General features: G+C 39.0%; 1 protein-coding gene across 2 annotated transcripts; it reads right to left on the minus strand.

Moving 5' to 3' along the window:
* Positions 1 to 1,706: 1,706 nt before the first annotated feature.
* On the minus strand, positions 1,707 to 54,374 carry Morc4 (MORC family CW-type zinc finger 4). 2 transcript variants are annotated; one of them, XM_013025905.1, is made up of 17 exons: positions 54,227 to 54,374; positions 54,016 to 54,088; positions 46,700 to 46,832; positions 40,675 to 40,892; positions 39,936 to 40,083; positions 37,004 to 37,136; positions 36,588 to 36,716; positions 33,468 to 33,587; positions 31,686 to 31,786; positions 23,737 to 23,835; positions 20,741 to 20,869; positions 18,658 to 18,726; positions 18,167 to 18,218; positions 16,629 to 16,804; positions 3,801 to 4,482; positions 2,938 to 3,221; positions 1,707 to 2,631 (listed from the first exon to the last, which is right to left on the minus strand). In XM_013025905.1, exons 1-17 carry the CDS (start codon positions 54,326 to 54,328, stop codon positions 2,478 to 2,480), a joined length of 2,802 nt encoding a protein of 933 aa, XP_012881359.1. In that variant the 5' UTR covers positions 54,329 to 54,374; the 3' UTR covers positions 1,707 to 2,477. The 2 variants fall into 2 exon arrangements, with proteins under 2 accessions (XP_012881359.1, XP_012881360.1); XM_013025906.1 differs by having other exon boundaries at positions 2,551 to 2,631; positions 2,976 to 3,221.
* Between the last annotated feature and the right edge of the window lie 17,715 nt (positions 54,375 to 72,089).

A 72,089-nucleotide genomic window follows, 5' to 3' on the forward strand; every position in this document is an offset into this window, starting at 1 on the left:
CCAACTACTTGTGAAGTAGAGATTGGCAGGACTATGATTAAGGCAACCCTAGGCCAAAACAGCAAGACCCCCCCAATCTAAATTAAATAAGTCAGGCATTGTAGGTTCATGCCTATAATCCCAGAAATGCAAGAAATATAGGTAGGAGGATTGTGGTCTGAGGCCATTCTGGGCAAAAAGTACAAAACTACCTAAAAATAACTAAAGCAAAAAGGATTTAGGGTCATGGCAAGTGATAGAACATTTGCCTAGCTAGCACATATCTTTGAGTTTAAGCCCTAGTACTGCAAAAATTAAAAAAAAATTAACGATAAGGCATGAGACAAAAAGATTTAAATGTTAATATTTATAAGAATTATATCATTAATTTAAATGGAAAATCTAGAGGAGATACCTAAGTTTTCTTCTATATGTCTTGCCTCCACACTAGGTTATCTGGTAAGGCTAGGAAACACTTTAAGTCTCTCCACAGTGGTATTTAACACTTGTTAAAAAGAACCTCATGGTAGAATGGTTTCATAGTAAATAGGTAACAAAGTGGCAGGTCTGGTATTGAGACTCACATAGATCAGAGTTGCTGGAAAAAGCAGTGTGGGGTCAAAATCATGGGCCATCAGGACAGCAAAACTAGTTAAGGTGAGATAAAATTTTCCATCCTTTTCCTTGTAAAGTCCAATTGCCTGACTTTTCATTCACTGAACACTCACTCACACAGGATGAAATTCAATGCTCTTAAGTTTTTCCTTCACCAGACTCCCATTCACAGAATTCAAACGTATGCAAAGTCCCCCTCCCTCCTAGCTTTCCTCTGGTGAACAAGCATCACCATAGTCCCCCTTCTTCAGTAACAGTTCCATGTAGACAACAGAATAGCCTGCTCTATATGGCCAACATGAGGCAATGATGCTTAGGCAGCTAGAGTAGGAAGGCTGCTGGTAGCATCTCATTCTCTGCAATCTCTCTGGAACACCCATGCTAGGCTTCCTTTGAAAGGAGGTAAAATCTGTTTGGAAAAAAGTCTTGTGAAGTAAATTGTCAGAGGAAACCAGAATGACTAGGCAAAGTGTTTTCTGCAGACTAGCACTGGTTGGCCCACCCTCCTTTCATTTATTTGGACACTGTCACTTCCATTGATAGGTGTGTGTGTGTGTGTGTGTGTGTGTGTGTGTACTATGCTTCCATTGATAGGGGTGTGTGTGTGTGTGTGTGTGTGTGTGTGTGTGTACTATGCAATATCCCTGGAGGAATGCCATAACTCTTTGGAGAACAGGTGCTATATAAACATAATAAAATCATGAGATGTTTAAGTTTTACTATTTTGGACCCTCAGGACAGCCTGAAAAGCAAGTATATTCCAAGGGTCAGCAGATAGATCACCCTACACTAAAATACTTCTACCACTATCTGAAATTCCACAATGTAGTTGCGTGTCTCTTAAATTTTTGAGTCTTAAATACTGGTTTTCAATACCTCCTCATTGAAATGCAGATCCTATAGTGGGTTGGTAAGTAGGTCATGAATTAACCTTAGTTCTGTTTACATTAACCCACTCTTCCTTTACAAAACACATTTATCAGATTCTGGATTAATCTGCACCTTTACTTATGTTATTCTTCCAGAGAAAATGCTAAGTTTCACATAAATTATAACATTACTTTATAATTTCACACAGTCTCTCAATTCAAAGCCAATCTTACTAGTTCTTTTAAAAACTCTTTTATTTTTGCCAACATAAGAAGAATAACAAGTGTGTTATAGAAAATTTGAAAAAGGCAAGAAGACAGGAACAAGAAAATTATCAACCATAGTCCTAGCACCTAAGAAACATCCATCATTAACAGCGTGGTATGCTTATTCTTTAAACTTTAGTTTCGGTCCCAAGTTTGGTGTGATGCTTTCCTTGAACTTCCACTTCCTCCTCCAGATCTTCTCTGCCATGTTTCTAAAACTCACTTGGACATCCCATGCAACTCTGCGGATAGTTAACTTGATGCGTCTTGTGTTTCCAACTAGACTTTCAGAACTTTGGCAGGCTGAAACCGTGAGTTATACTTCTTAGCTTATTCCAAAACACCAGGTACATTGAACGCCGTATTGGCTGACTGATTTCACCTAAATGAATATAAACCATTTTGGAAAGGACATGAAATAGGCCAAGTATCTAGGCCATGAAAATTAAAGTTTTCTGGTCACCTAACATGGTGGCTACTGACTTTCTATTCCTGGACTCCTGAGAAACTATTTAACTGTCCTCTTTCTCCACACAAAAATAAGACTGAAAAGCAGATGGATTAAGAGCCTAGATTTACTCAGACTCTCTATATAAGGCATAAAGGTAAGAGGGAGGACACCAGTGGAAAGAAGGGAGGGAGAGAGAAGGAGGGTGAAGAATGGGAGACAATGGAAGAGGAAGGGAGAACAGAGTATTATACAGGCTGAAAAGAGAAGGCTAGAGGAGAGTGTATATAGTGTGGTGCTCAGTCCAGTATGTGATTTGCCTCCAGCACCGTGTACAGGATCCCATCCACTTGCTCTGAGTCATACCCGATCTCACGAAGCTCCAAGTGAGGGAGAACAGAAGTAAGGAGACAGCTGACGTGGACACGCAGCCGCGTAAGCTTTGCCAAAGCCCTGTATAATGGAGTGAGGAGCAGAAGAGATGACATGAAGTCATTAGTCAACAGAATAAAATGAAGTCCCTTCAAAATGGGCCTAACATTTCTCAACAGTTAAATGTTTGCACTAGCTAGAAAGAAAGAAGAAAAGTACTTGCTGCCAAGCACAGGGAGAATGACTGGCAGCTTCCCGAGCAGTTATTCAATCCTTGGTGGCCTGTGAATTAGGACTTCTTCCTTTATCTATGACCAGTAACTGGGGGTCCAATGGGAAGTTACCCATGAGCACTTACGAACTTATAACTAAACCTTAGTAATTAACCTTTCTAGGTCATCTCCCTCTGGGGTCCGGTAGGAGACCTGAGCCTTCTGTAGTTCTTCCAAGTGTGTCTCTGTCTCCTTCAGTTTCTCTTTTAATTCTTGCTTTTCCTCTTTGGTTCTTTCCAGCTCAGCTTTCAGAATCTGGAGTTCTGCTTGGCGATAGCCCATGTGTTTCTTGCTCCAGTACAAGCCTTCTGTTTCCTGGGTATTATAGTTTACCAATTCGCTTTGAACTTTCTTGTATTCAGAATGCCAGTGATTCTTTTCCTGTTCCAGAGCCTCCACCTTTGGTCCAAGAAACAGAAATCTAATCAGGCTACATATTACTGCAAATTGTCTTTATCTACACTGTGGTTCTATTATTCACATTCCTCTAGCAATGTAAATCTCTAACAACCTGAAATTATGAGAAGGAAGCCCATTAAGGTTCACTCAAACTGAGACATACCACAGAATGGCTCAGTGGCATATTTTTTGATGACAGTCTTGGGGCTGGAACTCAAGGAACTGGCACTGTCCTTGAGCTTTTATGCTCAAGGATAGCACTCTACCACTTGAGCTACAGTCCCACTTCCAGCTTTTTGGTGGTTAATCAGAGAAAAACATTCTCCACAATTAAAAATGAGTATATGAAAAAAAAGAAAAAGATTCTCACAGACTTTCCTGCCCAGGCTGGCTTCAAATTGTGATACTCAAATCTCAGCCTTTTGAGTAGCTAGGATTATAGGCGTTAAGCCACCAGTGCCCACCTCAGTGGCATACTTTTGCTTTAAAATTTCAGAGCACTAAATTCTCAGACCACCAACATCCGAGCTTCTTGGTTACAATGATCTCTTATTCCTAGTACTAAAATGTTGACCATACCTTTTGCTGGAACAAATTCCTTTCAGCCAAAACACGTTCAAGTTCTTCGGTGGTTCTCTTCAATTCTTCAAGCTCTCTCTGGTTCTTCATCTTTGGCATATTGCGACCTCCACTCTCCTCATAGCTTCTTCCTTTCTCCCTGACAGCTGTGGCAGGGACAGCAGCAGAACAGGGTGCTACATTCCAGGATTCTGCTGCTTTTCTTTTCTCAGGCAACTCCCCTCTATTAAAAGGGACAAGCTGAATGGGAGCTCCTGAATCTTGAACTCCTTTTGCAACACCAACAACAGCTACAAAAGGTCCCTTCTTTACTTCTTCTTTGTTTATGTTCACGCTCCCTCTGTTGGATTCTTCTGCTACCAATCTTGGCATCTGAACTTCTAATTCTTCTGGGATCAGGGACCCCTGGTGTTGGTATTGGGATCCTGGATACCCAACTGAAGCTTCCCTGTTCTGCCCTGTATTCTTGCTTATTTCAGGGTATTCTGGGAAAAGGTATGGTGGTGTACTTCTTTCAGAACTAGATTTTTCATGGCTGTTTTCCCCTTCTGGGTAGCCAAGAGCTGCCTCTGCTCTCTTGTAAGAACCATGCAAAGAATAATCAAGAGGCCATAATGCCATCTCATTCTGGAACCTTCTTCGTTTCTCCAAAGGTTCTTCACCTGGGTTCCATTTGTACTTACTGTAAGAGAAGGAAATATAATTGTTAGTTATCATAATACAGGTTGAATATGTTCTTATGCTATGCAGCTTATTCACAAAATTTTCCACATTTTAGTACTGCCTCTAAATGGTACTCACAGATTAGTTTAGGTTAGGGATATAATAGCTATAGGTTAGTTTTGGTTTGTCCCCTAAGGGTTCATGTTTGGAAGCTTAACCCTAGTGTGGCAATGTTAAAAAATAGTGTGGAACTGCTAAAAGGGTTACCCTAGTGGGAAGTTTTAGGTCACTGATAGTGCTGTCCTCAAAAGGGATTAAAGCAGTTCTCATGGAACTCTGGGTTCTTGCAAGAAAAAGATGGCATAAAAGAGGGATACTGACTCTCAAGCTGCACTCCAGGCTTCTCACATGGCAATGTGACTTCTTCCCTTCAAACACATTCCTACTATTCACCATAAGACTTTCACTATAGCCAAACTAATAGTGGTGCTCTACCAGTGAACATCCAGAACTGAGTTAAATAAACCTCTTTATAAAATTACCTAGCCTCTTGTGTTTTGTTATAGTAACAAATAGACTAACACAACAATTCACCCACTAAGTCTCAGCCCTTTTATTCATACAACAATTAACACAGAGGTAAAGCTGGAAGTTCTTCACAGTCAGCAGCATCTGAATAAAACAGGACTAGGATGACTTTGGTAAAAATTCTAAAAATGAATGTGGAACCATCCTGACTTAAAAGTTTCCTAAGTGCAATAAAAGAAAACAAATAAAAAACAGATAATACAAAACCTGCAGTAAGGCCATAAAAAGCCTACTAGTGTGTGCAGAGAAGAAAGCCAGCTTGTTCATTTTAAAGTGTCACAAAACCATGTAGTATCAAAGACTTATGCACATTTTTATATTGCAGTAGAACACCATACAATTCATTTGCCAGCTAACTAGATTATGGCTATTGCCCATTATTCACTTGTAAAAGTTAATTAAAACACAAGGCGCTAGTCAGAAACAAAGTGAATAGGCCAATTCATTTCCCCATTGGGACAAAGATTCTCCTAGGTCAGGCACAAAGCTTCACTTCCTCTATTCTACAGAAGCTCAGGATGATGGCCTCAGATTACTTTCCATTTCTGACTGCTCTATGCACTAACAGCTTAAGGAATATAACAACAGATGCCAGTGAAATCCAAAGGCAATTTTATAGCATATAGTAAGATGGAAAAATCAACTGCTGTCCTTTTAACTATTCTGCCATCTCTGTGGATAAACCAACCCAAACATCTAAAGATCAATACTTCCACACTTTCAATGAGAAAGAATCAATCATGCTATTTATTAGCTTCAAGCTTGCCCATATCTCTTGGCAATTTCTGAAAACTCCAGTAAGACCACTCAAATCTAAGTTGTTCATGTTCTTCAGAAATAAAGCTTGCCTGCTACCTCAACGGATTTTGTTGTGTCAGCCTCAGAGGAAAAGCAAAAAGATTTAGGGACAATATAAGAACAAATGGCCTGATGCCAATGTTTCATGCCTGTAATCCTAGGTACTAAGGAGGCGGTGATCTGAGGATCATATTTTGAAGCCAGCCTAGGCAGGAAAAGTCTAAGGAGTCTTCTCTCCAATTAACCATCACAAAGCTGGAAGAGGAGCTATGGCTCCAAGTGGTAGAGTGCTAGCACTGAGCCAAAAAAAAGCTCAGGAATAGTGCCCAGGCCAATTCAAGCCCTAGGATGAGTGCATGCACATGCGTGCACACACACACACAAACCAAACGTATCAATATTCAAACATGTGCAAGGGCCTCTAGATGTATAAAGAAATTTTATGAGAGGCAATTAAAGTAATATGATTTGCCTTATCTTCATTTTCCCAACTCTCAAGGGTTCTATCCTTAACTGTCTGCTTTTCTGAACTACATTTCTTCTTTTCGGTAATCCCATACAATCTCTTAGCTATCATCTCTGAGCAAAACATTCTCACAAACTCTGATCTCAAGTACTAAATCTGCAAGTGCCTGTCACACATTTCTTCCTGGAGGTACCACTGTGACCAAAAGTGACTTTTTGTTTGTACTTTCAGCCTTGTTTCTTCTTTTGTGTTTCTTAGTTGTGTTAGCCTCACCAAACTGTAATTTTTATAGTTTTATACAGTGATTTATATACTATCAACACTCTAATACAAGCTATTATGACGGCTTCCCTCTGATCTCTGCTCTCTCTAGATCATCTACTGCAGAATTAATCTTCCTAAAGCACAACTGGAGACTGTACTACTCCTTATTCAAAGCTTTGTTGTTCACCACAATATAAAAGTTCAGATACATGATTAGTGTTTATCATGTACTATTTTATTACTTCTCCCAATAACCAGAGGTAATTTGGTATTATTATCTCAATTATTTTGAAAAGATTATCAGAAAGATGGCTAGTAGGCAGCAGAGCTGGGAGGTTAATCTGACCCTAACTTTACCTCCCATTACTCACATCAGAAACACCAGCCAAACTGAACACCCCATATCTTTTTGTGCTGTTCCTCTCGATTAGAATGTATTTCTCTTAACACACAGCATGAGCACAGCCAGAAAATGCTACTTTTGAACTCCTGTATCACTTGTTAGAACACGCATCCTTGTCAATCTGTTGTGTATATGTTGTTTTCTTCTTGTGGTGCTGGCAATAGAAATCCCCACATGCTAGGCATTTGCTCTACCACCAAGCCACGTTTCCACTCCTGTGTGTATGTGTGTTTATGTATGTAAATTCTAGGTTATCTTACTAAAATATAAAAGTATATGCTCCTTGAGGAGCTTAATTAACTGCTAGAAGCAGATAAGGAAACAAAACTGTCACTAGCGGCAATCAAAAAAAATTATAAACATGAGAGATTAAGTGGATTTTACCCACTGGATCTATGTATCTCTGGGAAGTCTAGTCCTTCCCCCTAGGAAAATATTCTCATACGTGTATTCACTGATTTAGTGAAGATTAATTACTTAGATTTTTTTGATGATTCTGCATATGCATGATAGTCCTGGGGTAGGTTTTTTTTTTGATGATTCTGCATATGCATAATAGTCCTGAGGCTTGAGCTCATGGTCTGGGTGCTGTCACTGAACTTTTGTATTCAAGGCTAACACTCTACCACTTGAGCTACGCTCCACTTTCTGCTTTTTTGGGAAAGTCAACTGGAGTCTCATGTACTTTCCTACCTTGGCTGGCTTTGAAGTACGACCCCCTAATTAAGGGTTTTGTGTCCTAGGAACTTGGCTCCAATTACAAAGTTTTTTTTTCTTTTTATTCTTTTTTCTTTTTTGGTCATATTACTTCTACTTCTCCATAGTAACTTTATAGGTATTTCTGACTTATTTTCTCTAGCTCTCTCTTTTTTTTTCTTTTTTACCAAAACAGACATGTACCATGTTTTTGCATCTTCAAAGTGGTCTCTGAGGGGTTTACATATTATCAAATGTATAATCAGTTTTGTATCTCACTAACCAGCACAGAGATTACTACATTCAAACTAAGTATAGACTGTTCCCGGATCCACCCTTGTTTCCTCCTATGCTTTAAGACACTATAACAGGCAAAAGTAAGGACCAAGGACTGGGATGTAGTTCAGTGGCAAAGGTCTTGCCTAGCAAGTGCAACGTCTTGGGTTCAATCCCCAGAACCAAAAAAGAAAAAACAAAAAAGTACAGTATAAAAAATGTTAAGGACCCATGGTTCTATGTTCTCTTTCCAGAAAACCTATTTCTAAATATCTTTTTTTTTTTTTTGGTCCGGTCGTGGGGCCTGAACTCTGGGCTTGGGCACTGTCCCTCAGCTCTTCAGCTCAAGGCTAGTGCTCTACCACCTGAGCCACAGCACCACTTCCAGCTTTTTTCTTTTTGCTTATGTGGTGCTGAGGAATCGAACTCAGGGCCTCATTCATGCAAGGCAAGCGCTCTACCACTGAGCCACCTTCCCAGCCCCTATTTCTAAATATCTTTATTGAGAAGTAAATGATTTGAATTATCCCAATATGCAACTCACCAGCTTTAATAAACACAGAGTTAAATAACCATTACCACAATCTAAGCTTAGAAAGTTTATATTATCCCAAGATAAACCCCTACTCAATTGGTAGTCACTCTCCACACCTCTAGGCAACTATTAAGACAGTTTTTCTGCCTAAAATATGGAAACCAACTGTAGGTATTTCATAAAACAAAATACGTAGACTTTTTAGAGTTTCTAATGTTTCTAAGATGGATGTCTCAAAATTAATATTGGCCAGGGTAGTCTTGAATTAATGGACCCAGGTGATCATCCCATCTTCTTTTGCAATAGCTGGGATTACACAAGCATGACATTTTTGCTTGTTCTTTTGGAACTGGTTTTCACTTAGCATAATTCTTTTCAATGTTTACCCATTTTGGAGCATGTATTAGTTATTTCTTGTTGCTATGGTGTTGGTATGGTTTGAGTATGTCCCCAAGGCTTCAGGTATTAACATTTAGTCCCCATTGTGACATATTAAGAGAGGAGAAACTATGATGTTTATTGGTGGTGGTCTTTGGGAAGTAATTAAAATTAGGTAAGATCATCAGGGCAGAGCCCTCATGGTTAAATATTGGCTATATATAAGGAAGGGATGTGGGGAAGGATGGAAGGAAAAGGAAAGGAGGGAAAGAAAGAAGACAAAGAGGGTAGAAGAAAGAAAAGGAGAGAGCAAAGGATATAAATGTAAATACATAACAGAAACAGAAACCTGAATGTGCTCACAACTGAAGTTTTAGCTCAATAACTAATCAGAATGTTTGTATTTTGTTTGTTTTAGTGCCAGCACTGGGGTTGAACTCAAGGCCTGGGTACTGTTCCTTAGCATTTTTGCTCAAGGCTGGCACTCTACCACTTGAGCCACAGATCTTTCAGCTTTTTGCTGGCTAATGGGATTTAAGAGCTCCTTGGATTTATTTGCCTGGGCTGGCTTTGAACTGTGATCTTCAGATCTCAGACTCTTAAACTGCTAGGATTTTAAGTGAGGCTATAATTACAGGTTTGCCTGGATGTTTTCTTCTTCTGTAATCTTAACTTGAAAAATATTAAGACATAATTTAATAGAAGTAGGTCAAATGAGACTTATATACTGAAAACTACAAAATATTGTGAATGAAATTAAAAACAAATGAATGGAAAGATATTTCTTGTTGGTGAATCAAAAGATTTAACATTGTTGAAAGTTTTTTTTGTTGAACAGTTCTTGAGGACTGAACTCAGGGCCACACACTTGATACCAGGCACTCTACCTCTTGAGCAATGCTACCAGCCCTAGAAGATTTAATAAATGTTAATATGGTAAAAATGTACACATTCAGTATTATCCCTTGTAAGAAAATATACCAGATGGCTCTTTTGCAGAAATCTAGCACCTCACCCTAAAATTCATGTGGAAATACTAGGAATATAAAATCATCAAAACAATCTTGTTACTGATTTGGGGTTTTTAGCAGTACTAGGGTTTGAATTCAGAGTGTCATGCTTATGAAGCAACTGCTCTACTGTTGAGCCACTGTTCCACCTATTCCAACAACATTGAAAGAGAAGAAAGTTGGGGGAGCCATACTCCTTTATGGTAATTTACCGTAAAGTGTTGGGCTAGTTACGCAAGTTTTTTAAGGTTTTTTTTCCCTTTTCTTTCTCACTCTCTTATTCCCCCATCCCTCATTACCCCCTGATCCCCATGTGATGGAATTCAAGAATGTTTTAACTGTTCCAGGCAAGGTCACCCCACTCCTCTCCTGACCTTGTTGACCACAGGAATGAAAGAACATTTGGACAGTAAGGAATAGAGCTCTGGAAGAATAATACCAGCACACCAAGGAATAAGTGGGATCAAGGCTACTGTTGCTGCTTGAAGTCATACACCAGCATACACATCCAGAAGCCTGTGCTCTTTGGGCCTTTTACCCCCTCTGGGGGTACTGGGGTTTTGAACTCAGGGCACTGTTCTCATTAGACAGGTGCTCTACTACTCTGAACCATGCCTATAGTTCTCTCTTGGGCTTTTCTATAAAAGCTACCCTCCCCTGTCCCCCAGGATTATACGTCTTTCTGAGACAACAGCTTACATAGTCTTCTAATAAGCTTTTATTTCTTTTTTGTTCAAGACCCTGATTTCATTTTTTATAACTTGGTATTGCGTCAGTGGGGAGGATAGACATGAAGGCTCCCTGTCTGTCATTTCCCAGGTACCACCTCAGGACTTTGCCAGCATGATGGTGCTATGATGTTAAGCCTTCTGTACTGAATTAAGTAAATATTTTCTTAATAAAGTTACCTGGTCTCAAGTATTTCACTATAGTGTCAAAAAGTGACTACCAAATTCCTTTGTATGGCTGAACAATATTCTATTGCATATCTATACAACATATATCCATAGAATATTCCATATTTTATATTTAATACTTTTATAACCAACAGACATTTAGATTGCTTCTACTTTTTTTGGGGGGGGGGTCCGGTCGTGGGACCTGAACTCTGGGCCTGGGCGCTGTCCCTCAGCTCTTCAGCTCAAGGCTAGCGCTCTACCACTTGAGCCACAGCGCCACTTCTGGCTTTTTTTCTTTTTGCTTATGTGGTGCTGAGGAATCGAACCCAGGGCCTCAGGCATGCAAGGCAAGCGCTCTACCACTGAGCCACCTTCCCAGCCCGCTTCTACTTTTTGGCTACTGTTACTAATGCTGTTATGAATATTTTATATAAGTTTTTGTATATATATATTTAGTTTTCTTGGGTATATACTTCAAAGTGGAATGACTGGGTCATATAGTAACTATTTTTAATTTTTTTTCTTTTTGCTTATGTGGTGCTGAGGAATCAAACCCAGGGCCTCATACATACAAGGCAAGTATTCTACCACTGAGCCACCTTCTCAGCCCTCTATTTTTAAAATTTTGTTCAATTTCCAGCCTCTTCTAAAGCAGTGACAACATTTTGCATTAATACCATTCAAATGTAAGAGGCTTCCAATTTTGCCACATCCTTGCCAATCCTTGTTATTACCCTTCTTTTCAATCATAGCCATCCTACAGGGTATGGAATACAAGGTAATTGTGGTTATGATTTCCATTGTCATGATGGCTAGCATGATGCTGATCATCTTTTCTCATGTTTTTCAGTCAACTGCCTATCTCTTTTGGTCATTTTTAATTAGCTGTTTGTCTTTTTAATCAGTGAATAGCTTTTTTTTTTGGTCAGTCATGGGGCTTGGACTCTGGGCCTAGGCACTGTCCTTTAGCTCTTCAGCTCAAGGATAGCACTCTACCACTTGAGCCACAGTGCCACTTCTGGTTTTTTGAGTGGTTTATTGGAGATAAGAGTCTTGCTGAGTTTCCTGCCCAGGCTGGATTTGAACTGTGATCCTCAGATCTCAGCTAGGATTATAGCTGGCACCTGGCCTGTAATAGCTTTATTGGGGGGGTTGGCGGTCAGTAGTGGGGCTTGAACTCTGGGCTTTCAGCTCTTCAGCTCAAGGTGAGCACCCTACTGCTTGAGTCACTGCACTACTTCCGGTTTTCTGAGTAGTTTATTGGAGATTTTCCTGCCCGGGCTGGCTTTGAACCTCGCTCCTCAGATATCAGCCTCCTGAGTAAGCTAAGATTACAGGTATGAGCCACAACGCTCAGCTATGTAATAGCTTTTTATATGTTCTAGATTACTCTCTCATCATGTATAATACTTCCACAATGGGTTTCACAGTCTGTGGGGTTCTTTTCTTTTTCTTTTCAATATAGAATCTTGCTACAATACAGGCTAGCCTTGCGCTCACTATGTAGTCCAGGCTGGCCTCAAATTTGCAATGTTACCACCTGACTTTCCTACCACTTTCCCCCCCCTTCAATTCTGGGATTTGAAGTCAGATTTCATGTTTGCTACCCAGGTTTTCTATTACTTGAGATATAAAGCCTCCAGCCACTTTACTGTTTATTTTTGCCCAGGCTGACATGGAGCATGTCTTCCTTATGCTTCCCTCTGTAGCTCACATGACAAGCTCACACTACCATGCCCAGATTTTTCTGCTAAAAGGAGGTCTCATGAACTTTTTTCCTAGGCTTACCTCAAACCATTCTTCTTCCACTCTCTACCTTGCAAATATCTAGGATTACAGGTGTGAGCCACTGTCACCCAAACTCCTGTCACTTTCTTGGCAGTATCCTTTGCAGTTCAAAGTTTTTTTTAAAAAAAATCTGTATGCAGGCAAGTTTAACTATTTTTCATTGTTCCTTGAGCTTTTCATGTCACATCTAAAAACTACAGTCTAATCTAAAGTCTTAAGTATTTACTGCCATGCTTTCTTCTAAGAGTTTTAGTTTTAGCTCCTACATTTAGATCTATGAGCCATTTAGAGTTAGCTTTATTTGTACAGTGTGAGATAGGAATCCAACTTCATTTGCTTGCATTCAGATACTAGCTGTCCCATCCCTGTCTTTCTCCCCTTGAACCTTCTTGGCACCCTTTCTAAAAATCTAGTGATCACAAATATAAGGGTATATTTCTTGGCTATTTCATTGAAGTAGGTAACTTTACACTGGTATCACTCTCTTGATTTCTAAATTTCTCTTCTCTTTCCTCCTTCCCTCCTTCTCTCCTTCTGTCCCTTTCTCTCTCCCTTTCTCTCATTTTTTCAGTACTGGAGGCTGCAAATGAAAATTTGCTGAAAACATTTATGAAAGGCCCAGTGTCTGATGGATCCCAAGGTGCTGTCAACTCTCCCAAGGAACGAAAATAAAAGGCACAAATTTGAGTGCCTATTGGAGCCACAGGGGGTAGAGGCTGCCCTCCCCAGGTCAAAGGGTCATCCCAGGAGAGCCCAGTAATTGCAGGGTCTGGAAACCAAAAGCAATTTCTCTATCAGTCCTGTTAGCTGAGGTACATGACAGATGCATGGAAGTTTCCAAACCTTATTCTCCTAAAACATGCTTCTTTATTTGTGCTTCTGTGGGAAGAAGGTCAAGAGCTTGTCTGATGTTCTTTTCATGAATGTCTGTCTCTCAGATTCTTCTTCCTCTCCCTCTCCCCCCTTCCCCCCCTCTTTCGGGACTGGGGATTGAACTCAAGGCCTCATGCTTTTGCTTGGTTTTGTCACCTCAAGGCTCACACTCTACTACTTGAGCCACAGGTGTACTTCTGTCTTTTTAGTGTTTAACTGGAGTTATGAGTCTCACAGACTTTCCTGCTCAGGCTGGCTTCAAACTTGGATCTTCAAAAAATCTCATCCTCCTGAGTAGCTAGGAATACAGGTAAGTTACCACCAGCTCCTGGCGTTTTCTCTCTTTTCTCTTTTTTTTTAATTAGTGAACATTAATCGTATAAAAGAGGTTTCATTGTGGTATTTCCATACATGTATAATCCATATAATTTACTCTTTGATCAAAGTTACCCCCTCTACAACTCTTTCTTTTCCCTTTTCTTCTGTAAAAATAATTTTTTTTTGTTGGTCATGGAACTTGAACTCTGGGCCTGAGCACTGTCCCTCAGCTCTTCAGCTCAAAGCTAGCGCTCTACCACTTGGGCTACAGTGCCACTTCCGGTTTTCTGGTGGTTTATAGGAAATAAGATTCTCATGGACTTTCCTGCCTGGGCTGGCTTTGAACCGTGATCCTCAGCTCTCAGCCTCCTGAGTAGCTAGGATTACAGGCGTGAACCACCAGTGCCCAGTCAAAGGAGCACTTTCTAGTTCATGACTAAACCTATTTATTCCATTCATATATATTGCCATTATAGAGGATTGAACTGAGGGCCATGAGCTTGCTCAGCTTGCTAACTTGGCTCACACTCTACCATTTGAGCCACCATTTTGCTGGTTATTTTGGAGTTGGGAGTCTACTGGACTTTTCTCCTCAGATTGGCTTTAAACTGTAATCCTCTAGATCAGTCTCCTAAGTAGCTAGGATTACAAGTATCAGCCACTGATACTTAAAATGACACAATTATTATCACTTACTGACTTTTCATAACACAGTATAAGCATCATCAGGTATCACATATCTTTTTCTCTTGAAAGAATTTTATTTTCAATAAATTAAAATTACAGCCTGGGGATGTAGCACAGTGGTTGTTTGCCTAGTGTGCACAAGTGTGCTCAATCCCCAACATCAAAAAAGGAGACAAGAAATTAAACTTACATAAAAATGGCCAAAGTACTTGACCTGTCCTCTACCTAGGCCTAAATCTCACTCTGGATATAATATTCCTAAAGACTCATACAAACACTCCAATAAAGACTGACGAAGTATGCCACCCAATGGATGTATTATAGTATTGCACTCAAAAAATACAATGTACAAATAACCATTTATAATCCTTCTGGGATTATCCCCGCCAAAAAAAAAAATCACTGTAGAATTGAAAAAGAAATACTGGGGGGGGAGAAGTATCCATAGTACAGTAAGGACTCAAAAGCAATTACTTGGTAAGTGTCCAGAAGACCAAGGTAAGAAGTAACACAAGGTACTTACTGTATACCCCTGAAGTATACAATGGGAATTTTAAAAGTATAGATGAGAAAGGGTAGAGCTAAGCCCAACATACTGAGACTATAATTTACACCCTTAATACAAATTTCAATCATAAATTTCTCCTTCAATATGACTCAACCATTAAAAATACCTACCATATTCCAAGACATGATTATAGATGCTTTCAATAATGTCATTTAACTCTTTAAAAGTTTAATTCATTTTGCCAGGCACCAGTAGCTCATGCCTGCAATCTTAGCAGGCATGAGATCTGGAGGAATACAGTTTAAGGTTAGCCTCCAGGCAGAATATTCTGGGAGAGGGGGCTTGGAAGTTGGCTCTGTGGTACAGCGCTTGCCTCGCATGCATGAGGCCCTGGATTTGATTCCTCAGCACCACATAAGCAGAAAAAAGCCAGAAGTGGGGCTGTGGCTCAAGTGGTAGAACTGAGGAACAGAGCCCAGGCCAAGAGTTGAACTCCCATGACTGACCAAAAAAAGAAAGAAAGAAAAGTTTGGAGATTCCATTTCCAAAATAACCAGCAAAAAGCTAAGCTGGAAGTGTGTAAGTAGGAGAGAGCCAGCCTAGCAGTCACAAGGCCCTGGGTTCAAACTCTAGCACTGTCAAAACAAAGCGCTTATTATCTTTACTCCTAAAAGCTTACTTCCTCTTGAGACTATGCACTCAAGTTCAGAGGGTCTTGAGATTCCTCCATTATTTACCTGGCTTATTTGTGGAAGACTCACTGAACAGAGGACTTATAACCTGTACAATTGTGTAGCTAGATAAGAAGCTACAAAGACATTAAGAAGAAACCAACATGTAAAGAACCAGTAACACTTTTACCTTATAATGTAGTCTAATATACATTTAAGAAGACAAACTAAAAAGGGGCACTTGCAAGTTCAGTATATAAAGGTCACACTATTGACAAGTATAGAAGTTTCTACTATTACAGAGCAACTGCCAGGGTGAGAAGCACAGCAGAGTAGAAAGCAAGGAGTCATGAAATGGAGTACTGAGTCCATTTTTGTGGCACTGTGAGTGTAGTCCTATCCTAAAATTTTAGATACTTCTGGTATTTAAAAAAAATGAATCCTTATGCTGTTTTCTCTTATAAGGATCCACAAAATAACACTGGTGAGGTGCTAGAAGATGAAGAAGTATAAAGCCCAAGACTAAAGTCTTTCCTAATATACTCAAAGAGAAAGAACAATGTGGTAACACTTACGTAATAGCACAAATTTCTACTAGCTATTTTTGTACACAACCAGCGTGTGCTAGGTCTTACAAATCCTCTAAAGACTCAAGGATGGAACAGTGCTTGTCTATGTTATTTTATTTATAATGCACTTTAGTTTTCTAAGAGTTACCATGCCTGTTATTTCACTTGTACAATTCCCAACATAACCTAAACACCTAATACGTAAAAGAACCTCAGCAAAGGATCACTTCAAAATACATACACTTGACATATCAGCTGTGCCACGGTAAAATTAAGGGTGCATGCAACAGACCATTCTAGCAACCTAAAACTATGCCTTTCCTTGTGAATGTTATGATGTGGCTGAGGACAAATATAAACATAGAACAGATCAACTTACTCTACAGGAAAACAGACCATGCAGCTTCCTACTGACAAAAGATAATGTTTTTTAGTCACCTGGAAAAATGAAAAACACTTGGATCCAGAGGTTTAAGTTGAAGAGCAGGTAATCTGCTTTCATCTTCAGCAGTTAGAAGTAGGCGAGGACTATCCATTCTCTCAAATCCAGTTATCTTGGCATTAAATCCAGCCATATCTTGAACAGGAGGAATCTTTGGTGGATTGCTAAATACCTAGCAAATAAAGAAAGAATTCATAAAAATCTCAAAATCAAACACAAAAATTTTAAGGACGAGTCAATCCTTGTGATGCTAGGAAAGAATGCTTGTCCAAATAAAAACAAACTGTTCCTTACAGAAACAAACAGTACACAGCAATGTACATCAGAACACTGAACTCAGGCACGTTCAGTCATTAACCTTACCAGCTAGACACTCACAGACCTCCCTCAACTCATGTATTGGCTCCTAGACCTATCCCACCCACAACATAAACCCTGGCCCCCAATCACTGTGTTTCCCTCTGGTGACCCAGTTTAAGGCTGGGTTTTCATTCTTCTGAGGTCTGTGATGAAAGTAAGGGTGGAGAGAAAAAGCGTTGCAGCAAGTGTCTGTGCTGGTTTGGGAGAAATGCATGCTAGAGACTAATATTTTCATAGTACACTCACAGAGACATGCATCTGGGATCTTGTGGAAGAGCCAGCTTATAAAGAGAGTATGAATGATTCAGATAAAGGAAAACAGGGGGGAGGTAAACTGAATGAGGACAGGGCAGTAGGAAAGCTCCCAATCTCTTCAACATGTATTAAGCTAAGACATTAGTATTTGAAACCTAACTGCTCATATGCTTGGGTTTGAGCAGGCCATCAGAAGCATTAGTATCAAACTGCCTCTCTCCTCATCAGTCTGACCTACCCTGACCAAGAGGGTGGAAAGTAAATGTAACATGCAACTAACAGAACTTTGGGAAGTAGGGAAAGCATGCAGAAAGGCAAGGTTGGGTAGGGAAGATATATGGGTGCTATGGTGGCTGTCAGGAAAGGAGTGTCTCTGAAAGGACGGCCAACCTTATTGCACCCTTCAGCGTCCGGAGCTGGGCAACCATGTCCGAGAGACAGTGCTCCTGAAAATTCAAAACAGCAGAGTCTTTACAAAGCCAGCCAGCATGAAAGCAGGGATAGGGGTGAGGACACAAAGAACCAACCCTTCTTCCCAAGAGAAAAAGAGGAAGAAATCATCTCTGAATCCTGAAAGAAAGGAGACAGGAAAACCAGACACTCAAGAGGAGCAGCCTGTATGAGGATAGAACACAGCCTGGACTATTTTGTGACACTGAATGTGACATTCACACTGCCCAGAGTCAGTATTGAATCCAAATCTGGGAATCAAATCATTTGACTCGTATATTTTAGATGATCTAAACATCAGTAACAACAGATTAACACAAACTCAAAGATTCAGTAAAAAAGAAAACACCATGAAAAGAAATCCTTATCATTTCTATGCAGCTTTCAAAACTGCTGCTTCCTTCAACCTTTCTCCTCTGTTGGGACAATTTTTATGTAAAAACAAGAAAGGGGCAGACCTTCCTCTCACCTGTTGGTGTATATTTTCCATAGGCTTCTTCTTCTTCTCAATAGTTTGAGCTCTAGAAGATAAAAGTGCTATTTAGATTCCAGAAGTGGTGGCAGAAGGATAGTGAGATCAAGGTCACACTGGGCTACATAGCAAAAATCTGTCCCCCAAAAAAGTTCTGTTTAGTTCATTCATGAAACATCTCAGTTTGAAATGGAGCACCAATGATAGATTTAGGAGATAATGTCCATTCCAAATTAGAAATAATGTGAGCCTTGTTGAATAACTAAGGTTTTCTTTCTTCCTAACCTATGCTACTAAATAGTTTTCAAATTCTATATGGGGTAGAGAGAAAGAGGAGGAGACAATTGGAAACATTCAGGATATCAGGAGATGATTATAAGTAAATAGGAATAAAGAATTTGCAGAGCATAGAGCTGAATAAGGAAATTATTGAGAAACTCAGGTCCATCTACTCTACGATGAATTCCACCACCTCATATATACTCAACTGTTGCTTAGCTTTGCTCAGGTATAGGTCTTCATCAATGAGTTCTTGTTCTTCTGGAACAGAGCATCTCCTGCAACACAGACAATAAATCCATCTCTTGAAAGCAAAATGTGTTTTTCAGTTTATCCTTAACTTTCCTTACAATTATGATGGGGCAGCAGTTTAAATTATGATAGGGCAGTTTAATCCTCAGTTCGTGTCCCACTCACTGGACAAAATTTTGCTGTATGTAAAGAAGAAAATTGAAAATTTTAGGATAATGTATTCAATGGTCAAAAGTGATCCTATAAAATAAACAAAAAGGAGTAACAAATAGAAACTAAACCCATTTTATGAGAGTAAAGGTTAGAACTATTGCCTGGAAGGTTATCTCTTGGACTAAGTAGAAACATATAATATAAAGAATTAAAAAAATGAAACAAGCACTAATCTCCTACTCTATTCATATAGTCACCATTTACTTTACGTGGAGAGGTGCCTAGGCACATCTGAAGACTAGAGAAAATGCCTACTCATTATAGACCTACACTTCACTTACTTAATATTTTCTATTTTAAACATTTTCCCTAAATAGCATATTCGGATGGAGGACCTTTTGTGTATGTGGTGGGGGTGGGAGGGGAGGAGGGGGGTTTGATCAGTTGTGGGGCTGAACTCTGGGCCTCGGTGTCTGAGCTCAAGGTGAGTATTTTACCATTTGAGCCACAGCGCCACTTCTGTTTTCTGGTGGTTAATTAGAGGTAAGTGTCTCATGGACTTTCCTACCTAGTCTGGCTTTGAACCACGATCCTCAGATCTCAGGCTCCTGAGTAGCTAGAATTACAGGCAGGAGCTACAGGTGCCTGGCCTGGAGGACCTTTTTTTTTTACTTTTATGGCACTGGATTTGAACTCAAGGCATCATGTTTGCTTAACTGGCATGTTCAGCTGGTACTCTATCACTTAAAACATTCCTCCAGCCCAGCTTTTCACTACTTAGTTTGGAAATGGGAATATCACAAACTTTTTCTTTTTTTCCCCCAGTCCTGGGGCTTGAACTCAGGGTCTGGGCACTGTCTCTGAGCTTCTTTTGCTCAAGGCCAACACTCTACCACTTGAATCACAGTGCCACTTCCGACTTTTTCTGTTTATGTGGCACTGAGGAATTGAACCCAGGGCTTCATTCTTGCAGGCAAGGCAAGCACTCTACCACTAAGCCACATTCCCAGCCCCAACTTATCTCTTTTTTGTTGTTGTTGATCCTGGGGCCTGAACTCTGGGCCTGGGCGCTGTTTCTGAGCTCTTCAGCTCAAGGCTATTGCTCTATCACTTGAGCTACAGTGACCCTTCCAGTTTTCTGAGTGGTTTACTAGAAAGTCTCACCGACTTTCCTGCCCACACTGGCTTTCAATCATGATCCTGAGATCTTAGCCTCCTGAGTAGCTAGGATTACAGGCATGAACCACCGGCGCCCAGGGTTCTCTTTTTTTTTTTTTTAAGGTCCAAGACTAGAACTTAGTACCTGACACTTTTCACTCACTGGTTAGTACTCTACCAACTGAGCCATACCTCCAACCCAAAAAGGATTGGTTATTTCTTATTTCTCACAGACATTTCTGCCCAGGTCTTTGAACTGTCATTGTCCAGATCTCAGATCCAAGTAGCTAGGATTACAGGTATGACCCATCAGTGCCTGGCAAATGAACCTTTTTTCTATCAGCATTTATCCTACAAAAAATAATTTTTTAAAAGTTACAACTGGACTGAAGCAGTCACTTACTATGAACATTTATGACTGCCAAGTCAGATTAAAAATGGTTAAATTGAAGTCAATGTCCATAGACGATTTGGATGTTGGATGCTACAAGGAAAACATGTTAAATGAAAGACACACACATAGACAAATAGTACTTAATGGACAATAGGCACTATTAACATTGTTTCCATATAGAAGACACATAAAAAGTCAACTCATCATTCTCAAATTTGAAATCCCTTGAGGAACCAGAGTATATATAGAATTACCTGGCTGAAAACTATAGATTTGAGATGAAGTATCTTAGAATATATAAACAAATGAAATGTTACTAAGATGTACAACTTTACCTGTAGTTTGGATGAGGATTATAGTAACAAAACCATCTTATGGGTAATGTAGAGGGATCAACCTTGCCAGGAAGCTTCCTCCATTTAAGACATTCATCACACTGTACCCATGTCTGGTCAGGAATCTTCCTGAATGAAGGAAAATAGAAGTATGATAGTGTACATCCTAGCTCTCTGCTTTGTGGTACATAAGACACATATCCACAAGTGAAAAACTGAACAAATTAGTTTCACATAAAAAATGTGTGAAATGTCATAGTTTATGTCTAAAATGCTTGTAATTTGAATTTCATAGATTAAATAAAGATAGAGTGAGCTAGGTACCGGTGGTTCACACCTATAATCCTAGCTACTCAGGAAGCTGAGATCTGAAGACTGAGGTTCAAAGCCAGCATGGGCAGAAAAATCAGAGAGAGAAGAGAAGGATGGAGGGACAGAGAAAGGAGAGGACAAAAAGAGAGGAGAATAAGGAAGAGAGGAAAGATGAGAGAAAAAGAGAAAGAGAGGGAAGAGAAGAGAAAATGAAGAGTAAGAGGAGAGAGGGAAGGAGGGAGAGAGAGAATCCATCTCCAATTAGCTAGCAAAATGCCAGACTGGAGGCAAGAATCAAATGGTAGAGCATCAGCTGTGAACAAGCTGAATGAGACTGAGGCCATGAATTCAAGCCCCAGAAGGGGCCAAAAATGATGGAACTATACCAAATATGAAAAAGAAAAATACTAGGTATTAATACCATTATTTATGGAGGTCAGTAATACCTTGAAAACCTTTGTCCTAAGCAAATAATAGGATGTTTATAACTCTAGAATTTATTAACTTGGTAAAAGCACTTGGTAAAGTCAAAATTTTACCCAAAGTTATTCTTTAAAAGTATATAAAAATTTGTTTAAGTTTCGTAACTAAAAGTAATGGTTCATAACTAGAAATGGTAAGTCCATATCAACAACATAAAGTTAAATCACAAAATCTTCCAGAGTTTCGAGACTCTTAAAATGTATACCCATTCCCACCTATACTGTCAAGTGAATTTGTTTCTCTGTGAAGGGGTGGCCCATGCATGGTAAAGGTAGTTAATAGCTAGGATGTGAAAGGTAGGTTAGACAGAGGAGAGCAAAAGCTAGAAAAAAAAAGACAAGAAAGGCTGAGAGAGGGATACCTTGGGCCTATTTCACCATTAGATTTTGTATATATTGCATTTATACTGCTTTTATACAATCTCACTCATGGAAAAATTGGAAAACACAGAAAGATATAAGGAAAATAGAAGGTATTCATAATTTTACCACTCAAATACAATGTCCTCTTTTTAAAAATTGCTTTTTCAAAAGGCATTTCACATATGATTTCAGACCTAGAGCTTTCTCTTAGACTTGCAGCTTTTCAGATCTAGGCTCAGGCCTGACCTCTGCTGTCTGAATATTACCACACAGCCATTGTGTTCTTCACAGCCAGAGCCTGTAAGCAGCAGCTTCAGCAGTAATAGAGGAGAGAAGAAAGGTCATAGTTTTGGTTCCACGTGGTCCTGCATGGAAGCCTGTCTTCCAGAAAGATGCCAATATTATTATCTCTGGGAAAAACACAACTCTCCAATTTAGATTCTATGCAGACCACAGTAGGCCCTTCAATACAGGAAGACAAGAGAGATTTTGAACTAATGCTTGCAGTTAAAAAAAAAGGGGGGGTTAAGGGAGCTGTACTATATTCCCCTCCCCGTATCCCTCTAGAGGAATGGAAGTTTAGGGGCCAGAATGCCTATATTTGAACCTTAGGTATACCACATTCCTTCTGTCTATAGACAAATAGTAGCCTCTGTGTCTCTCCAGTAGTATCTGTGTATATCCAAGGTTATTGTGATTACTCAACAAATGACTATACATAAAGAATTAAAAATGCTTGGCATTTAAGTACTCAAGAATAATTACTAAAATTGTTACCTCCAGCATATACATTCTCTAGCAGTATATGAACATGTGTGACTGGATTAATCATTACTAACTTGAAAAGGAAAGCAAAGTACCTTGTCTTCATTTCAGTTTTTTTTTTAAACCAGGGAGGATAAACATGAGCTGAGATCTTTAGAATGAGGTAGAAACAAATATACAGTAATCAGGTTGCATTTGAAACAAAATTTTACATCATATATTTGTTATACAGATGCCTCCCCCTGAACAAGTGAGGGCACTGTAATTTTTGTAATTTTTGTCTTGATTGTGGTACAGCTAGTGGTGTATGTGTTGTTACTCAGTCTACTCTGCACTAAGTCCATTCCTAATCCACTAGGGCATTTTATCTTCTTCTGGGTGCCATTATTTCTCTTAATAAATTCTTTCTTCTCAATTAATTCTACCTTTTCTGTAATATGCTATTTCTACTTTGAAATACTAGTTCAGTACAAACAATATTCAGTAGTACTAAAGAGAAGGAAAGCTTTTCCTTTGTATCTGAGACCAGCACTCAAACTCACTATCTGACACTTGTTTTCCCTCATTGGCTGGCACACTACCACCTGAGAAGGAAAGTTTATTGAGATATTTGACAATTTCTCTATGCCAAGCAGTATGCTAAACATGCCACCTAATTCAATACACTAAGATAGTGAAGAAACTTACCAAAATTCACCCAAATATTCAGAAACAAATCTAGACTTTTTCATTCCAGAGGGCAGTGATTTTAGCATCTATGGTCTTCCATAACGCCACTCTGTCTCAACTAAACTAACTACTTAAACTTCCATGTATTTATGATTCAAACACACAAGTATGAAAACAGAATCAGGAAGTTTAGAATGCGATATAATTAATATATATGCTTTCTTATTTTAATTAATAAAACTTCCTGGTGCAAAAAGCCCTTTTATCCTTGTTCCTTTGACTTTATGCAAGGACAAGACTCCTTATTGCTTTCATGCATTTTATTTTATTTTTGTATTATTTTTAAGCAGTTGCACAAAGGGGCTTCAATTCAACGTATCAAGTTTCATGCATTTTATTACTCACGGTACTATTCTGGCTATAGGGAAGAACTCAAAATTCCCTTCAGATGTCTTTTCCTTCCAATAAGCATTCAGCTTCTGAGCAAGGGCACTTATTGTTGATCTGAAAGAAAATACAGGAAATACGTCAAAGCACAGCACTTGTTGAAAAAAGTTCCCATTTACAGAGGCTAACCATTTAGAATATTAGGCAGTTTTCAACATCTACTCGTTAAGAAACTAAGATGGATGTACACTGCTCTGATAACTGCATATTGTAATCATTTTCGTTGAAAAGTCAAAATTGTCACTAGAACTAGCCTAGAAAGCAGGGTTCTGCAAACTTTTGGCATGTGTAGAATCATTGAATAAACTATGGCATACAGTCTATGGCAGAGCATCAAACTGCAGAGCTAGGACAAAACCAAATATTTTACACTGATAGGCATTGATTTGTCAGATGGTAACAGGTGAAGAATTCAGGATCAAGTTAAAATCAGAGGACCAAATACTGTATCCTATGATAAACCCATCAAGTATTAGCTTTATATATCAATGCAGTTCCTCTGTTGCCAAATGCTAACTATAGCAGTAGTAGTTGTATTGAGAAAAAAAGTTCCTGCAAATATTCTACTACATAGATACTATTGAAGGCTGTATCTGAATTCTAACTTTGTCTAATTAACTAGTCCTTTTGAATTGTATATCATAACATTACAACTTAATGTAGAGCTATATACAGCTGGAACATTACAAATTTAGAATTACAAAACATCTTTGTACTCTGGATTGTTCTTCAAAGTTTTTGCAGACCTATTCTCTCCTTAAGAATAACTCTTCCATGTAGGATGTAATGGCAAACACCTGTTAATCAAGCTATTCTTTGCTACTTACAAGGTAGAAATTAAGAGGATTGTGGATCAAGGCCAGCCTGGGTGAAAAGTTAGCGAGACTCTATATTAACCAATAAACCAAACATTGTAATATGTGTTTGTAATTCCAGCTACTGGAAAAAATAGGTTGGAAGACTGTGGTCCAAGGCCAGCCTAGGCAAAATCATGAGACCTTATATGAAAAACAAACTAAAGGAAAAATGGGCTGAACGTGAGGCTAGAGTACTTGCTTAGCAAGCATGAGTCTATGAGTTCAAACTCTACTACCACCCAAACAATAACTTCCACACCTCTACTTTACTTACTTGGATTCTGACTACTGTAGAAAGGAAAAAAGATAGGCCAGGACGATGGCAATGTAGGAAGCATATGGAATCTGTCTACTTGCCTAGACAACAACTGCATTAGCAGAATCTGCCTAAGTATTGTGGAACTCTAAGATGGCAAACTATGGTTAATTTTATTCACTGTCATGGCAGCTTTGCCATGACAGGCAAAGCTGGATGTGTTCAAGGAGCACCTTGTAGGGAAGCAAATGGGAGGCTATCCTACAAACATGGGACCTGCGCTTATCACCCACTGCTATTTCTGTTCACAGTATATAAAAGGCAAGTGGCCAATTTATTGCATTTCCTCCGTTATTCCAAGCTTGTCATCTTCCAGCTTAACCAATGTCTAAAGGATTCAAAGAAATGGTACCTTGCTTATCTTTTTTCATTTTTCTCTCTTTTTTGTTTTGGGAGCCAGATGTAAACTAAGATTCAAAAGCAATCACATGTATGTGGAAAATTAGAAAGTCGCTGTGAGTTCTGAAAGGAAGTGTGAAGACCTAAAGTTTGCCCTTTAATCTGATTCCTAGCAGAAAGACAGTTTACAGAAATACAAACAAACCATGGGAAAATAAGGGAATGTTTTTCAGTGTTGACATGCTATTAGCTTCAACTCTCCAGCTTTCAACAACAACAACAATCACAGTGCAAAGAAAACAGGAAAGTATGGCTCACTCAAAGGAAAAAATAAATTCAACAGAAATTGTATGAAGTTGAACCTACCAAAGACTTTAAAACAACTATCTTAAGGACGTTCAAAGAGCCAAATGCAAATGTGAAGGAAATCAAGAAAATGTTAAGTCTACAGTTGAAAAATACAAAAACCAAAATGAACAATTCACTAGAGGGATTCAAAGGCAGATTTGAGCAGACAAAAGAACCAATAAATAAGCCTGAAGAAATTAATTATTGAAACTAAGGAACAAAAAAAAATTGAACAGTGAGTGGAGCCGCAGGCACCTTTGGGACACCATTAGTGTCATAACACAGGTATCATGGAGGTACAGAAGGAGAAGAGAGAAAAGACAGATGTTAAACACAATCCCTACATGATAACCACAAAAAACCAACTAGTACAAAAATATACAGAAAAATAAATTAAAAAGGAATTTAAACACTTCACTATAAAAAAAATACCAATTAGCTGGGCGCTGGTGGCTTACACTAGTTCCTAGCTACTCAGGAGGCTGAGATCTGAGGATCGAGATTCAAAGCCAGCCCCAGCAGGAAAGTCCATGAGATTCTTGTCTCCAATAAACTACTAGAAAACCCTAAGTGGCGCTGTGGCTCAAGTGGTAGAGTGTTCACCTTGAGCTAAAGAGCACAGGGACAGTGCCCATGCCCAGAGTTCAAGCCCCACAACCGACCAAAAAAAAAATTAAACACAAAAAAAGACAGCAATGTAGCTTGTTACAGATGGCTCAAGCCTGCAATCATAGGTACCCAGAAGGCTGAGATCCAGAGTACTACAGTTTGATGCCAGCCCAGGCAGAAATAACCAACAAGAACAGCCTGGAAGACTGGCTCAAGTGGCAGAACACCGGCCAAGCAAGCACGAGGCTCTGAGTTCAAAGCCCAGTTCTTGGGGGTGTGGGGGAAGTGGGGTGGGATGTAATGTATGAAATGAGGGACAGGGTAGTTATGAAACAAATAGCAGATATCAAATAATTTTCCTCGTGATTACTTTAAATGGATTAAACCTACATTCACAAATAAATGATCTAACAAAAAGTATAGCAGTTTGGTACCTAGAAATGGGATACTACTAAAACAAATACCTAACATGATAGACTATCTTTCAATGGAAAGTTGGCAGAGGCTGGAATAATTTTTAGAAATAGTAAAAAGCCTAATTTCAGTAAGTTAACTGTTAATAGAAATATAGATGCTGCAAAAGGCCAATTATAGAATCAGTCTATGTGTCCATCAATGCACAAATGGTAAAAGAAAATGTGGATGGGAGTGAGGGCTTATGCTTATAACCCCAGCTACTTGGAAAGCAGAGATCAAGAGGACTGCAACTTGAGGATAGCCAGGTAAAAAGTTAGCAGGACTTTACCTCCTCAACAAAAAAGCTGGGTATGATGGTCTACACCTATCATCTCAACTATACAGAAGGGTAAATAGAAGGATCGTGGTCCAGGCTGTCCTGTACAAAAAAATGTAAAACCCTTATCAGAAATAACTAAAGCTATAAAAATGGCTGGCAGCGTAACTGCTTAACAAGTGTGCGACCAAGTTCAAAACTCCAGAACTAAAAGGGGGAAGGAAGGAAAAAAAAAAACGTGACATATATACGCAATGGACTTTTACTCAATCGTTAAGAATAAAATGATATAATTTACTGGAAAATGAATGGAAATGTTCAGTAAAATAAGCCAGTTCCATGAAGATAAGTATAGCATATTCTTTCTCATCTGTAGTAGTAAAAAGAAGACAAAACAAAGTCATGGTAACAGAGGAAGCACTAGTTGGGAAGTGCAAGGGGAAGAGAAAAGAAGGTGATAGATAAGAGGGAATAATGGAGGTAGGGTGAATAAGATTGTATGCAGGCATGGGAATGCAATAATGAAACGCCTTATTGTGTACAATTTCAACCTATTTAAAAAAGAAATATGACATCAAAAAGTTCACTGGTGAGGACTCAGAAGGAAGTGAAAAACTGGAGAAAATACAAATTGTCTTAGAGAATAATACTATAAACATACTGTTAATGGATATATGGAAAAGCACTGCTAATAAAGGCTCAGAAGAAAACAAACATGTCACTGGAAAATGAGAAAAGATCCTTATTACACAGTGGTAAAAAGCACAACTTGTAAATGATGAAACTTGATCATTAGCTTGAGGAGATCTCCAGGCAATGTGGCTACAGTGGTGTCTGGTGTTCTCAGGCTGTTGATGTAAAGTGCAAGAGGAAAGAAATAAACTGTTGGGCTTAAAGGGAACCAGGATGTGATGTGAAATTCACAGCCTATCCAGACTGCAAAAGGTATAAAAATTTATGGAGATTCATGTCAGGAAAATGTGCTCAAGAAAAATAGCACAGAGTGAAGTTGAAGAACCTTGTAGTATTATCTCAGTAAGGTCAAAAGCTCAAAATATTCAGTCACACAAAACGATCTTTGGAAAGATTAAGCAAGTGACTCATAGTCATCTCAGCTGAAGCCAAGAATAGAAATGGGATTATCTAGGCAAGATGTCAATAGCTTCCTGTTGAAGGAATGAACATTCATGACATACAAGGAAGACCTACAAGGTTCTTGAGAATGGTGCAAGCACAAAAGCTTCCAACTTGGATAAAAAGGGATGGAGAGAAGCTTATTGAATCTTCAAAACTCTTTAGTCAGGAAACAGGTTAATACAACTACTCAGAAGCAATTATATGCTACCTGTCATGAACAAAGATAATTTCAAGGGTAAACTCTAAGACCAAGAAGTCAAAGCTTCAAGATCAGAAGGTAGTCAGAAGCTCTAAAATATGATCGCCAGTCTTTATAATTTAATGGAATTTGCCTAGCTAGACTTGTTAGATGTGACTTCTTCTTTCCTCTACCAGTTTTAACTGGAGTCTTGTAATGAAGGAAGGGAGGGAGAGAGTGAAGATACATCCACACATGGAAGATGCAGAGAATTATCTATAAGTAGTTTAGATAATGAAATCTGGGACCTTTGAGCTGATGACATTTAGTTGAGATTTTAGACTGAATTAATATTGTAACGGGTAGAGACTTTGGGGGATACTGGGACAAGGTGAACACATTCCAAATGTGAGAAGTGAATCTTAAGACACCAGAGGACAGATTGTAGCAAAATAAAGTAATGGTCATACAAAGGTTTCTACAAATTAATTATTGAAATAGTTAAGTATGTTTAGGTTATACCACAGGAGGAATTAAGACTGCATATGGAATTAAGGTTATTCATCAACTGGTCTACAAATAAGGCTATCAAAAATTACCCAATTTAATTACAGGGATCCTAAAACTTGAATAGGGAAGAAGAATCACAATCACAGAACGAAAAAGCAAGGCACTAGAATGATGCAATATGAGGAGAACACAACACATCACTACTGACTTTGAAGTTGGAAAAGACGGCCTTGGGCCAACAAATGCTGGCAGCCTCTAGAAGCTGGAAAAGGCAAGGAAATGGATTCTACCCTAGAGCCTTCAGAAAGGAATGCAGTCCGCCAACACCTTGATTTAAGCTCCAACAAGATCTGCATTAAGATAGTAAGATAGTATTGTTTTAAGCCACTACATTTGTGGTAATTTATTACAAGAATAGAAGATACTTTCTATTATTTATAGACAGAAGTTGAATATCACTGTATTTCCCACAAAAAATTGAAATTATCTTATGGCTCCCCTATGAGCTTGCTATGTGTAATCTGAAGAATGATGGTCTAAGATAGAGTTAGCAAACTGCAGCCTGGGAGGCAAATTCCACTCATTGCCTGACTTTGTCAACAAAATTATACTTGGACATAGCAAGGCTCATCCCTTTACTAAGTGTCCATATTTGCTTTTATTCTATGGCAGAACTGAATAGCTGTGAAAGAGATGATATAGCCAACAAAAGCCAAAATACTTATCTTCTGGCCCTTCTCAGAAAATGTTTTGCCAATCATGTGCCCCTCCCCTGTCCATCTAACTTGATATTATTTCATTCCAATTACATTTTCTTTATTTCCCTTTCCCATATTGTTACCTTAGCTCATGTTAAAATTCCATGCTGGAATTCCCTTTCTATTCTTTTCTCAATCTTGTATTCTTGTGCCTTAAGACATATCCTATGTCATACTTTCTGCCCCAATCCCTTTGTTTATTCTACCATGACAGTTTTTGCTACACCATACCAGTTAGATTTTTGACTGACCCATTAGCCATTGTAATACTTTCTTAATTTGTTTCCTAATTATGACAATCTATTATCATCAACATAGTAAGGTCCTTAAAACTGTATCTTGAGGTCTGGGAAGGTGGCTCAGTGGTAGAGCGCTTGCCTTGCATGCCTGAGGTCCTGGGTTTGATTCCTCAGCACCACATAAGCAAAAAGAAAAAAGCCAGAAGTGGGGCTGTGGCTGAAGTGGTAGAGTGCTAGCCTTGAGCTGAAGAGCTGAGGGACAGAGCCCAGGTCCAGAGTTCAGGCCCCACGACCAGACCCAAAAAAATAAATAAATAAAACTATATCTTGAACTTCTCTGATGATTCCACAAACAATATGCATTGATTGCATTTTGAATCCTGATACTGGCAGCTAAAATCTGATACCACTATTAAAAATGAAATTACAATTTATTTCTAGATATTTCAGTAGTATGATGGCTAGTATTTCTTTTATAATTTTTGTTTTGATATATATAATATTCATAGGATGTGTTTGTGACAGCAGACAATTTTCTCTAATCTCTCAAATTGTTAGGGAACTTTTTAAAAAGTCTGGTATTGTTATATATCCCAGGCTGACTTTGATCTCAATCTTCCTACCTCAGCCTCTAGAGGAGTGCTGGGATTACTGGTATACTCCATCACACTCAGCTTCAAACTCCCTTATCTAAATACATTTTCATTTTATAGAAAGTAAACAAAAAGTAATAGATTGGACTGTGTACTTTTAGTAAGGCCCTATGTTAAATCCCCTGCATCAAAAACAAAATGGACAATTGATGACAGAATCAGACAAAAATGAAAATGTATGATCCTCAAAAGACTGTATTTAGCAGTGTATTGTTTTTAATAAAATATGTAGCATAAGTTAAGCTGCTTAAGCCAGAAATCCTGTATGTCTAACAAAATACACTCTGATATACAGAATATATATTTGGATAATCCATGATCATCTCATTCAAATTCATCATACAAAAGAGAAGAAAGAAAGAAGTGATTCTGATCAAGATTCATTGGAAGAACACCTCTTGCCTATTTTGTCCTACATATAATTCTGCCTAGAATATCATTCCCCTACTTGTCCACCTAGAATACTCCAACTTTTCCGTTAAGTTTAGCTCAAATATAATTTGTTTTGTAAAGCCTTCCTTGGTTTTTATTAGGCAGATTTTCCTGAAAAGAGCCATTTTACTTCATACATATTCAAGTTTCTTATTTGCATATTTCTACATTCATTCATAGGCATCAAGGACTCTTATTTTTCATACTCCTGTCACTCATATGTCACTAAGACATAGGAAGTATCAATCTCCAGGCCTTGTGCATACCAGCAAATAATCTACCACTGAATTAAACCTCCAACTCAAAACCTATTCTAGCCTGGCTTCAACAATTCTTATTTCCTAACATGATCTCTGATTCTTACCTATTGGTTTTCCCTGGTAAATCTAGATCTTCCCTGAAATCATATGTCTTTCTTGCTGTCCCAAAAATGTTCACTGGCTTCAAGGAAATGTCTGTAATAACTTCAGAATTTTCCTTACTGTGTATTTGACAATTTCAGATCAATTTGTCTCTTTAAGGTGAACAACAATGACCTTCAATTTATCACAAATATATTAGCAAATGACTCCTGAGTTCATTTTATCATTTCTAAACCTAAGATTTATCTCAACCGACTCCAGATTATCAAGCTTCAAACATTAATTTTGAAAATGAAATCACTTTATCTCTAATCTTGGAAAACAGACTTAAAGTAAGTTTCATTTAATATATCTGGCTGATTGTTTTTGAGCTTTCAGAGAGCAGATTCATATCTGAGAAAATTATCAGAAACACATAAGGTTGAAAGTGACTCACCTGTACTCCTTGTTGTACTCAAAGTCTTGTTTGTTATAGACAGGTTTTAGGAAATTACACTCAATGACTCCAATTACTCCCACACCTTCTCCATGAGTTGGCTTAGAAGAAAAATATTAATTTCAACACTTTAGAGTTAACTGCCAGAGACATTTCCTTTTAATTCCACATAACCATAGAAAGGGTAACATAATGTTCATGAGTACAGAATGGCCATCAAGATCTAGAGAAACACTTATATACTTCAGAAGACTGCAAATGCTACATGGAACAAGAAACTGAAATTCTAGGGCAGAAAATATTCAAACTATGATTTATGGACCCCTAGGTTACTTCAGGGATTAATAGTTACCTCTATTCCACTCACACAACCTCCATTTTCATCTGGTTGATATAAGATTGCTTTAAGACTTCAATTTAATAAAAAAATTTTACTTCCAAAAGTCAAGATTAAATACTACTGCTCTAGAAAACTGAAATGAAATTTTTAGAGCTGTTATGTGATCATTACACATATTCATCTATTAAAATAAGCATTTTCTCCACATAGGCCACAAAACAATTACTAAAGGAATCGGACTTGAAGTGATCATTAATTCTAAGTTGATGCAAGAAGTTTTGGGGTTTTAAATATCTATTCTTTAATGGAAGGAACTGTTTCCAGGTGCTTATTAGACTGACACACAAACATGAGTTGTTTACAGATGATATAACAGTAGCAATGATGTAACAGTAGCCAGGCACTGATGGCTCACCCCTGTAATCCTAGCTACTCAGGAAGCTGGAATCTGAGGATTTTTTCCTGCCATCCAGGCAGGAAAATCTGTGAGACGCTTACCTCCAATTAACACCAAAAAGCCAGAATTGGAGCAGAATGCTAGCCTTGAGCAGAAGGTCAGGGATGGCAGCCAGACACAGACTTCAGCCCCAAGACTGGCACACACATACATACACACAAAAGATGCTCTAACAAGCTAGGCACCAGTGACTCAGGCATGTAATCCTAGCTACTCAGGAGGCTGACATCTGAGGATCACAGTTCAAAGCCAACCTGGGCAGGAAAGTCTGTGAGACTCTTATCTCCAATTAACCACCAGAAAACCGGAAGTGGCACTGTGGCTCAAATGGTAGAGTGCCTGCCTTGAGTTGAAGAGCTCAAGGACAGCACCCAGGCCCAGAGTTCATGCCCCACGACCAAAACAAATAAACCACAAAAAATAAAACAACCCTTAAATATAAATTATATTACATATTTGGTCCATTTAAATCTCTCAACCCTGAAACTATGAGGTAGAAAAAAGTAAAAGTACTAATGTTTCCATTTACAGGTAAGGAAGCTGAATCACACTGATATTAAATAATTAAAGGACCTAGCTCATAAAAAATCAAGGACCCAAATCTCTGTCTTCAATGACCAAATTTTATGGATCTAACAATATGTGTTTTTGTCTCTCCAAGATAATGTAAAGAGCAACTTTATTCACTGACAAGTTCATACAGGTAGTGAAGCTGTTGGTATTCTAACTCTGCTTCTCAATAGTAGATACCTAAACAATGCACTCAGTAAATTCTGTAGGCTGACTAAACTTGTGAAGAATAGCAAGCAGCAAGAATTTCTGCAACACAAAACAGCTCACTGGTAACACAGAATTCCTATATGAGAATTTAACAACCAGTACAAGATAGAAGTGAAACCATTAATAATGTTGTACACTTTACAAACCTGAAATTCTCCTTTTATTCTTTCCAATCCTCTACATCAAAGAGATATTAATCACTCACCTTTATCTGGCATCCCACCTTCTCAAAGGACTTTATGAGCCGGTTGTTATGGTACATCATCACTCCAAACTGGTTGTTACTTTTGCAAGAGAATCCAAAAGTGATTCTCACCTGTTTATTCTAAGGAAGTTATTAAGGATACAAGCACCAGACAAAAAATTGCATTATTTTGCAAGAAAACTCCAAATGCCATTGGATATAAATTGATACAAACCTTCTAGAGGACATTCAGAAATATGTAGCAATCACTGAAAAATATACTTTACCTGCTGCGCACTGGTGGCTCACACCTGTAATCTTAGCTATTCAGGAGGCTGAGTTCTGAGGATTGTGGTTCAAAGTCAGCCCAGGTGGGAAGTGAAACTGCGGCTCAAGTGGTAGAATTCTACCCTTGAGTAATGATGAGTTTTTAATGATTCCTACTTGATTCAAAAACCATGGTAAGAGAACGAAAAAAGCATAAAAGAACGATAGAAAACTTTGTATTTTCATTAAAACAAATACAAAGTCCCAGCTACTTGGGAGGCAGAAATCAGGAAGATTTTGGTTTGAGCCAGCTTGGGCAAGAAGTTAAGAGTATCTGTCTCAAACCTATAAGGGTGAGGCTGCATTTGTCTATGATGCAGAAAATAAATTAAAAGAACAATGTTTACAACTACTTAAGAACTGTGAGCTTTCCAAGACATTGCTTTTGCTTAAAAAGCAATTAATAAAGACTGACCTAATTAATATAGTTTATAACAAAATTTTCTCTAATATCTGGAATCCATTCCCACTGCAATGGAGTATAGGAGTGAAAGTAAGTGCTCTTGTAAATGGCCACCAAAAATTCATGCTAAATTTGTTAACACATCATCTCATCACAAAAAACAAACCTATTAGTCTGTACCCTCCTAACTATCGAAGACTAAACTTAGACTTGTATAGCAATAAAACACATTATAGCCAAAAAGAATGACAATTTCTAATCAATATTCTATTTGAATCAATGGAATACAACAAAGTGTTATATGGATTATAGTGAATTATCCCTACAGCTGAGATTCTCAAGCCTGATCACTCAGAAAAAGCTGAGGATATTTTTAATGTTATTGTAAAGGTGGTGTACAGAGGGGTTACAGTTACATAACTCAGATAAAGAGTACATTCCTTTTTGGACAATGTCACCTCTTCCCTCACTTTTCCCCAGTTTTTCCTTCCTGTCTCCACCCACAAGTTGGATAGTTCATTTTCAACAGTGTCTAGTGAATATCATTGCTGCATTTGTTCACCTTGTCCCACCATTTCTGTGCCCCCTTACTCTTCCAAAGACAGATAAACTAACAAGATAAAAGGAAAATGAAAACAACAAAGAAAAAACACTTCTTGTTTCCATTTCTTGGAGTTCATTTCAATAAATACTATTTGATATTGCACCTTTGTGATCCAGAGAATATCCCATTTTTTACCTCAAAATAAAATTCCAAAATCTACTGAACCATAAGCTACAATGTCTTGGGACCATTAAGAGTTTCCAGATGATTCTTATATAACTGGTGCACATATTAAGACTTAAGAAATGCATCCTCCTAAACAGGGACATGGCTCAAGTGGTAGACACCAGCCTTGAATGAAAGAGCTAAGGGACAGTACCCAAACCCTGAGTTCAAGACCCAGTACTGGTACAAAAAAAAGTCCATGCATTGGGGCTCTGAAACCACTTGTTACACACCTCTCCCAGATCTTCATATTCTCTTAATGTCCTCCCAAATAATTATTCTCTTTCCATCCCAAGATCTTCATGGAAACCCCTCTTATGACCCAAGTTGACCCACGTGGTAGAGAACCAACCTTGAGTAAAAAAGGCAAGCAAGAGTATGAAGCTCCGAGTTCAAGCCCTGGTACCAGCAAAAGGTAGAGACAGAAACAGAGACAGAGAGAGGCTTCCTTAGAGCATACTATAACAGGATTTATATTATTACACACAAATTTGATTTGGAAAAGTCAAGTTTTGGGCTTCTTATGAAAATCCAGAAATTTAACCCTGAAATGAACAAGTCAAGTACATGTAGGTTTAAGGATACTGTGTCATTCTTTCTTATGGAAGCACAGAAAGAGAGAGAGAGAGAGTGTGTGTGTGTGTGTGTATGTGTGTGTATCACATTTTCTTGATCCATTCATCTACTGAGGGGCATCTACATTGGTTCCACATGTTAGCTATTGTGAATAATGCTATGATAAACATAGCTGTGCTGGTAGCTTTAGTATGGCCTTGTTTGTGATCACTTGGGTAAATGCCCAAAAGTGGGATTGCTGGGTCATAGGGGAGCTTGGTGTAGTCTTTTGAGGAACCTCCATACTGCTTTCCAGAGTGGCAGAACAAGTTTACACTCCTACCAACATTGCAGTAGCATTCCCTTTTGACCACATCCCCTCCAGCGTTGGTTGTTATTACATTGCTTGACTATAGTCATTCTAATGGGGGTGAGGTGGAATCTCAATGTTGTTTTGATTTGCATTTCTTTTATGGCCAGATAAGTTGAGCATTTAGGTCCCATTGTGTCCTTTATTTACAATAATTAGTATATGTCTAGGATAATCTTAGCAGATGAGCAGAATACCTCAATAGCTATGTACATATGACCATATAAGATGATGCTAAGCAAAATGAACTCCAAGACATGGACACAGAGGTTTTATTGTTGTTGTTGTTTTTAATATACTATATGATTTTTTGTTGCTTTTGTATGTTATTCCCCCTATGGCATATCCTCTATTGTTACTGTATTTGGTTTTGGTACCCTGGTTCTGTATATACATTTATTTGAATTAGAAAAGGGGAACAACACAATGGTGAGACAAAGGATAAGGAAGAACCAATGCAACAGCGATATACACAAGACAATATATTCGAAACAACATAACTTGGGGGATCTGGGGGAGGGAAAGTAGGAGAAAATTGAGGGAAGGGGTAACAAGGTTGACAAGAAATGTACTTATTACCTCACTTATGTAACTGAAACCCTCTGTATATCACCTTGATAATAAAAAAAAGAAATCTGAAGTGGATGGTACCCTCTAATAAAGATAAAGGTATAAAAATAAACGAGATGTTAAAATTTTAAAAACTAAAAAGGATACTGTGTAGGTAGGTTTATATATATCATATCCGACATTTGCCAGGCTCTTGGCAATCATCTGGGTAGTCACCTTCTTCTGACGCAGAAAGATTTTCATCCGTGGCTTCATATACAGAATACTACAATATGCCTATGGAACAGTGAAGGGAAAGTTATTGTGCTCCATTTCCAATCCTACCAAAATTCTCATTAAAATACTGCTAGCCAGCTAAGCCTTTGCTGGACAAAGATTTGGCTTAGTTGTTAATACCCTGCTTTCTTATGCCAACAACTACAATGAAATGTTACTAAAACTTATCACCTAAACTGCTTCTGTGGAGACTGTGCAAAGGACTCCTAGCACAGAGTTAAAATTTGATCTTTCATGTTATAGGACATCTAACCTCTCACCGTTGGAGAAGAACCATTCTTACTTACCCGTAAAGAATACTCTGTTTCTGGCAGCTTGCAGGTAAAATCATCAGCCTCTTTTTCTTCAGCATCAAAGTCTGATACCAGGATGTCATACTGATCTGTTTCAAAGTCCAACTCAGACTTTCCATCTTTGTTTCTGGGTAAAAAAGACAGGTACTAATCTAACAAGAACTAGCTCCAAAGCGGGTGGGGGGGATGGGGGAGAGACAATTTACATGGAACCCAAGAGAGAAATAATATGAACCAATACTCAGGTATGTTTTTCCCTGACCAATAGTGCAAAGGAACTACAAACAACTCGAGAATCACACAATATATAAAGATATTTCCAATTTAAACAAATGTACTGTTTCATAGTGGTGATACTAATGTCTAAATCAAATTGATGTCAGCTATCCTCAAATGTGGATCTTAAAATAGATCTCAGCTTTCTGAGTATTTCTGGAGAAGTTACCGAATAACATAACTTTTCTCAACTGAATAAATAGATGAATCAAAATCATCTCTCTGAACTTAAGCTTTAGCATGAGATACTAAGATTTCCCTAGCTCTAATACTATATCTTAGAAAGAAAAAAAGAATCAGTCACAGTAGCTCATGCCTATAATCCTAGCCACTTGTGAAATGGAGTTTGGGAGGACTGCAGTTCATGGTCAGCCCTGAAAAACTTTTATGAAAGCACCATCTCAACTACTAAAGCTGAACACGGTGGCATATGCCTGTCATCCCAGCTGTCTGAGAAGTATATAAAGGATGCTCACTGTACAGATGAAACAAAACAACCAAAGCAAAAAGGACGGGGTGGGGGGCAGAGGAGCGTAACTCAAGGGATAGAGTGCCTGCCTAGAACATGAAAAGCCCTAAGTTTACACTGAGTACCACAAAAAAGGGAAAAATAGTTTCTACAGAAGGAACAACATATATCTACTAGCTCTCTAGTACACTATTCATGGAATTAACACTTAAATATAACAGTACTTGTATTCCTTTCGTAAGGACCTTTCGTACTCTCGTTGTTTTAGGCCACTGACTTTGGTCCACCCCAAGACCCTGCCACTGCTAGGGGAAAAGAGTGTATTCTGTGGAACTGTAGTCCCTAAAATATTAAGAAAATAATGAGCAATAGAGAGCAAAAGAAAGAAAAAATGAAAAAAATATTATATGACCAAATAAAATTGAGAAACAACTCTTAGAAGCTCTAGTGTCACCTCCTTCATACACTAGGCCCCACAAACACTCGGAGTTTTTGTGCTGAAAACTTAATCTCTGTTCTCAGAGCTGAATCGGGGCCACTATGACATGTAACCTATATAAAGCTCAAGCCATCATACTAGTATATTCTGAACTTTTCAAGGTAATCCTGATTCTCAGTATACCACCCATTCAACACATATAACCTTAGGAAGATCTCTTTTCACCCTGCTCTTTACCCCTCCCATACAAGAAAAAGGGTCTGGAGAAATTAAATCTTTAATTGGGGAATACTACATAATACCCTCTCTCAAGTATTTTCCATGCCCATTAAGCATTAGCATATGAAATTTCTAAGAAGTCCTGGAGCAAAGCAACATAAGTAGGCTTAAAGCTAGTTTTCTCTAAACTTATTGGCCATGCAATCCTTTATTTATAGGACATCTAACAGGATGTAACTGAGAATGTACAAAGGAAGTTTGTTTAATATGTGTATATCATTGGAAATATCTCAAAAAAACATTATCAGGGGTTCCCCAATAAGTCACAGAGAAGATTTACTTGAAACCTCTTTTTTTCTAATCATAAGCTCTGTGTAAGCCAGTATTGTTTGATCATAAGTTTAAGTTTAACCTAAGACAAAAAGTAATAACGACTATATCAGATACTCTGCTCAATTAAACATGTCAGTAATACTTCTATTTCATATTAGTTTTTACTATTTAGGTTTTAATACACTCTTAAATGTATATGTGACATGCTATGATTAAATGAACTATGCATCACAGAATATTTCTTGATTATTTTATTCATGCTAAAGACAGGATCTTAAGACAGTCTCATTATAGTTGAAATTGATCTGCCTCAATGCTTTTTGTTCTTCTACTCCAGCTCTTCTAAAAGCATTATGGACCTTATTTTTTTGAAAGATCACATTTAATTAATCACTTTCTCATACTTCAGCTTATTAGTCAAACATGTAGAATAACTATCATCTACCAATCTCAAAACAGTGTCCATGAATAGGAACTCGAAGTTTATAAAGGATTCTGAGGACCTTACATAGAGTATCCCAGTTATCTGTAGCAATAACCTCAAGATATGCACGCTTTCACCTTTAATGCATAGTATTTTACCAAGAACCACTCTTAATACAACCAAGTGAACATTATAGAAAAACATATCCAAATGTATCTGTTTCTCTGGATTAAAATCTGGTTCATTTTTTTTTTTTTTTGGTCAGTCGTGGGGCCTGAACTCTAGGCCTAGACGCTGTCCCTCAGCTCTTCAGCTCAAGGATCGTACTCTATCACTGGAGCCACAGCGCCACTTCCAGCTTTTTCTGCTTATGTGGTGTGGAGGAACCAAACCCAGGGCCTCATACATGCAAGGTAATCACTCTACCACTGAGCCACCTTCCCAGCCCTCATCATTTTTTTGTTGTTTGTTTTTGGTGGTGGGACTTGAATTCGGGGCCTGGGCACCTGTACCTGAGCCTCTTTGTACTCAAGGCTAACACTTTACCACTTTGAGCCACAGTTCCACTTCCGATTTTTGAATGTTTAATTGGAGGTAAGAGTCTCACAGGTTCTTTTCTGTCCGAGTTGGCTTCAAATCATGATCCCCAGATCTCAGCCTCCTGAGTAGCTAGGATTATTGGCATGAGCCATCAGCACCTGGCTTAAACTTTGCTCCATCATTCTACCTTTCTCTATTAATATCTATTATCCTTGGAATAGTATACCTGCGGACGTTCCAAATGAGAACACGAGTTCCTTTTTTGCCTGGGATGGCATCAAACTGGGCCAGTAGATCATTTTCATTGTTGAAAATTGAATAGTTCAAGATGGCTTCCAAGCTAGGCAAGGAATCCTCAGTAATAATCATTTTTTGTAAAACCAAATACAGTCAAAGGAAAAAAAACTGAACACTTGCAGAATACATCTTCAAAGATACAATACAAAAAAGACAATGTTATATTTGTGAAAATGTCAAAGGCTGAAATCTTAAACTATTTGGAAGCAATTAAGTTCAAATCTTACTGCCATATTGTCTGGGTACAAGGAAATGAACAAGAAGTAATTCTGCTATCAGATAAGCTGATATATTATTATTTTTCAAGTATAAACATAACTATAGCTAGCCTCAGGGGATAAAAGGAGGCCCTGAAAACGGTACTGAAGCATAGTGACTGGGGAAAACAGACTATATAGATCAAACTACAGAGAAGAGAATAAAAGTATTCAACAGAGTAAAAGTATTTCTGAACTTCTGTCCATGGTCTTATTTATTTTAAAAACATAATAGGGAGAAATTCCAGTTAAATTGAAGACATTTGAATATATTTCTAAATTTTAAAATTTACTTGAAACATGAATATCAAGAGATAGCTGCAACTGCCCAGAAGAAAAATATTCTTAACAAAAGAATCAGACTAGACTCATTTTTAACCAACACTAAATTTTAACCAGCACAAAGGATATTGTTTTGCTGACTGTATGGAACAATTGGTACAATAACCGCCTGTGCATGGACACATTCCAGGTAGGTCTGTGATAGGAGTCCAACAGTGAGAGTACTCCCATTCTTGGTGAAGACAAGAGCATCTTTTCCTAGACGCATGGAACCTGACTTGAAACCATTGCCAAAGACACCGATGGGACACTGGCTCTTCTTTATTACTTTATCTGTAAAGCCAAAGCTGTAATTACACAAGAAAAAAATCAGAAATGTTAAAATCATCCTAAGATAGAATATTGACTTACACTTGAAAAACACATTTTTTTACTCCTTTTGGTGTTTGCAAACTGTAAGTTAAAAACATAGGAAATTACTAAGGGTCAATGAGACTGATTTTTCTAAGTTGTTTGTGTGTAAAAATCTCCACAGTGCTAGAACCATAACTTTGTAAATGTAAAGAAGGCCCCTTTTCACTGGCCAACAGAGTTGGCAAAGGACTGTGCAGCTGCTCTCTTGTCTAGATAAAATAGAAAGTTAGGTTAAGGTGAAAAGCATAGTTTCTTGAAGAATATAAAAGTACCAGATAGTGGCACTGATCAAAGGTAGTAAAGAAGCTATCTTTCAAACCTGTTCACATCATCCTCTAGAAATCTGAAAGTTGGAGATTATATATCTTGACAATTTCAGCTCTCAAAGGATAACCCTTCCAATTCTTACCCTCTGCTCCATCTGCTAGGACAGTTCACTGGAATATCACCAAGAGATAAAAATAGGTAGTTCTGCCTCTGAATATCTGCAAACAGCTGCAGTATAAAGTCTCCCTTGTTCTATTAAGGGCCTCTCACTGAGTCACCTTAGCAAACTCTGTAGCCCCTTTTATGATCAACTTCATCTCAGAGCTAGAACCATTCCCTTTCTTACTTGCCATTTTGATACTCACATAAAAAAGAATAGAACTCAAAAATTTAAAGAAATGGTATCTAGAAAATTATCTTCACCACAGATAAAACCAATTTTAAAGACTGTTTCTCTCTAGGTGGACTAATTTTTACAATTTTGTACACTACCATATGGTTAATATTTATTGAATCTACTATGTACTGTGTATTGTGCTTAGCACTGGATACACAACAGTGAATAAAAAAGATATAATTCTTGCCCTCATACTATAGTCTAAAGAAGAATTTAATATATTACAGACTAGATGCCCAAGAAAGGGGAGTATTATACCGTAATACCATATCCTTGGGGGTACAAACTTTATTAGAGCTTTGTGCATCCTACAAATGAATCTAATGACAAAGAAAGGTAACTTCCAAGGAAATTGTCCTTTGAACAGCAAAGAGCATTCAGTGAGCCCTCAGTATTTCAGGAAATAAGACTTACAAAACGTTAAGATTCAGACATTCTCATTTCTCCTGTGAAAAAATTGGCTAGGAAAGATTGGGTCATTATGAGGATTATGTATTGTACAAATTATATTAAAGTGGTATTCAAACTTTAATATTAAAATGACTCGTCATTTTGAGGGCAGAGTATAGCTCAAATGGTATAGTACTTGCCTTGTAAGCTCAAGGCCCTGAATTCAAATCTCAGTACTGCCAAATTTTTTAAAGAAACATTAAAAATATAAGTCATTCTGAGAATTATCATGTTATTCCCTATCCCTATTTCAGATCTAATGCCACATGTTAAACACAGAGCTTTTCATAAATAGGACTCTTATCTGCCATATGAAATGACTCTGTACGCTTATCTGGATTTAAGGCTTTTATATTACCATACAAGTTTCAATTAGATAGTTAAGGTAAAAGGATAAAAAATAGACTATATTATTCTCTTATTTCCTAGCCGTCTTTTACCTTGTTCCCTTATTAGGTATAAATCTTCAAGGTGTTACTCAGTTTTTTTTGTTTTTTTTTATTGTAAAGATACTATACAGAGGGCTACAGTTACATGAGTGAGGTAATGAGTACACTTCCTCTTGAACATTGTTACCCCCTCCATTGTTTTCCCCCTACCATCCCCTCCCTCCCTACCTTCCCCGAGGTTCTTTTTTTTTTTTTTGATTGTGATTAAGTGATTACATAATTTCCGGAAATTTCACAGTATTGTGGAATAATGATGCTCATTTAAAGTCACAAGTTCATTCTAACTTTCCTGGAGCAAATTGTCTATCAGTCTGTAATATATAACGGTGTTCACATGTTATATACCATATATGTGATCAGCAGCATGGGGATATTTAATAGTGGTTCGACCAGATGAGTGGGAGTTCTTTGTTTCTTAAGTCCTGTTAGTTTTGTCATATCACCTAACATTTTGGATTTAGCATCCACTTATCAGGGAGACCATGTACCGTTTGTCTCTTCGTTCTTGGCTTACTTCGCTCAACATGATTCCTTCTAGCTCCATCCATTTCCCTGCAAATGCCATTATTTTGTCATTTCTAATGGCTGCATAATATTCCATTGTGTATAGATACCACAATTTTTGGATCCATTCATCTGTGGTGGGGCAGTTACTCAGTTTTGATAGACCAGATAACTATATAAAATTGAGAAAACAAGTAACAGGATATGGCTAAAAGCAGAATGTAAAAACACAGATATAATGAGAAGAGAATTGCCGGATGGTCTGGACTTGTTGATGATGTTATGTTTCACTAAAACTTCCCAGGTGCTCTTTTTTCCACTTCAATTCCCAGGCTAGGTATTCTATTTAAATGCATATTTGTAGACATGCCTAGTACCAATCAAATACTAGCATGAAAGCTTTCAACACATGGGCTGGGAAGATGACTCAGAGGTAGAGTGCTTGCCTTGCATGCATAAGGCCCTGGGCTCGATTCCTCAGCACATATAAGCAGAAAAAGCCAAAAGTGGCACTGTGGCTCAAGTGGTAGAGCACTAGCCTTGAGCTGAAGAGCTGAGGAGCATCCAGGCCCAGAGTTCAGGCCCCACAACCAACCAAAAAAATAAAAAAAGCTTTCACCACACACAATGAGAGAATTATAAGGAATAATTTCATTGTTGAATATAGCTCAAAATTTTTCCAGCTAGATTTGGTGGCTCACACCGGCTATAATTCTAGCAACTCAGGCCGTTGAGTTCTGAGGGTTGTGATTCAAAGCCAGATGCCCAAGCAGGAAAGTCCATGAGATTCTTATCTCCACTAAACTACAAAAAAGCTGGAAGTAGAACTGTGACTCTAGCCTTCAGAAGAAAAGATAAACAGGGAATAATGCCCAGGCTCTAAGTTCAATCCCAATAGAACCACACAAAAAATTCCCATGAGCTATCATGGTTTAGTTTAGACTGGTGGTTTCCCTTCACTGAGTCAGCCTTTGCTCTAGCCTCTCATGTAAGAAGCAACATTATTTACACACCAATGGATTCAGGTACCAGCTCTTTTACTGTAAATTCTTGTTGAGTACCTTAAGAGGTCACAAAATCTAGATTCTAGTGAGATAAATTTAAATTAGGATGTTGACCAATCGAACAAGCCTTCCCAAAAACCAAAACACACAAAGACAGGCACTATTGTTGACTGTATATACTGGTGATGTAATAGAGAAATTAAAACTGCTATGAGCATCCTGTTATTCTCTAGCTTGTTTTAGAACACTTCTGAGCAGAGGCAGAAAATACCTTCAATCTGTGGCTGTTTTTAACCCTTGACCTTTGAAAGAAATTTTCCATCTTGCTAGAAAAAGCAACTGAGTACATAGGCTACCTAGTTCACACAATATTCCCAGAAACTAAAGAAAACTTACAATGTGCCTTTAAAATTTTAATGATATGCATTGTTTTTTAATTGGACTTTCAAAGGAATCTGTTTATAAAGAAACTTACTGTCATTGCACTATTTCATCAGCATGAAAGTAGGAAGAGGAACACAGGGCTAGAAAATGGGAGACAGGATAACAAACAGAATTTCTGTAGGCTCAACAATGTTCAATAATGACTTCTATTTTTTTTCCAAAATACAAAATATGCCCAACATAAAAAACTAGAAAAATACACTTAACATTTTCAAAGCTACTTCTGAAGTTTAGTTACAATCAAGCAAACGATATACAAGTATGAAAATATCAAAGAAATTATTTTGTACAATGAATATTCAATCAATTTAAAAGAAAAAACAAAAAGAAATTGAAGTAAGTGGCATCTTTGGATTACTATTAGATCAGATTAAGTAACCACTTGTAGGTAAATATTTTTAGCTAATACAAATTTGTTTTAGCATTCAAACACAAATCCAGTACATACAGTGTATTAAACACTCACTAAAATAGTCCCCTAAAATTAATGTTTTAATAAGGAGGAGTTGCTCAGAGCAAATTAGTGGGAAACATGTTTAACCTGTAAAAACAGAGAAGATACTAAATCTAAGGAAGTTTCTGCCTGTTTTGCTCCTTGGGAAGGGAATAAAAATTTTAATAGATGGATACTGATCCTAAATACTTCATTTCAAATGTCACTTCTTCACAATAGCCTTTTTTTTAAGTCCCCAGGCTAGATTCAATCCCTTAGCTAAATGTTTTCTTAGAAATTTCACTCTTCTCTTCTAGCACTTCCATTGATAGAACAACAGCCTACTTAGTTCTACCACTAGTCCAGTTCTCTCAATCCCTTTGCTAAATGTTTTCAGAAAAATTTCAAGCCGGAAGTGGCGCTGTGGCTCAAGTGGTAGAGCGTTAGCCTTGAGCTCAAGAGATGAGGGACAGTGCCCAGACCCAGAGTTCAGGCCCCACGACTGGACCCAAAAAAAATAATAAAATAAAATTAACTCTTCTCTTCTAGGACTTCCATTGATAGAACAACAGCGTACTTAGTTCTACCACTAGTGTAATTCTCTTTCTCACTAAACTATTAACACTTTGAGAACAAAAGGATCATGTCCGTTTCCAGTACCTTGCACACAGGTGCTCAGTAAGAATTTATTTAACACATGAATGAATCTGGAACAAAAATTGTAGTTATTTTGAAATCATCCTTTTCTTCCCTCTTATACTTATTCCAACTTTCACATGCAAAATAGAAGGTAATCAGATATGCTGCACCTATTGTTTGATGGCTACGTCACTGGGATAAGGTATGCTGGGAAGGACATATTAAGATAAGCAACTTTAGGGGGAAATTGCTACATACAGAATTGGTTCCATCTCATCTGAATTGTCTTTTCCTTTTCTAAATATTTAATTTCACTATTTTTTAATGAAAGATGTAGAAATATTGGTAAATTGTCTTTTTCTTAATATATTATCAACTTTGAGGAAAAATTGATGTTATAAATTAAATGACAGGGTCAACTCTCATACTTTCATCAACACATTGTCCATGCTTTAATCTCCCTTCTAGAAGCTTTTCTCAAATGTTCTTCTAACTATGGGGATCTGAGACACAAGGTATATAGACTTGAGTTATAAAATATAACCAGTTGCTTTGACCAAACTTAACTTTTGTTTCATTGACCGATCAACGGGTTTTCTCTACAAACAGGGATAATAATTTAGGATAGTTTCAAAGAGAACTGCAACCAAATAAATTTTTCATTTTTACGCCTCCTCCTAAGCACCCCTCAATTTTTTCTCATGCTTTCACATACTCTAGTTCAGGAAGCCACATGGAATAATCAACCATATCTGCTAAAAAAGCAAGATAAGGAAGGAAATAAACTCATCTTGTACTCAAGTGTAATAATAATAAAGCACAAACATGTACTATCAACCATAGAAAGAGTTATAAAGTGAACTGAGAGTGACAGCAGAAAATTATCATTACTTCAACAGTTAAAAAAAGAGAATTTCCTTACTCTACTAGAAAATCTTCCAAGATTATACATGTGAATGCTTATCTTGTATAGGCCTCAATTATCTTCATAGTTCTAACATAGAAGTCATCTCAAATCCAATACTTTTTGACTGAAAAGTAAGCTTAGGTTAATCAGGAATTGGAAAGGTATTTTAAAAAATTACTAAGCCTTAAGTAGAATTCAAGTTTGTAAAGTCAAGAGGAAAGAAAGAGAATGAAGACATTTTTTTACCTGAGCATTCGGTGGAGTTTGTGAGGTGTCATCCCACATCCATCATCAGTAAAGGTCAAACAAGATTTACTCTTGACTTCTTCAACATCTATGAAGACTGTCCTGGCCGATACATCTGGATCTACAGCATTATCTGAAAAAGGTAGAAATCTTTGATATTAGATGTCTCTTTCCAATAGTATCAAATCTCTATAGTTCAACCAGGCACCAGTGGCCTGTAATCCTAGCTACTCAAGAGGCTAACTTCTGAGGATTGCAGTTCAAAGCCAGTCCAGGCGGATAAAGTCCGTGAGGCTCTTAATCTCCAATTAACCACCAAAAAGCTAGAAACTGAGCTGTGGCTCGAGTGGTGGAGTGCTATCCTTGAGCAAAAAAGCTCAGGGACAGCATCCAAGTCCTGAGTTCAAACCCCAGGACCTCCCCTCCCCACCAAATTTTCTACTTCAGTATCTCCATGACATGGGAAACTGTCCTTGTATTCCCCACATGAATGATCCTGAAAGTACATAGGGAGCATTATAAGCAGCACATGTACACTGAGTTATGGAGAGTAACAGGGCAGCAGAGAAAGTTATGAAGCTGATTTCTAGATTTCATGAAATAGCTGATTTGTAATCTGTCTTTCTCCAAGATTAGGATCTATGGTGAAACTATTTTGTAAGCATTTTGCTTTGATTCTGGCCTTATCAAATTTCTTATCTTTTAGCCACTTCACTATTCACAAATATGTATAGTAAAGGGGTAGCTAAAATGAAAAGTTGAACCAGCAATAGTTATATATTACACATATTACAGTTTATTTATGCTAATTTTATTTCCTATACTTTTTTAATCACCTCTGTTAACACAGACTTTATCATGATCCCTGTTCATGATATAAGAACCATTGAAAGAGTCAGGGTGTTAAAATCAAATCATCTTAAGTGACTGCCTAAATCCCAGTGATGGCCACAAGCATGCTTAGAGAGAAAGAACAATTCTGCTGGTTTTTATTTCTGGTCTGTCATGGGGCTTGAACTCTGGGCCTGGATGCTATCCCTAAGCTCTTCAGATCAAGGCAAGTGCTCTACCACTTGAGTCACAGCACCACTCCAGTTTTCTGGTGAAGATAAGAGCCTCGTCAACTTTCCTGTCCTGGCTGGCTTTGAACCACGATCACTGCCTCCTGAGTAGCTAGGATTAGAGGTGTGGGACACTAGGGCCCGGCCAATTTTGCCGTTTTTGTATTAGTCTTAAAGGTTAGGTTGCCTACTCTCCCTGCTTTCTTTTGGGAGTATTGAGGTTTGAACTCATGTCCTAAGGCTTGTTCAAATGGTATTCTATCATTTGAGCCATGCCTCCAATCCTGTTTTCAACAGTTATTTTAGAGATAGGGTCTTGTGGACTTTTCTGCCGGAGTTGGCCTTGAATCATGATCCTTCCATTCTCAGCCTTTTGAGCACCTAGGATTTCAAGTGTGAACCATGGGTGCCTAGTTCTGCCCCTTTATGAAATGAAAAGTTCTGAATTAAAGTAAAACAAAATACATAGAAAATCTCACAACTTCTCTGGAGTTACATCTTCACTTTAGTTTAATTATTTGACTCCAAAGACATCAAATGTAACCATATTTTATTACATATTTAGCATGTACCCACCCCCTCAAAGACGAGTATTGTCTGGTGACTATATCTTTTGCCACAGGCCACATTTTAGACAATTGTCTGCCACTGACATATGCAGCTCAAAAGTTTCCTTAAGACTCACTAGCACAGATACAGATATGTTCTGTAACACACGTTGAACAGTGTTATTATTTGTGCCCTAAAAGATGAGCTGGAAGCTTGATCCTTAGTGTGGTGCTGCCCAGTTAGTGGAACCTTGCAGGGGTGAGGAATATTTTCCTGCTGAAGGCCACTTGGATATATATAGATAGATATAGTATCATTCAAGAGCCATACAAAATTATTAATACAGGTAGATGGGCCATTGAAAGCCAAAAAAACTCATTGCCAAATGACTTCTGTAGCCTTATATGGCCCCCAGACCAGATGTTCCATCACTGCTAAGAGGTACAGCCTATGCAAGATAATTAGGTTGTAGGGGATGACTCCCTTGGAAGGGATTGATGCTGTCAAGTCTGAAAGGGCAGAAGTAGTTCCCACTAAAGAGTGTTGCTATAATTCGAAGACTGCTTTGTGAGTTTGGATCCTTTTTGGTTTCTCTACCAAACTTGTTTGGAAGCAGTCAGGAGGCTCTTGCCAGGATATCAGAACCAAGCTGTGTGGACTTTCCAGCAACCAGAACTATGAGGCAAACAAATCTGTTTATATATAAAGTACTCAGGCTCCGGTGTATTGTTAGTGATACAAAATGGACTAATACAGATAGATTCCTTAATTGTTCCTGTCTTTACTAGCTTTTTAGACAAGATAGAGACCTTTCTAACTCTTCCTTTGTTCTGACATTCTACACTGCTTCACTGAAATTGGGCTGCTGGGTGAGCCAGGTAGGATCCTAGTCATATACTTGTCCCACTACCACTGACCAGACCATGTTATTTCCCCAATGGTAACTTCCCTTACAATCAAGAAAAGTGTTGCACATATTCAAATATACCCATTTACAATGCAATTGGTTGTAACAGTATCAGTTACAACCAATTGAATGTGTGGAATATATACCATATAAACAAGCACAGATTAATTTCAAAGACCGCTATGGCATTGCTAGAGTCATTGGTAAGACCTATCAGTGACTATGACCTCAAAAAAATCTGAACAGCAGAAAGGTACTTCCAATAGCCCCACAGGAGGGTTGAGTTCTGATAGTCTTCCAAGTCCAAATGGGGCCTGAGCACCATATTATGCGCTAAGATAAATGGGTTAACTATGGGCAGGAATTACAGGTTGGCATGCAATGGTAGGTTTATCAGAAAGTAAGTTCTTAACTTTGTAAGATTAAAGTATTTTTTCTTTTCTCTGACAGAAGGATCCAACACTGTACAGCTGTCTGCACTCCTTCAAGAAATTTTACTTCACAAGGAGGGCCTTGTATCAGTCAGTCATTCCTGTTGGTACACAACCAAAGACTAACGCAATTTTGTCAACAAAATGGGCATCATTTATACGTGGAAAAAGCAATCTCATCTAATGCTTTATAAATATTCACAATTCACATGCAGCACATTAATTTCAATTACACGCTTATACAATAGTTCATAGTTCATTGAATGAATCAGCACACAGGCTTCTGGCAAAATTGCTCTTTTCCTCCCAAACTTTACCAAGTTCTTTTTTTTTGTCCTGACACTTGAACTCAGGATTGGGTGCTGTCCTGAGCCGCTTTTTGTTCAAGGCTACTGCTCTACTTGCTTGAGCCACAGTGCCATTCCTGGATTTTTCTGAGTAGTTTATTGGAGATAAAGAGTCTCAGAGACTTTCCTGCTTTGAACTGCGGTCCTCAGATCTCAGCCTCCTCAGTAGCTAGAATTACAGGGGTGAGCCACTGGCACCTTGCTACCTGTTCCTGGTTTTGTTTTGGGGGGGGTTGCTGGTTTTAAAAAAAATACCCAAGTGTTTAAACACAGACACTTCAAGAGTTAAACAGTAGTTGCCAGAGCAGCTAACTTTTATCTCCTTGGCTAGAAACTCATGGAGTACAACTGGTACGGTATACAGGAGAGGCCAGGGTCAGCTGGATCAGCAGGGAAGATGAAATCAGTAGATGACCACTAGCAAACACAGCTTTACACACCTACTTACTTGCTATTTTATATAGCCTTTCACTCTGCCTCAACAAATTATAATATAATCAGCTTCAACAGATGAACTTATATCAGTAAGGCACCAAACTGGCAGCTTGTTTCAACTCTTTGCTGCTTAACCCTCTAAAAATTGGCCTCCAAGTAGCATAGGCTTTTTTCTCCCCAGTCCAGTCCATGAACATGGAGGACAATGAGCGAACTTTTACTCTTCTCTTCTTCCTTCACTCACTACTTAGGTGAGAGCTGTATTGTGAGATTCTGCAGTGGCTTTACCCCTAACCTGGTGGCACAGTCCTCTGTGCTACTACATCCCAGGGAGTCTTAGCTTGTCTCCCTTTAGTGGGAGGATCCTATCACTTTGGCATGGACATGAGAATCCTGGGTCTTTGTCTTCTAAAAAACTTGCAACTGAGGTCTCAAATCTCATGAGAACCTTAGTGATAATAAGAAACTATTTGACAGTGATAGCCTCCCATGAGAGATGTGGTGTGTAGGAGGCTGCTTTGACACAGTGCTTTCACAAGCTTCTATCTTTGCCTATCCAGGTACATGGATACTTGCAAGGTTGCCATGTCCAGTTTGCTGACTTACAGTCATCTGTTGAGTAGCTAAACGTATTCTTGCCTGAAAATTGCCTCTGCCTGTTTTCTGCCTGTGCACAGCGCACACACATATATTGGCACTAAACTTACCAAAAGTTTGAAATTCAACAAAATTTTGGGAGCTCAGTGGTATAGTACTTGCCCAGCATGGATGAAGTAAGACCCTAGGTTTGAGGCCCAGACAAAAGGATTAATAGACTATCTTATATACCTTCATTCTCTTATTTTTACAGACTTTATTCTTTGTATTATTTTAACAGCCTCATAACTCATCTTTCCAATCCACTTCTCTCTCATCCAACCCATCTTACATACTGCTTTAAGAGTAACTTTACTGAAGCACAGCTCTGATCACATTATTCTCCTGGTCAGTAAAGTTCAGACTAACAGGCCAAATCCCAGTGCCTCCTGGTCACATCCTGATTCCAACTCACCTTTCTAACCTAATTTCCTACTTGGAACTTGGAGTAAAGAATACCTGTGTTTAAATCCTGGATCTCTTAGATGCTAGGCTTTACTTCTTTGGAAAAATACATTAATTCTCTAGATCTCCATTTCCTCATCTGCAAGATGGGAAAAGATAGTAATACTATTTGATACTGCTATTTATACTATTTAATAGCCTCAAAGGGTAAATTTAAAAAGATATTTTAAAGGTTCTTTACAGAGTTTCTGAGGACCTCCATGATCTAAGTAAATCCAACAGCTCAGTATTCTCCATGCTTCTTTTCACCTAGTTGGTACTTTATTAATTTTTTAGTTGTCATTATAAAGGTGATATACAGAGGGGTTACCATTTCATAAGTCAGGTAATGAGTACATTTGCAGGGAAATAGATAAGACCTAGAACAAATCATGTTAAGTGAGGTAAGCCAAACTCAAACAGACCAATGGTGTATGTTTCCTTTTATATGTGGAAGCCAGTTGTTCCTTTACACTGTAATGCCCTCCCGCCACCACATACACATGTCCCAATCCTTCAAATCTCAGCTCAAAAGTCACCTCCTTCACAGTTTTTCCTAACTCCCCCCTTCCTGATAAACTGGAAATCGTTGCTTTTTCCTGTCAAAACTCCTGCAACAGTGAGTGAATCCTTGCTGCTATATTATTTTCTATTTTGTGTCAGACAAAACAAACACTTTCTGTGTTTATCTCCTCTATTAGAAGTGTATATGTAAATTGTATTCATCTATGTACCTAGCATAGTGGCCTTTTTCACAGTGGTTGCTCAATAAATATTTACTCGAATAGTTCACTAGAAAATTAATGCATGTAAGTAGAGAAAATTGTTGAAGGAAAACTCAAAAGGAAAGGCTTGGATTACCAGTTAACAGGCCAGTGTCCCTTTTTCTTATATCACCACAAATATTTGTGATTTGGATTTAAAGTCTGTGTTGGTACATAATAACATCCATATTCACACTACAGTTAAGCCATCTTAGGCCTGGTCTAGGTTTTTCATACATACATGTTTATTTTTTTTGGGGGGGGTCCAGTTGTGGGGCCTGAACTCTGGGCCTGGGCACTGTCCCTCAGCTCTTCAGCTCAAGGTTAGCACTCTACCCCTTGAGCCATAGCGCCACTTCCAGCTTTTTTCTTTTTGCTTATGTGGTGCTGAGGAATCGAACCCAGGGCCTCATGCATGCAAGGCAAGCGCTCTACCACTGAGCCACCTTCCCAGCCCATGTTTATATATTTATATATTAGTATTACAAAACTCATTAAACCTTAGTAAATCACCTATCAAGCACAATACAAATAATTCAACGCATGTATTGCAAGATGAAAGAACAACAAATACCTCCCAGCACATTTATGTCTCCCACCTCCCACTATGTTATTAATCTTTTTATGTTACATGCACAAAGACCTCATCTCATTCTGCAGAGGTTTATGAGGCACAGTGCCAAACCTAAAATATAGAGCGTTTTTTAGAATTTGAAATATATCAATACCACCGTCTATTTTAGTCAAACACAGCAAAACATTTGGTGTCACCTAGTGAAAATCACCAAAATTCTCAGTCACCTTCCAAATAATTCTCCTCTTGCTAATTCATGGCTTGGCCACCGAAATGACTTAGGAAAGGACTACGTATCCTAAGGCCACTCAGTCTAGGAGCTCTGAAAACGGTTTCAAGATTTTGTTTTGTTTACTACTCTCTTAAATCTCTCCTTTCTTTCAGTTTTTTGAAGCGTTTAAAATGTGCTCTGTGTGCTGCTGTATTTTATGCAGGAGTGCCTTCCTTCTTTGCTGTCCACACAGTATTCTGCACGGTACCACAAAAGCTGGTGGACTTGGCTTCCAGGGATCAACCAAAAAAAAATGCTTTAAAAGCAAACACCGGTAGAGCGAGAGGTTAAGTCCTCAGTATTCATTCCAGCGGTGTGAGGGCGCTCGTGGACTACGAACCCAGCCCTAGGCAGCCTCAGGGAGCCAAATGCACTCGTGTCATCTCTTAAGAGATGTCCCATCATTCCTAGACTTTCTTGTGTCCAAAGTTAAAGAAACTTTTTCTCGATCTTTCCTAATCACCCCACCCAGTTGTCTGCTCTTTTCCCTCGCTGGCTTGGCGTTCTCAGTAGATTGCCAGCCCCCGTGAAGCGCAGCTGCCCGGGCCTGAGAATTTTATGCATCTCCTTTGGGCTGTTAACTGTAACAAAGTTGCCGAAACCCCACAAAGCAGTGAGAAAAACCACGCTGGAGTCGTAAGTCTTTGGATGAATACTCCTAGTTTCCTTCGCTTTTCCATGGAACCTTGGGAGAGAAACCCACCCCTCCTCCAGGGCTGGTGGAGCTGGGGCTGCTGCCCAAGTCCCCTCTCAAGCCGTGGCCTTAAGCCCGACACAGACCCCGATTGTGACCCCAGCCCAGGCCCACGCGGCTCTACGCATTAGAGTCGCGCCCGCAGCACCACGCTGGCACCACTGCCTCGGCCCAACGCAACCGGGCCCGCCCTCACCACTCACCTAGCAGCTCCGCGATGGCACTGAAGGGTCGCGTGTGGCTGCTGGAGTTGCTCTGTAGGTAGCGGGGACTCATCTGGGGGTGAGAGAAGGTCCCGTCCCGCGTGAGGCCTCGGCCCGCCGAGCCCGCCCCAAGCGCCCCCCGCAGCCCCGGGGCCCGCGCGCGAGTCCGCCCCCTCGGGCTATCCCCTCACCCCCAGTCCCTCCGACCTACCGTGCTCAAGCGGATACCGAAGGCCTGTGGAACGTTGCCTAGCCGGGACAGCCCGACGCCTGGTGGCCCAGAGCCCGCCGGGGCCCCTCGACCCAGTAGCATTTTTTTGGCCGCCACGATAGTTGTCTGCTGCCGCCGGACTGCTACCCGGCCGCCCTGGACTAGTCCTCACTCCCACTCGCCCACGCAGCTGGCGGCGGCCGTCCGGGACTGGTCGTCTCCAGATCCAACCCGCAGCTGGCGGAGGCGGGGCGCACTCCAGCCACCTGTCCCCAGCGGGAGGGGGTGGGTGGGAGGCCGGCCGAGACGAGCGGCGGCCCCGCCCTGCCAGCGCCTCTCCTGACCTACCAACTACCAGCAGCCACTTCGGGGCCGTACAGAAATATGGCGGCTTCCAGAAAGTCTTTCCTTAATCCCCGCCCCTTATTAATTCCTGGCGTTTGCCATAGGCCAGGCCACCGAGCGGGAAAGCACGAGGGGAGGAGGGGTGGGAGATCGGCGGCGCGTGGAGTGGGGCGGGGCAGAGCAGGACGGGGCGGGGCGGGGAGGGGCGGGGCGGGAACAAGGCAAGCGGATGGACACGGTGTGGGATTTCTGGAATGGAGTCCTACTTAGGCTGCGTGACTAACAGGCAGGATAAGACAAGTCTTTCAACGTGGAAACAGTACAGGGTTTCCCCCCTCCCCCCTGTCTCTGGGAAAAGATAGTACGCTCACGTGAAGGGAAAACGTCCTGATTCGTTATAGCAAATGAGTCTGGAAGCATCCAGACTTTTCTAGAATGCAATTGGTAAGCTATATCCACAAATCCTTGTGACCCTGCAGGGAGACTGTTTATAAAACAAAAAATGCATTTACTTAAATCTTGTACCGCCAACTAGATTATTAAGTTCTAGACAACCCATCAAGAGAAATACCATAGGAGCCTTGCACTCTACCCCTGAACTAAGCCCTCTGTGTTTTTCTCAGACATTATCTCCACTATATAGCCCAGGCTAGCCTTGAACTGGTGAAGTTTCCCCAGTGCTCCTAGCACAACATGACAGACTACTATGCTGTCCTATATTAATTTTTTTCTTTGTAGTGAAAACGTGGGTTTAAAAAAATCTCTTATATGATTTTATGAAAGTACTGGAGCTTGCACTAAGGGCCTGGGTGCTGCCCCTCAACGTTTTCATTTAAAGTTAGTCCTCTACAATTTAACCCACACCTCCACTTCCCGATTTTGGGTGCTTAATTGGAGATGAGTCTCGTGGACTTTCCTGCCCATGCTGGCTTCAAACTAGGTAGTCAGATCTTGGCCTCCCGAGGTGCTGTAATTACAGACATGAGCCATCAATCTTCTAGCTATTTTGAAATACAAAATACTTTATTGTTAACTGTGCTTATCCTACTGTCCATTCAAACACCAGAACTTACTTTTCCTATCTAATTTTGTACTTGTTGAGCACTCTGTCCATCTTTCCCTCTCCTAGCCCCTATCTTGCCCCTGGGAACTACTATTCTACTCTTTACAGATCTCTCTATTTCAGATTGTATATATGAGTAAGGCCATGCACTATTTGCCTTTCTATGTTCAATTTGTGTCAACACAATGTCCTCCAGGTCCATATATGTCTGAAAAAGCAGAATTTCACTGTAATGTGGCCAAATAATATTCCTATTCTTTATCTACTCATCCACTGTCAAACATTTAGACTGATTTCAACTCCTGACTATTGTGATTACTATTGTAATAAACAGATGATCACAGATGTTTTTTCCAAAAGACTGATTTTATTTCTTTTTGATATATGCCCAGTAGTGAGATTGCTTGTTTTCCTTTGTCCTTTTAATAATAATCATTCTAGCTGGAGTAAAGTTGTATCTCATTATGATTTTAGTTTGTAATTCCCCAATCATTTGTGATGTTAAATTTCTTTTTCACATGCCTATTGGTCGTGTGTGTGTGTGTGTGTGTGTGTTGAGACAGGGTATCTCTGTATAGTTCAGGCTGGCTTCAAATTTGTGATTTTCCTGCCTCAATCTTCAAGTACTGGAATTGCAGCCATACCACTGTCCCACCTAGCTTCGTAGATCTTCTTTTGAGAATTGTCAATTAAAGATTCTTCCCATTTTTATCAGGTTGTCTTTACACTATTTAAAAATTGGCTTTTGCCTTGTTTAAATTCCTTTTAAATGTTGGGTATTAACCCCAAGATGAATATTTATTAGTGTAAAAATTCACAAGGGTACATGGGGCACTAGCTAACACTTTTGTAATCCCAGTTCCTCAGGAGGAAGAGATTAAGATGTACTCAATCGAAGGCCAGCTAGGCAAAAAGTTAATGACAACCGTATCTCAACCAATATACTCATCTCAGCTGTGCATGAGACGATAGGTAGGAGGACTGTGGTCTGAGCCCAGCCTTGGGTAAAAATGTGAGACACAACCTGAAAAGTAGCTAAAAAGTGAGCAAAAGGAGTGGGGGGGCTAGGTGTATGTCTCAAGTGGTAGACTATCTACCCCAAAAGTGGCTGGAATTTCCCCTCTCAACAGATGTTTTTCAGTGTTTACAGCACTAGACAAATCTAATTTTTTCACTTTTTGCTAATCTTTTTCTTTGGCGAGGGCATTTTAAATGACTTTTTAAAAAATCATAGAGCAGCACGTGCATATATTGGTTAGATAGCTAATGATTTAATTTTACAATATTATTATCTAAATTATCTGTATTTGATATTACTGAGCTGTTCTGGTGGTTTGGGGGAGACACATGGGTGGGGAATTCAAGGTGCCTAAAAGTGTTACTTGCAGTTGTATAAAGCAATTTCTTTGTGATTTTTTTTTTTTTTTGTCGGTCGTGGGGCCTGAACTCTGGGCTGGGGCACTGTCCTTCTGCTCTTCAGTTCAAGCCTACCGCTCTACCACTTGAGCCACAGCACCAATCCAGCTTTTTTCTGCTTATGTGGTGCTGAGGAATTGAACCCAGAGTTCCATATATGCAAGGCAAGCACTCTACCACTGAGCCACCTTCCGAGCCCCTCTTTGTGATATTTTTACACATGCATATAATGTACTTTGATCAAAATCACCCACTCTATTACATTTCCTTATTTCCAATCCTGCTTTTGAAGTAATTTTATATTTATTTATTTGTTTGTTTGTTTTGCAGTCATGGGGCTTGAACTCTGGGCCTGGGCACTGTCCCTCATCTCTTCAGCTCAAGGCAAGCATTCTACCACTTGAGCCACAGCACCACTTCCGGTTTTCTAGTGGTTGATTGGAGATAAGAGTCTCATGGATTTTCTTGCCCAGGCTGGCTTTGAACAGCGATCCTCAGATCTCAGCCTCCTCAGTAGCTAGGATTAGAGGTGTAAGCCACCAGAACCCAGCTTAAAGTAATTTTAAACCAGTTTCATCATTATATTTTCATGCCTGTATATAAAGTACTTTAATCATATACACATACTCACCTTCCCATCATCTTCTTCCTTTGCCCTCTTCCCTTCCACTGGTGCCCTCCACAAACAGTCCCAGTTTATGTTCATGGCATTCAGATTTTAAGGTCTATATTCTGCATATGAGAAAAATGCATGAACTATTTATCTTTCTCTGTCTAGCTTAGCTTATTTCCTTTGACATACTTATCTCCATTTACATCAATTTTCTGCTAATAACAAAATTTCATTTTTCTTTATGACTAAAATATACTCCATTTCGTATATGTACACCAAAATTTTTATCTGTTCATTAGTTGATGGGCATTTTGACTGATTCCATAGTTTATCATAAATATGCTGCTAAAGACATAGGTGTGCAAGTATCTTGATTTTTTATTGTATGCTTATTTTCATTCCCTCAGATATATGCCCAGGAATGGTATATGATAGTTCTGGTTTTAATTTTTAAGGAAACTGCATACTTATTTCCATAATAGATACACTAATTACATTTCCACCTATAGGGTAAAAGGGATCCTTTTGTTCTGATATCATTGTCAGCATTTGTTGTTTGTTTCTTCTTTGGTAGTACTAAGGTTTAAACTCATAGCCTCACATTTGCTAGGCATGTGCTCTTCCACTTCAGCCATGTCTTGAAACCCTTTTACTGTGGGTTTTTTACTCTTGATTATTTTTTTTTGGTTTAGAGCCTACTATTTTATTTTCCTATTATAAAGGTGATATACAGAGGAGTTACATAAGTCAGGTAAAGAGTACATTTCTTTTTGCAGAATGTCATGCCTTCCCTTGCTCTCTCCTAGATTTTCCCTTCCCTCCCCACTCACAAGTTGTATAGTTCATTTTCACCACAGTATCTAGTGTGCTCTTGCTTTAAAAATATTATATCCATTGTTTTTTTTTATTATTTTTGTATGGAGAATAGAATGAGGATCTTGTTTCAGGCTTCTATATATAGATATCCAGTTTTTTCCACATGGTACATTATAATTACATTAAAAGCAATAACAAGAAAGATAAAACCACTTGTGTCTCTATCTTGGGATTCATTTCGCTTAGCATCATCTTATAGGTACATATGTACATAGCTTTTGATCTTTTCTGCTTGTCATAAACATGTACTAGTTACTGCAAATAAGGGAAACCATGGGACCTAATGTTTCTTTGGGCCTGGTTTACTTCACTTAATATAATTTTTTCCAAGTCTTTCCATTTCCTAACAAATGGGGCGATCATTCTTTCTGATGGAGTCATAGAATTCCAGTGTGTGTGTGTGTGTGTGTGTGTGTGTGTGTGTGTGTGTCACATTTTCTTGATCCATTCATCTACTGAGGGGCATCTGGGTTGGTTCCATATCTTATGCTGCATGAATATCCAGTTTTTTAAATACAATTTGTTGATGAGGCTGTGTTTTCTCCAATGTATGTTTTCGGCTCCTTTGTTAAAATCTGATGGCTCTAGCTACATGGATTTCTTTATGCATCTGATTAGTCTACATGTCTGATTTTGTGTCAGGACCATACTATTTTATTACTATATCTCTGTAGTGTGTGTGTGTGTGTGTGTGTGAGAGAGAGAGAGAGAGAGAGAGAGAGAGAGAGAGAGAGAGATGTATATATCAATATATATACATATATATGTGTGTGTATGTGTATATAAATATGTGTGTGCATGTGTGTGTAGCTAGGATTACAGGTGTGAGCCACTGATGCCAAGCTTTCTGTAGTGTATTCTGAAGTCAGATATTGTGATACCTTCAGCACTAATCTTGCTCAGGATTGCTTTGGCTTTTTGGGGTATTCTGTGCTTCTGTAGGCATTTTAGGATTAAATTTTCTGCTTCTGTTAAAATGGCATTGGTGTTTTGATGAAAATTGGATTCAATCTGTAGATTACCTTCGGTGGTTTAGCCATTTTCATGTTGTTAATTCTGTTCATCAATGAACATAGTAGGCCTTGCCATCTTTTAGATTCTTCTTCAATTTTCTTGTTCAGAATTTTATGTTTTAATGGTAGAGGTTTTTCACTTCCTTAGTTACATTTATTCATGTGTATTTTTAAAGACTATTGTGAATGAGACTTTTCTTCATGTCTTTCTCAGCCTGATCATCATTGGGATGTAAAAAAATGGCTGGTTTTTGTGTGTTGATTTTATATCCTGCTATTTTGCCAAAAGGGTTTATCAGATCTAAGAATTTTGAGTGACATCTTTAGGGTCTCAACTATAGAAGCCTATTATATGAAAATAAGGATAATTTTACTCCTTCATTTCCTATTTGTATTCCTTTTACTTCTTTTTTGCCTTTATTTCCTGGCTAAAATTTCAATCACTATATTGAATAAGATTGAGGAAAATGGACATCTTTGTCTTGTGTCTAAATTTAGAGAAAAAGAGTTCACTTTTTTCCTGCTTATTGCAGGAAAGTTTGTTGTATATAGCTTTTTATTATGTTGAGGTAGGTTTCTTCTACTTCTAATTTCTTTAGAGATTTTTATCACAAAGAGAGGCTGCATTTTGTTAGAGTCTCTTTCTGTATCTTTTGAGGTTATCATGTGTGTTTTTAAGCTTTATTCTGTATATGCTATTTTACATTTATTGATTTGTATATATTGAACCATCCTTATTCACATCTCCAGGATAAAACCAACTTGACTATGGTGTATGTTCTTTTTAGTATATTGTTGAATTCGGTTTGCAAATTTGGCTTTTTCCTTTGGTGCCGCTGAGGCTTGAATTCTGGGTTGTGTGCTTTCTACTCATGTACATTACCATTCAAAACATACTCCTAGCCCTTTTTACTTTGGGTATTTCAAATAAGGTATCACATTTATGTCCAGACCTGCCTAGACTGTGATTTTCCTATTTAAGCTTCCTGCACATCTGGAGTGACAAGCATGCACCACCATACCCAGCTTTTTTATTGATTAAGATGGGGGTCTCATGAACTTTTTGCCCTGATTGACCTCAAACCACGATCCCCTCAATCTCTGCTTCCTAAGTAGCAGCCAACCCCCATTCAGCCCAGTTTGCAGATATTTCATTGAAAATTTTTTGTGTTTCTAGTCATCAAGGAAATTTAACTCGAATTTTCTATTATTGTATCTTTGAAAGCTGGTATCAGTGTAAAACTGGCCTCATTGAATAACTTATACAGTGTTCCTTCCTTTTCTTTTCTAAAAATATTATTTTTTTTTTGGGTCCGGTCGTGGGGCCTGAACTCTGGGCCTGGGCGCTGTCCCTCAGCTCTTCAGCTCAAGGCTATTACTCTACCACTTGAGCCACAGCGCCACTTCCGGCTTTTTTCTTATGTGGTGCTGAGGAATCAAACCCAGGGCCTCAAGCATGCAAAGCAAGTGCTCTACCACTGAGCCACCTTCCCAGCCCTAAAAATATTATTATTTTTAAGTAACTGTATGAAGTGGTTATTATCTAACCTGTCATTTTATGAGTACAATACATCTTGATCAATATCACCCCTTTCAATGTCCTTTCTGTTTCATGGAATTGTTTGAGGCACACCAGTGTTAATTTTTTTTTGGGGGGGGTCCAGTCATGGGGCCTGAACTCTGGGCCTAGGCGCTGTCCCTCAGCTCTTCAGCTCAAGGCTAGCACTCTACCACTTGAGCCACAGTGCCACTTCCGGCTTTTTTTCTTTTTGCTTATGTGGTGCTGAGGAATGGGACCCAGGGCCTCAGGCATGCAAGGCAAGCACTCTACCACTGAGCCACCTTCCCCACCCCCCACCAGTGTTAATTTTTTAAAGGTCAGGTACAATTTAACAGTGAATCCATCTGGGCTTTTCTTTGTTGAGAAACTTTTTTCCTAATTTAATTTTGTTACTTGTTTTATATCTGACCTGGCTGTTTATATTTCTGTTATTCACTTTTAATAGGTCACAAGAATCCAGAAATGGATATATTTCTTGTAGGTATTCCAGTTTATCAGAATATAGATTTTCAAAGTATTCTCTAATGATCCTCTGAATTTTAAAATTAGTGTATTTGCTAATATTTTGAATAAGAAAATAGTATCTCCTTATTGTTTTGGTTTGCATTTCCCTGACTACCAGTGAGGCTGAGTATTATTTGAAATATTTATTTTGCATTTTCATCTTCTATACGTGCTTGTTGGTATCCATAGGCATCCCCTCGCTCCCTTGGGTCCCTTGCATTTGTCTTTTTTAAAAGTTATCCAAAATACATATAAGTACAGAGAGTAATTTAATGAATCTCTCTAGAAACTGTCAAGATCTGCAATGGAATGAACATTTTGTGTCTCTTTAAAATTCATATATTGAAATCCTAACCACTAATATAATAGTATTAAGTAGTGGGGCTTTGGAAAGTAATTAGATTATGAGGATGCAGCTCTCATGAATGGATTAGTGCCCTTATTAAAGAGACTACAGAGAGATTTCTCACCTTCTTCCTCCACATCAGGACCAAAGGAGATGTCTGTTTTGACTTATGCATATCCAGAAGAGATCCATCTCCAGAACTCCAACCACACTGGCACCTAACCTCAGACTCCCAGCTTTCATAATTATGAGAAAAAATATGTTCTTTATATGCCAGCTAGTCTGTGATATTTTATTAAAGAATCCTGAAGTGCCTAGGACACCTTTTTCCTATATTAAGATTTTTTCCTTCTTTTTTAAAATTTTTATTTCTGCAAGTGTTATAGAGCAAATCTCAAACATCATTTTGCTCTGTGTATTTCACTGTCATCTAAAAACAGACATTGTCTAATCACCATACCACTTTCACATCAAGCAAAATCTATAATAGTTCTTTAGTATCCTCTAAGATCCAGCCCATATTCTGATTTTCCCAATTGTCTCAAAAAGTGTTTTTTTATACTCAGTTTATTCAAACAAGATACACATATTGGACCTGGTTTTGTGTCTTAAATCTATTTTAATTTAAAACACTCCCCTCATTTTTAATCCATGCTATTGAGTTGTTGAGGAAACCAAGTCAGTGGTACTATTGAATGCCCTGCATTCTTTTTCTGTTTGCTTCTTTATGTTGTCACTTTACTCATACCTCCTGTTATAGGAGTCAAATGTGACTTAACTATAAATTATAAGTTGGCATTAGAGACTTAATTAGATTTCAGCACAATGATTTTAAGCAGTAATATTCATTCATGTTTCTATGCATTGCATATTGTACCACACCAGAAGATACATACTCTACAGTACTTAGAAATGCTCAAGCTCATTGGTGGGTTCATCTGGGGGTGGGAAACAAATTCATTCATTGGTATTCATTGTCTGAAAAAAATTATTCATGCCACAAAATTGATATGGCTTCATAATTTCTTCTAATTTATTAACTGAATTTCTCTGTATAGAACGTACGTTCTTTAACCACAGCTGTTAGGTTCCTCTGTAACACAATTTATACAGGATAGATGCTTTATTTGGGGGGATAAGTTTTACAGTAAAGAGTCAGTGTCTATGGTAGAGACATCTCTCATTTCAATAAGTCTATTGTCTAGACTAGTAGGACTTGTCAACAGGATGTCTCTAGCTGTTAGCCCCTTCAGGGTTTGTCTCAGGTACTGTGCTTTGTCCAAGTTTACAGTTTTCTGGGGTTTCTCACAGTGACTGACCAATGAGGGACACCTGAATATCTTAGCACAACTTGAGGCATTTCTTTTTTTTATTAACATTCATTAATTGTACAAGGAGAATGAAAACAAGTATATATAGCATATCCTGGTTCACCCCTCTATTACTCTAACATTTCTAGAGTAATGTTTACTCAAGATCTCTCTGTGTGGCTGGCTGGATCTATACTATTTGGCTCAGCTTTTCTGCCAACACCTGCTTCTTTGCACAGATGTTATCCCATGAGCACTTCTTTGGGCGTGTGTAGGATGTGTGTGTGTGTGTGTGTGTGTGCGCGCGCGCGCGCGTGCGCCAGTCCTGGGGCTTGAACGCAAGGCCTGGGCACTGTCCCTCAGCTTCTTTTGCTCAAGGCTAGCACTCTACCACCAGAGCCACAGTGACATGTCTGGCTTTTTCTGAGTAGTTTACTGGTGATAAGCGTCTCATGGGCTTTTCTGCCTGGGCTGACTTTGAATCATGATTCTCAGATTTCAGCCTCCTGAGTAGCTAGGATTGCAGGTGTGAGCCACTAACACTCAGCTCCATGAGTACTTCTTAATAAGCATACTACACAGTAAACTGCATCATGGAGTTTACTCCCTGGGGAACTCAAACTGTGCCACTTGAAACTGGGAAACCCAATAAAGTTAGCACTAATTTTATTCTCTAGGAGCTAGTTCACTCACTCCCCAGTTGTATCAAAGGGGTTAAGAGGAACCCCGAGAGAGCTCCTACCACAAAGTTGTAGTAATCTTATTGCTAAGACTTCAACCAGGTGGTGAATTGGAATAGTATACTAGTACAAGAGAATGTGTAGTCTGGTATGATATATCAACCAAGTGTTTGAGAAATATGAAGCAAGTAGTAGCTATAAGAGAATGGAATTATATAATTACTGAGTTAAAAAATTGTCCTCCCAATGAAGACAGTTTTGTTCTGTGATAACTTGGATGTTGCTTGGGAAAGAATAGGACTCTAGCAAGTGGTTTGTGGTATCTAAAAAAAAGTCTTCAATCCCCAGATATCCCTGAGCTTGTAGAATTGGCTCAAACTCTCTGCCTAATCCCTTTTCTTGGAGATATACAGCACTTCTTCTTCCCAAGACAAGATGTACACTATTCTCCCTCCTGGCACTAGTCCTATAAAAAGAGTTAGCTTTAACTCTTGTTAAGGCATGGATATGAAAGGCCTGTTAGTAGAAGAGAGTTATTATTTTCCAAGGAGATAGATGCAAGACTTGGCTAGCACGTATTAACAGGAGCTGGAAGAGTTCACATGGACTCAGATTCTAGGAGTATTTGATTACACAAGCTAGACTGTAACATTGGATAATGGACAATTTATCAATGTGGGAGTTCTCTCCTGAGATATAGAATTTAATGCCCTGACAACATCCACAGGAGATGGTGCAAAGAGTACTAGATGGTTCCTAGAAGTACAGGACAAATGGTACATCATGTTAAATGAGACCAAAAGGCCATGGTCTGCTGTAGCAATAGTGGAAGACATGAACAAAAGATCAGAAGAAAACATACTGGAGTGGATATACCAAACAAAACTAGTAAACTCAAAAAAAGGCATACAATACACTATTAGCCAAGACCAAAAGAAATATGCTGGCTGTAGGAACAATATGCTGGTTATAGGAAAAACAGTTGGTTATAGGAACAACAGTGATGACTCCTCTCCCTATAATGTGAGACACCTTACACCTAGGTTTACCATAGCAATGAAGTAAGAAGACTAGTAATATCACCTTGTACTCACAGCCATCCTGACACCTAGCTGAGTGATGGGGACTTTCTACCTAGCTTCAAAGGCCTAGAGGTGAGACATACCATTCTTTGAATTGCAGATGCCTAACTCAATAGGTAGAGCAAGGAGAGCTCTGCTTCAGAAAATATGTAGATACATCATTGTGATTAGCCCCAGGGAAGCTGCTTCTTGTGCTTTTATGATGGGGCTTTGTCTTAGCACAAGCACGTGATTTTTGTCTTTAAAAGCTAAGTTCAGACCTTGTTCGGGGATACAGGTCTTTGAAACAGGAGTCCACCTGCAGATGCTGGCTTCCTAATAAAGAATCCCAATTCAACCTCTCACAATGTGGCTTCTATGTTTCTTGCCAACAGAGATACCTTACACCAGCAATGGGAACTGAAAAATAATAGAGGCATCATGGCTGAGTTTAACCAAATAAATTGGGTAGGTGTAATTATCATGAGTGACAAGGTTGGAGGAACAGCCAGGGAGTCTGAGTACAGTTATGGAAATGATAAATAGAACTTGGCCTCCCAAAGAGAAAAACAAACAAGGAAAATACAGGCCTATTCTAGAGATGTTTTCACGAACACCCTTCTCTCTGGTTGGAACATTTGCAGAGTGACCCACTGACCTTTTTCCTCCCTGAATACAACACTAGCGTTTGGGAAGTCTTGTTTGCCTCAGCAGCTCAGGGGAGGCCCACCGCCTGCCTTCTTCTGAGACATGCTTGTGTGGTCCTCCTGCCTCATTTGCCTCAGGGCATTGGGAACCACCATATTAAGTGCAGCCGTGTTTACTACTTGTAGGTTTTGGTGTTTAAACAAAAGCCTGTTGCCATCCCCAGCATTTGGCCTCCTGATTGGCAGCTGGGGTCCAAGGCACCCCTCTGCCCCTCCCCAGCTCCCCACGTCAGAGTCAATCCCCAGGGACCATGGGAGCTGCCAAGAGTCTAGGGCCTGGCCTCCTGCGGCCTTGCAGCAACAATAAAAAGCAACAAATGAATCCACCCAAATCCCACCCCCGTGGCTCCAAAGGGCAGTAGAAAGGCCAGAACACGAGGGTCCACACCGATCTTCACCAAAAAGGCCTTCCGGGACCAGGGTTTTCCCAGTTGTAGGAGCCCAGGTTCTGATGCCCTGCTAGTGCAGTGCCTCAGGAGGGTGTGGTAGGGCCCCCCCAAAGTCCCCACTAGCCTCTGTCTTCAGACAGAGCTTTAGATCTCCAGACTAGCTTCCCCTTGCTGAAGCTGTGAACCATCTCCAGGATCTTTATTTTTATTTCAGACTATCACTTCTCATGGTCCATTCTAAGTTCTCTGGAAGAGAACCCACATTTGTGAAGGAATGCTGCCCCGGAAGCGTTTTTTGGTGATGAACTATGTGCAAACTCACAGTTATGGTGAGGAGCCTAGAGACACAGACATTTCCTCCTGGTTGGTAAGCTATACCAGAGAGTTCTAATGATTTGGCACCTAGGTGGTGGTGGGGGTGATGGTGGTGGTGGTGTGTATGTTTCTTCTAGTGTGTTCTGATCCATTCTTTAAGGTCATCCAAGTTTTTGGAAGAACATGATGAGTTCTAGAACATACCAGGATGAGAGGTCAGGCGAGTATACCACACCTTTTAGAAAGGCCAAGGGTTAGAATATGTATCTTGATTCTCAATCAGCCTGTAAGCTGTGGCCACATCACCAGCTGTGATCCACGAAAGCTGACTGAGCAAGGCTTTGTGGGGCTTTGTCCTAGACAGGGAGCACCATCAGGATCAAGCCTGAAGGCACTGGGCAGTGGAGGGAGTGGAACCGCTGTACAGCCTTGACAAGGCTTCAGCCAACCTCATGGAAGCTCAGAGAGGTCCTGGACTGCAGTGATGTGCCAACTGTGCTGTGGCCCTGGATGGAGACTCAGGCTGTGCACTGGTGGCCACCAGCACTCCCAGTAGCAGTACTGAGAACAGAGTGCTTGCTTACTAAGGAGGAGAAGCAGGGCCCAGAAACACCTGTAAGACAGATGTACCTACCTGTAATACAGTGACTAGGAAGAGTTCAAGCTCCCTACCAGCCCAGGGCTCTAGGATTGCACCAGCCACACCCCCACCCCACCCGGATCCTACTACCCACTCCCTCTCAAGCTACATAGCATCTAGCGCCTGTCCCCTTGCTTACTATGTGCACTGATAACTGGTGTTATAGTACAGATCCTTGGGAAATCTAAGGCATTTTTAAGGGCCTGTCCAGTGAAACCCATCTAGAGCGTCAGCTTCCTGGCTCCTTCCTTCCTTCCTCTGCTTGGTAAGTGTCCTGTTTCTATCCTGTTTCCCCAAGTCACTCTCCTTTCCTTTGCCCTTGTCCTTTGAATAGGATGGGTGGTGTTCATTCATGTGCATCTGTAGAGGGAAGGACTTTGGAATTAGACCTGGATTGGAATCCCAGTTCACTTCTCTTGAGCTGCATGATGGTAGACTCCTCAGTTAAGCTCTCTAAGGCCTTTTCTTTATCTGCAGGAAATGGAGTTACCAACAGATATGGTGATATAAACTTCTCATTTCAGCACTTGGCTGGCAGAGGCAAGGAGATCAGAAATGTGAGGCCAGCCTAGGCTATATATGGAGACCCAGTCTCAAATGGAAAAAATTAAATTATATAAAAAGGAGGTATTGATATGCTTGTATACCTGTTGTGAGATGCAGATGAGATAACATCAGAAAACTGACTACTGCAAAGCTCAATGGAGCTCAGTAAATGTTAGCTCTCTTCTTGTCTTCCTTCATGGAAATGACTGAACCTAAAACAACCTTCAATGACTGGTTTCAAAATACTGTTAAAATTTTATTGTTATTTTTACAAGCTTAAATGTTTTAAACTTATAACATTATTTAAAAATGTTTACCAATAAGACATTTTGTTCTAAGATAAGGTCTGGGTATGTAGGCCTGGCTGTACTCAAACTCATAATCTTCCTGCCTCAGTTTCCCCAGTTCTGGCAGCCCAACCAGAACATTTGAGATATAGTGTATCTAAGCATTTTGGACTGAGATTTAAACCAGTTTTATTATAGCCACTGGTGTGGTGAGCTTTGCAGCTCTGATTTCACTTCTGGACATGAAAACTCTGAGAAGGCAAACTGATCTCAGAAAAGAATAAAAACAAAATCAAAAGAAGTGGGGGACATACACTCTTCAAATGGCAAATTGATCTAGGGAGCTAAATTAGTCACAAGGCGCAGGAGCTGTAACACTGGGGCATGGTCAAGTATGGAGCACTCCTTAGGGAAGGAAGGGTTCAGGGCCCAACAAGGCTGGCTGAGAACCTGAGGAAGAGATGCTGGAGGCAAAAAAGAACTCTGGGAGAAGGTATGAGGGCATATCGGGGCTGGGGGCTCCTGCCTAAGGGCTGGGGATATAGAGTGATAAAGTACAATCTACCGTGATAGCTGCATGGCAAGTGAGCACAAATTTGCTGGAGAGGCAAGAGGTGTCCACCTACCTATTCTGGGCCTGCCAGTCCTTGAGCCATGACAAGAACAAAGTATTAAATTGTAGCAAAACCCTAGGGATTAGGATCCCTTAAAGAGAAACAGTAGGCTAGGGTGAATATGCCCCCTTAAAAGTCTGCCTCTGGTGGGAGCATAAAGGCTTATCTCAAAATTCAGGACACTGGGGCCCAAAGCTAAGTATGTGTCTATTTCTTGGTTTTTGTTTAATCTTTTCTGCAAATTGTAGCAATGCTATGAGCAAGAGGCACATAGCTAAATTTCTCTTTTCTTGGTTTTAAACAAAGCTGTAAAAAATTATATATGCATATACATATATGATACATGCATGCATATATACATATATACACATAAATTTTCTCTTCATGTTAAGAAAGTGTTTGGACCCAGAGCCAGGTCTTATAGCTAGGAACTCTGGTAAAATAATGAACCTTCTCCACTTCCCTTTCAGCACTTTCCCAATATCCTAACCAGGCCTAGGTCGGCCTCCTTCCCTTATTCCAGTCTGTAGGAAAGTACAGCAGGGGCCAATCTGAACACTGGGGATACCATACTGCGTTTCCCTAGATTGATGCAGAGCATAAGGCCTTCCAAATGAAAGCTATTCTCATGCCTGGGTTGTGTTTGTTTTCTTTCTCTTCCCAAGGCCTTTTTTTATTTCAGGGAACTATCATTTTTTGCATCTTTATTGTTATTTTAAAGGTGATATACTGAGGAGTAATAGTTACATAAGTCAGAAGAGTACATTTCTTTTTGAACCACGTCACCTTTTCCCTCACTCTTTCCTAGTTTTTCCCTCCAGTTCCCACCCACAGGTTATATAGTTCATTTTCAACATAGTGTCCAGTATCACTGCTGCATTCTTTCACCCTTTCCCCACCATTTCCGTGCCCTTCCTTTATCCTCACAAAGTTAGAAAAACAAACAGCAAGACAAAAGGAAAAGAAAACAAAAACAAAGAACAAAACCCCTCTTGTTTCCATTTCCTAGAGTTCATTTCGATAAATGTTATTTTATATGATTATATGTACATATCTATTGAGCCTTTGTGATCCTCTTTAATAATATCCTCGGGTCTCATTCTGTGTGAATGCCTAGAGACCTCTATAATTTACCATGTACCAGTGTATTTTTTAACCACCTACTGGTTTTACTTGTAGATTTATAGGCATATTTTAGTTACTACAAATGCGGGAAACCATGCAACCTGTTTCTTGGAGTCTGGCTTACTTCACTTAATATAACTTTTTCCAAGTCCATTTCCTTACAAATGGTACAATATCATTCTTTCTGATGGATGAGTAGAATTCCATTGTGTATATATGCCATATTTTCTTGATCCATTCATCCACTGAGGGGCATCTGAGTTGATTCCATATCTTGGCATTGATAAACAATACTTCAATGAACATGGTTGTGCTGGTAGCTTTAGTGTGGCCCTGTTTGTGTCTTATTACAAACTCAACTAAACCTATCCCAGGACTTGGGCCTCAACTTGAAGCATGTGTGTTCAGTTTTTGTTTTCCTCCTATCCAATAAGGATTCAGAGTGTATCATAGGGGACATGAGCTAGCTTCAGCTACCTCCGGAGACAGGAAAGGTACATGTGTCATGGGGAGGTATGCTCCAGACTAGGTAGGAGTGTGCTCTTGGTAGTCTTTCCTCTGGGTGACAGCTGACCATAGGCAGTGAGTCAAGGAGGAGTGTCTCCTGACAATGTGGTGTTCAGAGGGGAAAAAGACACTATGCACAAAGGTATAGATGAGTAGCTTTTTGGTTCACTCAGGTGGGGCTTATTATGGTTGCTTTTGTGTATTTAGGGAGAGGTACCTAAATGACATTATTAGCAGTTGTCAAAATTTTTCAAAGATTTAAAAATTTTTATTGTGTGAAGATTTTACCTAAAAAAAGTTAAAGAAACAAAAAAGAGGTAAAAACAAACACTGATCTCTAAAGCCATGCAGTCTGCAACATTTGGAAGAACTGCACAAAAATTAGGTTCATTGATGGATGAATACAAGAATTGATAAATACATGATAAAGCAAATATAAGAAAATGTAAGGTTTAGAATCTATGTTTGCCTATATGGATGTTCATGATATGGTTAAATTTTTTGTAAGTTTGGAAATTTCCTATAACTATGTATTTCTAACTTATTTTAAATCAAGCAATTTTAAGCCACTTCCAATTGGCTTTCTTTTTCACAAGAATGAGGTAAAAAGTAGATTAAGTGTTCTGAAAGCTGTGCTAATTGTTGACCAAGCCTTCCTTGACAGCTCCCCATACTAAGTTAGCTAAGCCTGTCTAGTGGTAGATGAAGTTTGCACCCAGGGGACCATGAAATAGTTAATAGACTTTCTATGTTGTTAAAATTTTGTTTCACACCAAAAATAGTTTATACAGGTTGTGTAACAGCTGCTGTTGAAATTATGTCTAATGGAAGGTTTTGATTCACACCAAAAACACTTACATGTGTTTTGAGTGGCTAAAATTCTGGTTTCCTAGGAAATAACTATACAAGTCTACCCTGGGGACTCTGAAATCATCCTTCTTACTTTTGCCTGGTTCACTGCCTTGGAAACATTCAAAACAGATTGCTGGTCTGCTTCTAGGCACAGGGATTGTGAGACTTGCTTGTCCCTTTTATTTAGGAAAAATGTTTTTCTGATTATACAAGTAATTACATGCTCACTGTAGAAAATTCGAAAGAGACAGAAAAGTATAAAAAAATAAAATTAGAATCACTTGTAGCCCTACCATTCAGAAGCAACCACTGTTAATGTTTTGGCATATTATCTTCCAATTTTATTTACATGCAATTCTTATATAGTTGAGCTCATCTTTTTTTTTTTTTTGTCAGTCATGGGGCTTGAACTCTGGGCCTGGGCGCTGTCTCTCAGCTCTTCAGCTCAAGGCGAGCACTCTACCACTTGAGCTACAGCGCCACTTCCGGTTTTTCTGGTGGTTTATTGGAGATAGGAGTCTCACGGTCTCTCCTGCCCGGGCTGGCTTTGAACCACGATCCTCAGATCTCAGCCTCCTGAGTAGCTAGGATTACAGGCGTGAGCCACCAGCGCCCGGCTTAGTTGAGCTCATCTTGAACACATAATTTTAGACACTGCTTTCATCAAATAATGTGATAAAAATAAGCAATTTCCAATAAATCATGCTTTTATAACTATCTTATGTAACTAAACCTTCCTATTAATATTTAAGTTGTATCTATTGTACAAGTATTATTGTAAGGTATATACTTGGTGATAAAACGTCTATATTTGAAACTATCCCCTTTCTAATGTTAGTGATGGTGTTGTCTAAGAGCTGTAGTCTCATCAGGTACTTATAACTTTTCAGCTTTAATTATCAAGGTGAATTCCAGGATATCTAAGCCTACTAACAGGCAGTTTTCCTCCAGAAAATATAATACAAGGGAAAAAAATGAAATTATAGTTTCAGTGACAGAAAGGACAACCATGCCATCCCCAAATCTAAATATAATGAGCTTCCTGAAGACTGATAATAATGTGTCTTTCAATTAAACCCCCACTCCTAAATAT

Source organism: Dipodomys ordii, unplaced genomic scaffold, assembly GCF_000151885.1.
Source record: "Dipodomys ordii isolate 6190 unplaced genomic scaffold, Dord_2.0 Scaffold88, whole genome shotgun sequence".
Lineage (NCBI taxonomy): Eukaryota > Metazoa > Chordata > Mammalia > Rodentia > Heteromyidae > Dipodomys > Dipodomys ordii.

What these genes read in the sequence shown, in the direction of transcription:
- Morc4 (XM_013025905.1), bottom strand. Translation starts at nt 54,328, where the DNA reads ATGCTACTGGGTCGAGGGGCCCCGGCGGGCTCTGGGCCACCAGGCGTC. An exon ending in TGCCATCGCGGAGCTGCTAG is followed by an intron (nt 46,833 to 54,015) that starts GTGAGTGGTGAG and finishes TACCTTTTTCAG; the next exon opens with ATAATGCTGTAGATCCAGAT. An exon ending in AGGTGGGATGCCAGATAAAG is followed by an intron (nt 31,787 to 33,467) that starts GTGAGTGATTAA and finishes TTTTCTTCTAAG; the next exon opens with CCAACTCATGGAGAAGGTGT.